This window comes from Chelonia mydas, chromosome 4 (assembly GCF_015237465.2).
Source record: "Chelonia mydas isolate rCheMyd1 chromosome 4, rCheMyd1.pri.v2, whole genome shotgun sequence".
Lineage (NCBI taxonomy): Eukaryota > Metazoa > Chordata > Testudines > Cheloniidae > Chelonia > Chelonia mydas.
The window spans coordinates 68074727-68146815 of NC_057852.1; the positions used below are offsets into that span (position 1 = coordinate 68074727).

The window sequence follows — 72089 nt, forward strand, 5'->3', positions numbered from 1 at the left end:
ATGCAATCGTTGGATGCATAAGCAAGAAATATCAAGTAGTAGTAAGGAAGTTTGGATCACCTCTGTATGTGGCATTAGTGACACCACCGCTGGAATACTGGGTCTTGTTCCAGTGTCCACACTTCAAAATGGATGTTGAAAAATTGGAAAGGGTTGGAAAAGAGCAATAAGCATATTTGAGATCGAGAAAACTTGCCTTATAATGTGAGACATTAGAAACTCAATCTATTTAGTTTAGATTAAGTAAAAACTTGATCACAGTCTACAAATACCTATGTGAGGAAGAGATTTCTGATAGTAAATGGCTCTTTAATGTAGCAGAAAAAGGCATAATGAAATCTAGTGGTTGGGGATGAAGCTAGTCAAATTCAGACTATAAGTGTGGTGCAGATTGTTAACAATGAGCATAATTAAGCATTGGAACAGTTTACCAGGGATGTGGTGGATTCTCCATCACTTTCAGTCTTTAAGATGGTCTGTCTTTCTCAGAGAATCATAGAATATCAGGGTTGGAAGGGACCTCAGGAGGTCATCAAGTCAAACCCCCTGCTCAAAGCTGGACCGATCCCCAATTAAATCATCCCAGCCAGGGCTTTGTCAAGCCTGACCTTAAAAACTTCTAAGGAAGGAGATTCCACCACCTCCCTAGGTAACGCATTCCACTGTTTCACCACCCTCCTTGTGAAAAAGTTTTTCCTAATATCCAACCTAAATCTCCCCCACTGCAACTTGAGACCATTACTCCTTGTTCTGTCATCTGCTACCACTGAGAACAGTCTAGAGCCATCCTCTTTGGAACCCCCTTTCAGATAGTTGAAAGCAGCTATCAAATCCCCCCTCATTCTTCTCTTCCATAGACTAAACAGCCCCAGTTCCCTCAGCCTCTCCTCATAACTCATGTGTTCCAGTCCCCTAATCATTTTTGTTGCCCTCCGCTGGACTCTTTCCAATTTTTCCACATCCTTCTTGTAGTGTGGGGCCCAAAACTGGACACAGTACTCCAGATGAGGCCTCACCGGTGTCAAATAGAGGGGAATGATCACGTCCCTCGATCTGCTGGCAATGCCCCTACTTATACATCCCAAAATGCCCCTTGGTTGGCAACAAGGGCACACTGTTGACTCATATCCGGCTTCTCGTCCACTAAAAGATGCTTGAGCTCAAACAGCAGCTGTCACACTGATGCAGAAATTATTGGATGATCTACTGACTTGTGTTATGCAGGAGGTCGGACTAGATGATCATAATGGTCTCTTCTGTGCTTAAAATCTATGAAAGGTGTCAAACTGGCAGCCCTGGAGACTGACAGCCTTTATTTACCAGCACAACAGATAGAATATGAAAAGCAGCAGGGCAAGCTTTCCCACTACCATGCTTCAAATTCCTACTGCAGGGACCACCTCTACAGGAGAGATGGTGATTTATTATCAACATCTATTTAGTCCTTGGCCACTCTATTGAGGTGTCACCTCATACAATGTGGTTTTATTTGTAAAAATCACTAGTTTTCACTAGGAATCAGACAGAGGACCAATTCATTTAGCTACCAGCTGGTAATGACTATTGGCTACTGCCAAACAGGCTGGATATGAATCAGTGACCTAAAATGAAAGGCTCCATATTCCATTATCATGAAATGCAGTCCTCTCACTAGCCACCCACACACCTTCATGAACAATGGAAAAGGTCCTTCTCCTCCCGGCAGGAAATTTTAACCTTATCTGCTAGCTGACCTTTCTCGACAGGACTGCTCTGAGATCAATGCTAGTAGCTGTTCAATCCCAGTTTCAGTTTCCGTTGTGTGCCACTTTCCCCATTCTGGTTCCCAGCCTGAGGGAGGCAACAGGAAGTGGTAGAAGGGAGAGGCAATTTATGATGAGAGAGTGCAGGTTATACAATTGGGGAGGTACCCGCAAGAGGGTAAGCTCTCTCAGAAGTCCCAGTCTCAGGCCTGCAGTTAGGTTTCCTCCCTGCCACAACATCCCCTTCAATGTTATCGTCCAGCCTCTAGGTATTAACCAGTTGTTTGGTGGTATTGATCTTAATGTTAGTTAGTGTACAGTGTTAAAGCATTTAATTGGGTTGGGCTGAGAGCTAACATACAAAGGTCCTGAGCAACAGGACATGTCGGAAATGCAATAAATGTCTCTACCTATGCAAGTACTTATAAGGCCTTCATTACTGTGGTATATGCATACCCCCACCCGCACCCACACACATAAAAGAGTGCCCATGACCTTAGCAAATATTTCCTTAGCAAATATTACCAGGATAACAGAAAATCACTTTTGAAGATTTCAGTTTATTAGAGGAAACTGTAGTGTCGCTCATGGTAGAGATGAGACGAGACTCATTTGTCCCATAATTAATACAGAGGGTCTTGTTTACTCGGAGTATGGACAGACCCATAGTTCTTTCTGGCTCTTATTAGTTTCCTGACTTATAAAACACAACCTATGCTGCCTAGTGTCACACCCCAAATCCTTCAGCAGAAGTCCTGGCCTGGACTCAGCAGTCATGGAAGAAAGAGTTGACCACACTGCAGAACCACAATCATAAGTTTACTGTAGCGTCCCTTTTTTGAAAAATTTACAGAAAGCTCTCTGATTTATTTACTATATGTCATAGATTTGATTAAGAATTTCCCTAGCAGGCAGTCATATAACTTTTACTGAGCCTACAGAAACAGGGCTTATTGGGAATCAGCTTTTGCTGAACACTGACTTTGTGAGAAATATGTATTGAATCTTTTCTATAATTAAGTGTCCTCTACATATTACTTTTAAAGAAACACCTAATGAGGCATTGGGTATCTTCAGGATTTCATTGCCTTCCAAGACTGCTGTTATATGAGCTTTTTCATTTTCATTACTGGATTCACTCTGTATCGTAAACCTGAAAAGCCTGAGAAAAAGCTTGTTAGCAAATGTTTTATGGCAGCCCAACTGTATTTTGTGGTTTTGCTAGGTAGAGGGGGCACTGGCCACTGTGTTAATGCTTCCCCATGGCTGTGTGACAGCCGAATAGATAACATGACTTTTTTTTTTATTATGGCACTTGTAAAATAATAGCTAAAAAGCCAAATCTCATCTCTGGATAGTGAAAAAAACAAGCTGCTGCATCAGCTGGTTTTATTTCAAAATCAGGCCAAACATGAACGATCCTAAGAAAACATCCCTTTAATACTAAGTCAGGGTTCGATGACACTAATACATGAGGAAGAGCTAGCAAGCTGAAAAATCCGCAGCGTTATCTATGAAGAAACCAGCAGCAGGATAACAAACTTTGCCCGCAGAAGTGTACAAACACTATATCGTCATAATCACCAGAAGCTACATTGTACAAAGACATATAAGAGCCTAAGGCTGAAAGCAGAGTTGTAGCAAACGATGTGTACATAGGTATAAGGTCCTGCACCCAATGCATCTTCCAAAGAAGACTGCAAAAGTCTATATGGAACCATGCTGTATTCCCGAATGTGCCCATCATCATTAGACTGAAAGGGTGAAATTCACCCCATACAGACAGATAGAAGGAGGCTTATGAGACAATTAAAAATCTCACTTAATAGGCTTTGTGTTGGCTTTCCACACAGGAATACATTTTACACAGAGTGTATGTCAACCAAGTTTGTCACAACCTACCAGCTAATCATACCTATGGGGGTGTTCAGGACACAGATATGGTTGAACATTTTTACGTCGTCCTTTCGTCTGTGTTTCAAGCAATGTGTATTTCTGCCCAGTTACCAGTGACTAGGATCAACCTATATTTGTAAGGTTGTTTTGTAACTTCTTGGACTGTTCCCCAATGGTGAGATATCTGGGCTGAAATTTTGGCACCATTGAAATCAGTGATAAAACTCCCACTGATTTCATTGGAGCCAGAATTTCACCTCAAGGAGTTGCCCTCTATTCCATGTAATGATTCTCATTGTACCATGGTCTTCCGCTCTTGGGAGTCTATGTCATTCAATACTTAGCTTAAAATAAGATCTTGCTTGTGCCTTCTTTTGTTGGATGAGAGGAAATGGGATACTTGAACTACTGAATAAAGCTGAATTTGGATTTCAGATTATAGTGTTGCCCTGGGGCTTACCAGGGCAGGAGTAATGCGACACGTTAGCACTGCAACAATTTCAGTGTATGTGTCAAGTGGGAGGCTGTTAAAACTAAGTACACCACATCTCTTCAATACCTCCTATATATCCTTCCTCTGCTGCCACAGCTAAGCGTGACTCCTGTCCATCTTCAGTTTTATGAGTGGAAAGTGTACTTTCTGCTATCTGTGGTGTCCCATTTGTTTTCTCTTGTTATAGGATGTCTTGGGGCTATGCCTCTTTATAGTCTCAGGAATGACAGTCGTCAGCAGCCACCATGAGCCGGTAGAATTAAGTGCAGTAAAGTAAAAGGTTTAATTTCCTAAAAGAAGCTTAATCATGCAGTTGGAGAGAATAGGGTGCTAAGGGGGAAAAAAATACATTTGACACTCTGAGTGACAGAGAAGAGAAATTACAATACACAAGAGGCTTTTTTTTTTTAGCAAAGCAACATTTTAAAATTAAACCAGCTAATGAGAATGTCAAAGTAATTGTTCTGTATGTATGAGTACCCAAACACAATTCATGTGCAAAAGTCATAGCTGTCAATCAGTGTGACTAAAACACTAACAAATATCATGTCTAATCTTTATGCACTACAGCTAGGTCAAGAGCTTGGGCACAAATTGATGGTTTGGCAAGTGCTGGATTTCCAGCCCACAACTGATGTCTTAATTCCTCATGCAGACTATGTCTGAAAGATAATTAATTTTCAGTGTGTCAGCTCTTACCAAAGCTACCAGGGATTCTGGGAATGGAGGAAAAACAGAGAGAGGAAAGAGGGGACGAAAATTCATGACTGTTCCAAATATGCAAAAAGTGCTGATTTTAAACTGGACATCCACAGAGGAAAAAGTTTAAATCGAGAATAATTAAAGATGGCATTTTGGGGTTATATCTGTGGAGTGTCTGTTCTAACCAAAATTAAATTAAATTAAAGCTGAAAGAAGCAGCTGCACATGAAGCCCTAACTGCAGTATGGATTTGAGTGTGCTACAAGGTTTCTGCCTCAGAGTAAAATAAATACAGTTTCTGCTCAGAACCGGAAAGCAATCTTTCTTGTTGTGTATTCCTTCACTATATTTTAAGAAAAGAGATTCATGTTTCCTCTTGAGAAACCTCTAGAATGATGACAAAAAAATCAAAAGTCCTTTGGCAAAAATGGAAGGACAGTGCAGAAAATAGATATACAATGTTTAATTGGGGAGAATGAATATTTTCCCTCCACACTAAAACATCCTTCTAATCAAAGTTGCTTCTTTTGACTCATAGACCAGTTTATTCAAAATATTTACATTAGCTAATCCACTAGACTGGTTTATTTTGAAACAGCATCCTTGTTCAAACTGTCACTAAGTTTGCACAGCACCTACGTACAAAGGGATGCTGGCCTGACCTTCACTTATTGGAAATCTGATAGCCAGTTTGTTCACAAGCATTATCTTCTTCAGCTAGTCACTCTGAAATGAATGACACATCTTTAAACCAGATATTATCACTTATCAGATATCTTCACTTCTTGCCAGGAGGAGGGAAGGAGTGGGGAGAGGGTTGAAACTAATCTGGAACTGGAAGCAAACGAGAAATCTTGCTGCAGAAATAATAGCAGAAGAAGCACCATTGCTTCTGTGGTTACATCTAGATGCTCCAAAACCTGAAATGTCACATTCCTTCCTGCTGCCATTTGATCCTTATTTAAAAGGTAAAATGAAAACCATGTTTCTGTGATGTTTCAACATTGATTGCTGGAAGATCATCCTTTTTGAACAGCATGTATAAATTTAACCATACAGGATATTCCTCTTTGGCCTTCAGTTATGTAATTTTTTTCACCAGGAAAATTCTAATGGCAGCCTGAATCCAAAAAAGGTAATAATTTAGAACTCTAGGGTACAAATGCTGGGACCTGCATGAAAGACCCCCTAAGCTTATTTCTACCAGCTTAGGTTAAACTTCCAAGATTTGAAAGTATCTTCTTTCCGCATTGGTCCTTTTAGTCAGGTGCCAACCAGGTTATCTGAGCTTCTTAACCCCTTACAGGTAAGGAGTAATTCTAGGCTACCCTTAGCTGTATGGTTATGACAGAGTGCTTTACAAATAACCTAATAATACATTACAGGTAGGTCAGCTGAGATACTCAGAGATTATATGACTTGTCCAACGTTATATAGCTGCTTGGTGGAGAATCCAGGAAGAGAAAGCAGGAGTAATGACTCAGTCTCCTGCTCTGTCCATTAGACAACAATTCTTCTGGTCAGCTGTTTATCTTACATAGGTTTGGTCAAAAATTTTATGTCAAAACTGATTTTGGTTAGAAAATTATGTTTTGGCCAAACGAAATTTTCTGCTGGAGCGTCTGCCTTATGTAAAAAAATATGACTTTACATTGAACAAAGAAAACCCCCAAAATTTTAGTTTTGGGGGTTATAACACAAAGTTGGAATTCTGCTGAAAATGAATTATTTTGATTAATTTTTGTTAAACTGTCCCCATTTTCCAACCAGATCTAATCTTACCTTTTTCAGAACAAGAGGCATACACTGTGCACTTTATTAATTGCCTGATCACATGATAACAAAACTATAGTATGTGCACTTCCTCCTTCTCTCTCCGGGCTGTCAGTCTCCCTTTCTTCTCCTTTACACTTTATCTCTGCGTGGCTTCAACTGCTCACAAGGATTCAGCTCTCATATCCATGCTGTGCTGATGTCTCACAAATCTGCTTCTGCACATCTTACTGCCCCATCCTCAAAGGCCCGTCATTCACTCAAGCCTAACATGACAAAATCTGACCTCATCATTTCCTCTCCTAAGCTCTCTTCTGTTTTTCCTGTTAGTGTTGACAGAACTACTCTTCTCCATTATTAGGAAGTCACCAAATCCTGCTAATTCTTTCTCCACAAAAATTAAAAATCTGACTCTCCTTTAATGTTCTAATATCTACAACTGTTGTTTAGCATGGATGGATAAAGTTTACGCCAAATATTCTTTCCCATATGCTGATTGGTGGGTTTTTTCAAACATCTACCCTTAGCAGTCTCTTCAGCTCAACCTAACTTCTAATGCCCTCCATCCTCTGCTTTTCCCTTCTTTCTCTCTTCTACGCTCAATATCCCTCCTATGTCTATCCCTTCAATGTCTCCCTCCCTTCCTTTTGTTTTTCCATTCAGCTGATCACCCCAGCCCAACAAAACTCCCTCAGTAATAGAAATGAATAAAACTTCCCCCGCCAGAAAAAATCATAGAATTAACTAAACATTTGCCAACTATCACATTCTTTCAGGGCCGGTGCAACCACTAGGCTAACTAGGTGGTCGCCTAGAGCGCCAAGTAGTTGGGGCAGCCAAAAGTGTGCTCTGGGGAGGTGGTGGAGTGGAGGTGAGCTGGGGCAGAGGGGCACAGGGAGGGCCGCCTGCAGCAAGTAACGGGGCGGGGGGGGGAGGTGCACAGGGGAACCGCTCCCCGCCCCAGCTCACCTATGCTCCACCTCGTCCTCTGAGCTCACCGCCCCGCTCTGCTTCTCTCCCTCCCAGGCTTGCGTGCCAAACAGCTGATTGGCGCCGCAAGCCTGGGAGGTGGGAGAAGCGGTGGTGTGCTCAGGGAGGAGGCAGAGCAGAGGTGACCTGGGGCGGGGAGTTGCCGCACGGCTCCCTGAGGGGAGAGGGGATGGTGGGGAGCTGCCGCAGGGGGGGCGCCTCAGGGCAGAGGGGAGCTGCCCGGGGGGGCGCTTCAGGGCGGAGGCGGGGTGCAAGGTGGAAGTTTTGCCTAGGGTGCAAAACATCCTTGCACCAGCCCTGCATTCTCTTGTATATTTAAATTATAAGCTCTTCAAGGCAAAGGTGGTTTCTCACTCTGTCTGTACAGTGCCTAGCACAATGAGGCCCTGATCCCATTTAGGGCCTTAAGATGCTACTTAAAACAAAACAATAATAATAATTAATAATAATAATAAAGCTGGGATTGTTTTTGTAACTTAATGGGTGGTGATGTGCCAAGAGCAATATATTTCCATGTGTTTGTTCAAACTGAATATACTCTTTTGGATTTGTCAGCTGCCTCTGGTGCTGTTGATCATGCAATGCTGTTGACATATCCGCAGTGCTACGAGGTGTAGATGGAGTCACTATTGAATTGTTCCACTCTTGTCTTTTAGAGATGTCCAAGAGGGTGGTTTTAAGCAACCGTTTGTTTCCCCTTCTATTCAATGAGGACGAAATTACTAAGTGGAATCAGGTGAGTTTGGCAGAATGAATGCTCAGGTATGTGAATGAGGCTGGAACTTGGATGAGATTTAACTGCTTGAGATTTTAATAATGCTGGTGGGTTTGGAGGAACAAACCGAAAAGCTCCCAAAGATTATGTTGGTTTACCTGACTGAGGAAGTGCACCTGTTATTGTAACAGAGATTCATAGAATAGTGCAACTTTTTTTTTCAGATGTAAACCTTGCTGCAGTCATCTCTGCACTAGACTGCGGTAATATACTGCATGTGGAGCTACAGCTTGAACACTGTATACAGTCCTGGGGTAGAATGTAAAGTGAGCCCTATTTTGAGATCATTACCTGAATCTCCCCCTCTCTTTCTTTGTGCCTGTGGAACATTGCCATAGTTACAATTAGCATCCTCAGTTTTGGAATTTGCTACAACCTAGATCTTCCTGGAAGGTTACAAACCTTACCTTTTTTCCTCAGGCATTTAGGTAGGTGGAGGCCTATTGAGTGGTCAGATGTGATGTTGTTAACATTATTATTATGGTGGGTGCTATTGTCATGATATTGTAGGGGTAGCTTAATATGTACTATCAATTTTGATTTGGTATTGGATATTTTAGTTATTATAATGTTGCTTAGGATAGATCTAAATAAATATAGAAGATGAGAAATAACAGAGGTTACACAAAGTTTTATTTCTATTTTCTTCCTTGCTCCTCTCTTCTTCTCTTCTCTGTATTCTGTAGTAATAACTTTCTTTACCACCGTTTCTACCCTTTCACCAATATGAGCTTGATGGGCCCAAAAACGTTTCCTTTGAGGCCTGCAGGAATCTTTCCACTGATTTCAACTCGAGTTGGATAGGGCCCTTAATGACAGATAGCTATTAAGGTAGCCACAGCAGAATCATGATAAGTTGGTTAGGACCACTAAAAATAAGTGAAAAGAAAAGGAGTACTTGTGGCACCTTAGAGACTAACCAATTTATTTGAGCATGAGCTTTCGTGAGCTACAGCTCACTTCATCGGATGCATACTGTGGAAACTGCAGAAGACATTATATACACAGAGACCATGAAACAATACCTCCTCCCACCCCACTCTCCTGCTGGTAATAGCTTATCTAAAGTGATCATCAAGTTGAGCCATTTCCAGCACAAATCCAGGTTTTCTCACCCTCCGCCCCCCCCCCCCCCCCGCCCCACACACACAAACTCACTCTCCTGCTGGTAATAGGCCATCCAAAGTGACCACTCTCTTTACAATGTGTATGATAATCAAGGTGGGCCATTTCCAGCACAAATGCAGGTTTTCTCACCCCCCCACCCCCATACACACACACAAACTCACTCTCCTGCTGGCAATAGCTCATCCAAAGTGACCACTCTCCTTACAATGTAATTTACATCTACGTAAAAGAATAAATGGACACAAATCAGGTGTCAAGAATTATAACATTCATAAACCAGTTGGAGAACACTTCAAGCTCTCTGGTCACGCGATTACAGACATGAAGGTTGCGATATTACAACAAAAAAACTTCAAATCCAGACTCCAGCGAGAAACTGTTGAATTGGAATTCATTTGCAAATTGGATACAATTAACTTAGGCTTGAATAGAGACTGGGAGTGGCTAAGTCATTATGCAAGGTAACCTATTTCCCCTTGTTTTTTCCTACCCCCCCCCCCGCCCCTCCTCACACGATCTTGTTAAACCCTGGATTTGTGCTGGAAATGGCCCACCTTGGTTATCATACACATTGTAAGGAGAGTGATCACTTTAGATAAGCTATTACCAGCAGGAGTGTGGGGAGGTATTTTTTCATGCTTTGTGTGTATAAAAAGATCTTCTACACTTTCCACAGTATGCATCCGATGAAGTGAGCTGTCGCTCACGAAAGCTTATGCTCAAATAAATTGGTTAGTCTCTAAGGTGCCACAAGTACTCCTTTTCTTTTTGTGAATACAGACTAACATGGCTGTTACTCTGAAACCCTCTGGGAATCTCCCGGGTGACCAGATGTCCCGATTTTCTAGGGACAGTCCTGATTTTTGGGTCTCTTATCTAGGCTCCTATTGCCCCTCCCGGCCCGATTTTTTACACTTGCTGTCTGGTCCCCCTAATCTCAGTCATCTCTGCATTTCTGTCATTCTGTATTTTAAAAAATATATTGGGTTTCTTAATGATCTCTGAAGTTTTAAAAGTAAGTCTGAATCCTTCAGAGTTCATCTTTATTCTCCACCAACTTGTTTCTGTTACAATACAACATTCATTCACAGAATACATAGAATGAGCATGTTGTTTGATTGAATCAGAGTATTTAGGCATGTATTAGCAATTCAAGCACACCTTTACCACCTGTAACAATCAGGATTCCTGAAAGTTCATGCATGCTATTTCTTCCTTCATTATATTCACCATTTTATAGGCAAATGCATTAGAGTGGCGAAGCCAGGTCTACTGAGCACTAGAAGCCAAGAACTCCTGAGTTGTGATCCTGGCTCTCCCACTGATTTGTTTGTGGTATTCAACAAGACACTTAGCCTTGAATTATCTATCCTTAAAATGGAAAAAAGAAAAACTAACTCAGAGGCGTTGTGAGATTAATTGTTTGTGCAGCACTTTCAAAATAAAAAAACCTCCTCTTTATATAAATCTAAGGCCTTGTCTACATATGGAGTTATTCAGGAACAACTATATATCCCAAAGTTGATTAAGGTAAACAGGAACAAGTCACTCTCATTCCAGAATAAGAGTGTATCCATATGTAGTTATTCAGGAACAGCTGTTCCTAAATAATTCCATGAATAGACAAGCCAAAAGTTTCTTTAAAATGAATTGTATGCTGTCTAGAATTGCACACTATGACATTTTGGGTGCTTGGATGAAGGGAGTGACCAGAGACTGTTGGATCTGTCCATGCTTTGCCATCATGTCCAGATTATACTGTCTCTCCTTCTCGAGGGCTTCTTTGTCTTTCAGCTCCATGCCTTGCCAGTGTTCATCTTTCAGATGCTGCCTTTCTGCTTCCCTCTCCTGGGCTCTCATGTCTGCTTGCCACTTTTGGTGTTCACTCTCCTTGTCTCTCTGTTCTTTCTTCAGCCTGGCCAGCTCTGGCTTTATAGATGCTTCACTAGTCCTCATGTTTGTACTTTACTGTTTCTATTTCCTTTATCTGAAATAAGCAAACAAAAAACAGTAAACTTTCTTTGACTATTTCCAGCCACCACACCTAAGACTCACTTAAAACTCTTACCCTACTATTTAAAGGGTAAATCTCATTTAAAACAGCAAGTTGTGTATAAATCTTGCTGACTATGCCACTGACATTTCGGGATGCAATCCAGACCACTGTCACCCCTGTCCTGCAGCCTTGAGTGCCTCACAATGCTTCACTGTTGTGGGTCCCAACCGGGGCTCCTCACAAATAGCCAAACAGCATGTAGGTCAAACCCTGAATGTCTGTATATAGCCACAATCCTGGTACAGCAATTTTGACCCCAGCAGCCAGTCAGCCATACTCTGGTGTCCAGCAGCCTTGGTTACCACATTCAGGGTGACCCAGATATACTCCCAGTTCTGGATTCCCTGCATCAAACGACGTATTCTGTACTGCACTGTCCAGCCCTCTCCTGGAGAGTTCAGATATTAAAGGTCCTTTGTCCTTGTAAGAGAACAATATACAACAACTTGCCACCTTAAATGGAGTTTACCCACACTGGCTTAATTTTCATTAAAGAAGAAAAAAAGTATTTAACTACAAAGAGAGATTTTAAGTGAGCACTCTATAGATATTAAGACATTAAATTCAGAAATGGATATAAGAAAAAGAAAGATAAAACAATTCTGAGTACTGAACTTACCTGAACTGAACTTGGTTTAAGGTGAAGCTCTTACCACCATTTCTGACCAAGTGTCAAGTCAGGATCTGCCCCCAAAATCCATAGGCTGTTTCTTTTGTCGTCTTAGATGAAAAAGAGAGATGGTTAAGGAGATACCACTTAGAGTGTTTTTGCCCCTCACTTTTAAAGTTCAGTCACCCTTTAAAATGCGTTTTCCTGAGAGTGAACCTGTCATAAATATAAAGGGAAGGGTAAACACCTTTAAAATCCCTCCTGACCAGAGGAAAAACCCTTTCACCTGTAAAGGGTTAAGAAGCTAGGATAACCTCGCTGGCACCTGACCAAAATGACCAATGAGGAGACAAGATACTTTCAAAAGCTGGGGAGAGGGAGAAACAAAGCCTCTCTCTCTGTCTGTGTGATGCTTTTGCCGGGGACAGAACAGGAATGGAGTCTTAGTACTTAGTAAGTAATCTAGCTAGATATGCGTTAGATTCTGATTCGTTTAAATGGCTGAGAAAATAAGCTGTGCTGAATGAAATGTAGATTCCTGTTTTTGTGTCTTTTTGTAACTTAAGATTTTGCCTAGAGGGATTCTCTATGCTTTGAATCTAATTACCCTGTTAGATATTTAACATCCTAATTTTACAGAGGTGATTCTTTTACTTTTTCTTCTATTAAAATTCTTCTTTTAAGAATCTGAATGCTTTTTCATTGTTCTTAAGATCCAAGGGTTTGCAAATTGGTGAGGATTTTTAATCAAGCCTTCCCCAGGAAAGGGGGTGTAAGGTTTGGGAGGATTTTGCGGGGAAAGACGTTTCCAAACAGGCTCTTTCCCAATTATATATCTGTTAGACGTTTGGTGGTGGCAGCGATAAAGTCCAAGGGCAAAAGGTAAAATAGTTTGTACCTTGGGGAAGTTTTAACCTAAGCTGGTAAAAGTAAGCTTAGGAAGTTTTCATGCAGGTCCCCACATCTGTACCCTAGAGTTCAGAGTGGGGAAGGAACTCCTTAGATGAAGTTCTTTCCAACTGAGAGTAAGGAGACATAATCTGGTGGAGGAGAGGTTTCATGTTTGTATTTGCTAAGATCAGATCTGTTTGTTTGTTCTTGGCCCCCTTCCTTGCCAAAGAATGGCCCCTCAGCTTTGATGGCATCGGCTGGGCATCAACTTGGCCTTTGCGTTGGAGAAATAGGTTTATCCACTTACCAGACTTGCCTAGTAAACACACTTCAGTCATATTTCAGCTTATGTTTATAAGTTTACTTATAATATTGCTACATACATTTCACCATTATATTATTGGCCAGTGAGTTATTAGTTTTCAAATGATACTTTACAATGCATATCTTGTTCAAAGATTACAATAGTGTGTAGGGGGTAAGTATAGCAGTGTATTCTGTCACACATCCCAGAACTGACTATGATGCTTGTTAAAGTAAACTGCTATACTTCTCAGTTTTATAAGTATAGATGACTGTAAGATAAATTTATATAAATTAGTTATTTGAACCACAAACACATTCCTAGTAATACTAGAAAGACAAAATCAGAACAACCAGCATCTGAACATGCACCCATATTGTGTGCCAAGCCACCTAGTGCTTACAGGATGCAATTTTGCTTTGTTATGTCAGTGTAAATCCACTAAATTTGGTGGAATTGACTGGTGTAACTAAGAACAGAATTTAGTCCTCTTCCTTCAAAGTGATTTGGAAACAATAACTAATTAATCCTCCCAACAATTCTGTGTGGCAGATAATTATGTGGGCTGTTTCTGACTACTGAACACTCCTATTCAAAACATTTTTGTTCATCCATCTTTAAATTTATTGGTTTAATAGTTCTTTTCCTCGGGGGATGGGGAAGTGGGATTATTAGGATGTTATCTTGATTAAATAATTCCAAAATTTATTCATTACTTGTGTTTTTTAATTTGGATGAGAGGACAGTCGTTCATATGTCACCAGCTTAGTTGATGGGATGAGGCTGTTTTAGCTATGCTTGTTGACCTGTTGGGTATTCAGAGAGATAAGAGTCATGAACAGCTCTTCACCCTGGGGTCTTCTGCAGATTAATAGCTGCAGACTTGAATATTAGTTTCCTCATGTGATATTTTGTGCAGTCATCTGAACTAGAATGTCATGAACATCAGACATTTAGTATTACCCATCCATTTTCCGTAGTCATTGTAGAATCCTGGTATTAATACAGTAAAAGGTGCCTTCATTATTATACAGAATTGACCACAAAATCCATTATTCTAGATACACCGGAAGAAGGAAACTGAGACTAAAGGTTAATGAAAGAGTAATTAAGTAACTACTTGATTATTCATGAATGCTCTCTGTCAGAGTTAATACAAAGCTCAAGGTGAACCTTTATACAGATAAAGAGGAAGGAGGACATTGCCTTCTTCTAAGAGTTCAATTTTGCAACAGGTTTCCTAGGATGCTGCAGCAGTGGCTGAATCAAATCTGTAACAGACTTTGTTTGGCTTGTATCAGCTTTAGTAGTTCTCAGAATAGACTTCTGAGCTATTTCAATTTAAATGAGATAAGTGAACAAGAGGTATAAATGAATCATGAACAAGCTACCTACCTAGCCATTATCACTAAGCAGGTTACGGTGGAAGTGTGGTAGGGGCAAGAAGGCAACATTCCAACATGTTATTTGAGCCATCAGATCAGTATTGTAGCAGCCTGAGACTCACCCAGCAGCACCTCCTGCTGATCATCCAGTGGATTAGCTCACCAGCCTCCGGAGTGCCCTCTGTCAGCCGGTGTCTTGCCTGTCGCTGCCCCCATGTCCCTCTTGGACCCTGGTGCCCTTTTCCCTTGGGTCCTGCCCCCTGGCAGTACTCCCACAGTCTTGGGGTCTCCCTCCCCAGGGAACCCCCTATCCCCACCTCGACTCAGTATATGGCTACTGCCAGTCACCACCTAGCCCCTGTTCACTGGGATGGACTGCAGTGTACAAGCCGCTCATCACAGGCAAGGGGGGTTTGTACCTGCTGCCTCCGCCTACCCTTGGGCTGCTCTGTTGCAACCCCAGTACCCTGTCTTAGGCCATCTGCCAGGCCTGCAGCCTGGGGCTTTTCCAGCCTGGAGCCTCCCAGCTCCTCTGGCCTTCCCCAGCCCTGCTTCACCTCAGGTACACTGGTATGCTCCCTAGCGACCAGGCCCATCTCTCTCCACAGCTAGAGGAGACTGTCTGAGCGTCTGGCTCACAGCTGGTCACGGTTCCTTCCCCACTCTGAACTTTGGGGTATAGATGTGGGAACCTGCATGAAAGACCCCCTAAGCTTATTTTTACCAGCTTAGGTTAAAAACTGTCCCAAGGCACAAATTCCACCTTGTCTTTGAACAGTATACTGCCACCACCAAGTAATTTAGACAAAGAATCAGAGAAAGGACCACTTGGAGTCCTATTCCCGCAAAATATTTCCCCAACCCCTATACTCCCTTTCCTGGGGAAGGCTTGAGAATAATATCCTCACCAATTGGTACAGGTGAACATGGACCCAAACCCTTGGATCTTAAGAACAATGAAAAAAATCAATCAGGTTCTTAAAAGATGAATTTTATTTAAAGAAAAGCTAAAAGAATCATCTCTGTAAAGTCAGGATGGTAAATACTTCACAGAATAACAGATTCAAAAACACAGAGGAACCCCCTGTAGCTTTAGTTTCAAAGTTACAGAGAGAGAGAGGGGGAAAAAAAAAAACAGGGATAAACCTCCCTCTAGCAAAGGGAAAATTCTCAAGTTGAAAACAAAAGGTAATCTAACACACCTTGACTTATTTACTTACTCTTTTTGTAATATCAGAGACTTGTACAGGAGAAGGAGTTTTTTGACCTGATGCTTCTCTGCTTTCCCTAGAGAACACACAAACAAAGAGCACAAAACAAACCTCTCCCCCCGTAGATTTGAAAGTATCTTTTGTCCCCATTCGTTCTTTTGGTCAGGGACCAACCAGATTATTTGAGCTTCTTAACCCCTTACAGGTAAGAAGGCATTCTAGGCTACCCTTAACTGTATGGTTAAGGCACAGTCCTTTTATAAGGGCCAGCTGTGTTCTGTCTGGGGCATGGCCCCAGCTGTGCCTACTTCCCCAATCAGCCTGGGAGCTGCTTGCCCCCCCAGCCACAGCCCTCTCCTGGGCTGTTTTCAGCCCCTCCGGCAGAAGCAGATGACCACCCCATTACAAGGATGTTAAAGTGTCCTCATCTGAAACTTATTGTGCTCATCTTATAGAGAGATGTTCTTTTGCAGTTGAGACAGGGACGTTCTTATTTGCACTGACATCTGGTACCATAGGGACTGTATCACTCAGTAGTAGCTGCTACTGTACTATGAACAAAAGAGATTCATGTAACTGAATGGATTTTTTTTTTGCAACAATGTTTTGAATTTTAAGAGGTTTTGCATGCTAGAATCTTTCTTTAGTTAACCTCACTATGGATTTAAGGGTGGATTCTCTGCTGCACTTAATTGAGCACAGACCGAGGGGGGGCGGGGGAATATTAGAGAACTGTTCACACTGTTTATTCCCTTCCTAAGCTCTATCCTAGAGAAGGCTCAAGAAGCTCCAAGTCTATTGTACCAGCAGACAGCAGTTCCTAAGGGACAGTCCGCTAGCCGCCACATCCCTTCCCTGTCATCTCCTTTTGCTGTAGGAGGATGAAGTGGGCTAGAGGATGTCACAGTCTATCTTTCTTTTTTCAATTAATGTTTGTGTAGGAATTTAGTTAGCATAATAATTATACTTGAAATAGGTTTCAGAGTAGCAGCCATGTTAGTCTGTATTTGCAAAAAGAAAAGGAGTACTTGTGGCATCCGATGAAGTGAGCTGCAGCTTATGCTCAAATAAATTTGTTAGTCTCTAAGGTGCCACAAGTACTCCTTTTCTTTATACTTGAAATAGGGATCTGTATCTTGAAAGTACAGCACAATATGGCTTAGATTAATGTCCCGTCTATGTTTCACAATAACACTTCCTGCATATGTGGTGAGGTGGGTATGATTACTCCCCTATTTATGTCTGATTGTACCAATAGCATGCAGTAGGATGTAGGCCATAAAATGATTAATTTTAGGATGATGAAACACTCTGCCTTACTGCATCTGTTTTGCATATAAAAAAGTCTCCACAGTGCCTGTTTCATGATCTGGCCTCCTCCCATACAGCACTGTATGCCCAAGGTTACCATCACTTTGCCAGAGGGGTTGGAATACTTGCAGTGTGGTAACAAATCATCAGTGTTAATGATGGCCCACTGGGAGTGCAGTAACAAATCATTTACATTAATGGATTACCCTGTGCTACATGAGCAAATCTTTACATTAAATGACTCCATTTTTCTTGAAAATGTTTTTTAAAAAATGCAGACATAATGGAGCCAGGGTGCTTAATATCATTCAGGATGGAATTTGTGTAGGCTAAAGCAGCATGACAAATAAATTAGAGGGGCATGCTTTGATGTGGTAATCTAATCTGAACAATGGCTCTTCATGATGTGAAGTCTCTAGTTTAAAATTCCGCAGGGTAGCTTTATTGGGAGGTGGATGGTAGGGGATAGTTTCCAATTGTAAGCAACTTGGCATTCATTGGACATTCTTCTGCCAGAGGAGAAACAAATGTCTGCTGTCAAATCATGCAGAAATGAAAGGAAACAAACATAAGATACAAAGACTTTTTGGCATCTATCACTCTTTTAAAAAAATTCATCCCTTATTTTCTCTTTGCTATATAGTGCATATTTGTTTCATTATATGACCTAGAACTATTTTGGCCAGAGCTATTCTTGATTAGGAACTTTTAGAAAAACCTGTTAGTCTCCTTGTCTCCGGACCCCTCGTTGCTTTTTAGAAAAGTTGTTTCCTTCAATTGTCTATTCTTTTCAAATAGCTCTGAAAATTTCTTTCACATCTAGCTTATGGCCAGCAAAAGAATCACAGTGAATGGTTTCAAAAGGTATTTCTTTCTGTCTTTCTCCTGTGTCTTTACTCCAATAAAGCAATTTAAGCACATGCTGAAGTCCATCCCTATGAAGCAAAACACTTATGCAGGTGCTTAGCTTCAGACATGTGTTTTCCTGAAAAGAATGTATTGCTGAAGTGTGTGGGGGTTTGGGACTGGGAAGGGGGTTAGTAGCTAAATATTTTTACATCTGAAGGCTAAAAATAACACTAGGAAATATTCAGTAAGGACCATCATCCATGGGTTAGTAAGTGGATTAGATGACACTGAGTGTATAAGATGTAATACAATCTACAGAAAATGCAAGTTTATATAGTACAGCTTTTTCCTCCTCAGAATGATGAAAAGAAGAAAACTGCAGTGGGAAGAAAACTGCAGGAACACATGACAAATTGTATAGATCTGGTTGAATAATAAGTGATTTAAAATATTTTCATAAATGGAAGCAAAATTTTTGCTTCACTCCTATTTGTGGGATCATATGTTTCATATTTAGATGCTGCTACATATATGTGTAAATGTCCAAAACTGAGTTTTAGCATGCTTGAAAAATTATACCAGAAATGCATTGTTTGTTATTTGGTAGGGAGCAGAAACAAATATTATGGAATTTAGCTGACCAGTCACATATAATTAATTACAAATACCAAATAGCCAATGCTTAATTTATGCCAGATCTTGCCAGGCTAGGCTTAGCAATTCAGAGCCCCAGCACCTCTGCACTTACTGCATCAGTTATGAATGTAAAATATAGCTTGAGACCTGGCATATAATTGCTTGAGCCCTGGCATCTCTTTCATTACAAATTAAACACTGCAAATAGCTGAAGTGTATTGTTGGGGGTCTGTTCCTGCATTCTCATTGACTTCCATGGTAGTATTCCTATTGATTCAGAGGGTACAGGATCAAATCTTTGGTGAACAAAGGAGAATCTGAAATTTGTTCACATAAACTAGTTGATGAATGCTTGGGAATAACAAACAAAATGTAATATTCACAGAAATCGGGATTTGTTTGTGAATGGAAAATAACTGAGGTTACAACAAATAGTATTCATGATTAATATTCTTTGCAAATAATAATTTGACCAGCTCTAATCACATCACCATACCAATACCTTCTGTTCATATTTCAGTAAATGAACTCCTTCAGCTTGATACTTTCTTCAGCTCCATCATGGATTCACTTTCACGACCTAATTAATATACTTAACGCTGTCCACAATATTGAATGCATGTGTGTTTGTGCATGAAAAGTACCACATATACGTGTGTATGTATCAAGTAGCTGGAGCTAAAGGTGCTCACTCAGGGTTCATATAGAAGTGGTAGTTTGCTTACACAAAAGTAAAGTTTTGCATACACAATGAACTCAAACATTGCAGATACAATTAAGGAGGCTGACTGAAAATGTTTCTCTTATTGTAAGCACCAGCTAATGAGTAGAAATGATTTATTGTTTAAATAACAGAAGTGAGATTTTCACAGGGTTTGATTCCCTGGTTCCAGTAGTAAATGTGGCAAAGTCACAGTTATCCAGGAGTGAACAATATTTCCAGTCCATGATTATTTCACAAATGATGACCATGACCAAGGACTAACTGACTCTGAAAATAATTTAGTGGGAAACCATTACCATAATTGTTCTGGACATAATGTAGCAGTTCCATATAATTGATACAGACAGATCATTTCTGCATAATTTCTCTGCTTTAATACTGGAAGATTAAATACTGAAAGAAGTATAGATGTGACACAAGTATATCTCTCTAACAAATGTTTCAGACTTGTACGTCTTTTTATTACTTTGCCAAACTTCTGCCAAGCATTTACTCACATCTCATCTGTGCAACTGTGTGAAAATATATGTACTATTTCTTTCGATCTGTAACAGTAAGCCAAGCAGTAGATACTTGGGAGAGAGAGAGAATGTTCTCAGGTTGCTTTTCTTATTCCAATAAACTTCACTGTTCAGTGTTAGAAGAAAGTGACTGTAATTCTTTACCATTGTCATATGACACATATTAAAACTCAAGCATGAAACATTGATAATGGCAAATGACTGCTGTTTTTGCTGGGATTCCCTGGGCAGCCTATCTGAACATGGTGCCCCAGGATTCATGAGTATTTATTGTTCATTTTAATACTGAGTTGCCTATTCCAGGCTCTAGGTTTCTTACAAACCTAATATTCACATTAAAAAGGTTTCTTCTCCCTTCAGGAGGCTTCTTTACCTTTCTGAGGGAAGACATCAGGGTCCTGATACTGTATTGATTGAAATCAAGGCACACAGGATCAGCCACAGGTATTCAAGGCTCAGTCAGGTGCATGGTAAAAATTAGTTTATGGAAATTTGAGAGTAATGCTTTAGCTACGCACCATAAATTACTGTCAATATTAGAAATACTGGGGTGACCTGCTGCCTCCTTGCTATTGTATTGTCCCTATTTCATCAAGAAGGATGGAATGCACTAAATAAAAGTATCTAAAGGCTTGTTTTTGTTGTTATATAATGTGGCAGGAGTTCTACTGTAGGAGGCATCTATTGAAATGGCCCTCTTTGTAAAATCACTATGGATATTTACTCCATTTTAACAGGGGTTTTTCAAATGATAATTAGACAAGACAGCCAGAACTATAGTGACCCATTGGCAGCATGACCTACTCACATGCCCATAACTTAGATTGTCAGTGAGTCAGCTACATGCAATATCACGTCTGCAGCCTAATAATGAAAAAGTCAGCCAAACAATAAGAACCCATGATTGATCATCTGTGATCTTTCCACTGTCACCTTGAACACAAATTAATCATGATTATTCACGGTACAATTGACTTAATGCAGGGCACACGGTGTCAGATTAAGTCATTACCAGCCGATGTGACAGTTACTAACATTAATCATCAGCTTTACAATAAGCAGAAATTACACAAATGCAATTTTACATCCATATATTTATTTGTTTGCGTCCCTGCCCTTATTAGCGGTGACTTACCTAGTACATTTTTACTTGTTATTCACCTGTTCAGATGGACAGGCTACAAAACATACACATCCAGTTTCTCCAAGGGCTCATCATTATTCTGTCTATAATATCATGAAGCCATTGAATTCTGACACTTGCATTGTTAACTATGTGAACAATGAAAATACAATTCCTAATATAGAAAAATAAATGATGACCCTTTATTTCAGTGTTTGTGCCAGACCATTGCACCTTACTGTAAAACAGACAAACTGTAAAAGCTAGTGGATCATGTAATTAGAGCTGAAAAAACTGAACATACCTAAATGCCCTTGTTCAGTTGAATAGTTCAGCAATGAAGACAATATAAGTAGTAACTGTGCTGAATGCAGTGAATTCTGTGTAGTGCTAAAACAAATGATTCAAATAACAAGGGTTGTGAGAGACATTTTAACACAGTATACGAGCTGCTAAATGCACAGAAAATAGCCTTAAGAACTAGTAAATTATAACGCTAATGCAAAGCTTTAGAAGCTGTTATGCAGAACCATAGCTCAGTATAGTACCTATTGTTTCATCCTAAAAAAAGATCTTTGTAGCCAAGAATCATTGACTGTTGTCACAAAATCATCCTATGAGAAGAACTGTATATTAACTGGATGGAAATGCAGATAACCATGCCAAATTATTAGAATGCATCCAATGAAGTGAGCTGTAGCTCACGAAAGCTTATGCTCAAAGAAATTTGTTAGTCTCTAAGGTGCCACAAGTCCTCCTTTTCTTTTTGAGGATACAGACTAACACGGCTGCTACTCTGAAACCTAGAATACTTGAGGTGTTCAGTAGGATTCCATATTCAGTGATCAATGTTGGACATTTTATACAACAAATTGCAAATATGTTTCCTGGCTTTTACAAAAATAAATAAAATAAATAAATAAATAAAAATAAAGAAAAAATGCATCCAGTTATCTGCAGGAAGAGGGAAATATTCTTCTTTTCATGTTCTGCATCTATGAGCAAGACCTTCCCAGGTAAATGCTAACATGCAATATTTATCCTCTGTGCACTACATGTTGTATTGAGATTTTAAATGTGTACAATATATATAAACTACACAGGCTTTAGAAAGCTTGAATGAAGTTGTGAGCAGCACAAACCACCTGCAGGTCTTCATTAACAGTAGCTGATGGAAATACAAAAGCACCTTTTACTCTCCTCTTGGGGCAAGGGAATGAAGCCATCCAAGATTGGTAGCTATCACATACTGTAAAGTTCTCTCCTTCCCAAAATGACTGTCTTCTAGAGCTGAAACAAGATTGGGATCTTAAATTCTGAGGAATTCAGATTCATGTGAGGTTTCTGGATTTAAATGGGCCCCAATGGTTTCAGTTTCAAAACAGATTCCATATGGGAGGAGGTCTATTTCCAAGTTCTGGTGTAGAGGTAGTCACCATTTCTTGAGAATGGCCATTATTACAAAAGGTCAGAACAATAGGGCATACATCTCACTTAAAACATCTGATCTCATATGACTGCAATTTCCAGATTTTTGTCCAGATCATTGCAAATATGAATGCAATCCTTAGCCCTGGTTTGGCATCAAACTCGAACCTTAGCCTAAACCCAATCCATATCCAATCTTTGACTCATTGGCCAGTCCTGTCTTCTCTATATATGTCAACTGTTTCTAAAGGGTATATTTATCTGGCCTCTAGTTACAATACAAATTATGACTACAAATAATAAAAATAGGTCTGAGCCACAATCTGGCATACTTTGAAATGATTTGAAACTCCTGGGAAATGCCCTTATGACTCAATTAAAAACAACGAGGAGTCCTTGTGGCACCTTAGAGATTAACAAATTTACTTGGGCATAAGCTTTTGTGGGCTACAACCCACTTTATCAGATGCATGGAGTGGAAAATACAGGAGCAGGTATAAATACATGAAAAGATGGAAGTTGCCTTACCAAGTGTGAGGTTAGTCTAATGAGACAATTCAATTGACAGCAGGATACTAAGGGAGGAAAAATTACTTTTGAAGTGGTAATGAGAGTGTCCCATTTCAGACAGCTGACAAGAAGGTGTGAGGTAACAGTAGGGGGAAATTAGTATTGGGGAAATTAGGTTTAGGTTTTATAATGACCCAACCACTCCCAGTCTTTATTCAGGCCTAATCTGATGGTGTCCAGTTTGCAAATTAATTCCAGTTCTGCTGTTTCATATTGGAGTCTGTTTTTGAAGGTTTTTTTGTTGAAGAATGGCCACCTTTAGTTCTGTTATTGAGTGACCAGGGAGATTGAAGTGTTCTCCTACTGGTTTTTGAATGTTAGGGTTCCTGATGTCAGATTTGTGTCCATTTATTCTTTTGCGTAGAGACTGTCCGATTTGACTCAAGTATATCTTTTATGAGAAAAGAATCTAGTGAACATTTTAATGGAAACTACAAACAAATTACATCTTGCAACTGTTTTCTGTGGAACTTAATATTGAACCACACTCAGCCTGAGTTGACACTAGTGCAGGGTTTGCACTGGGTTTATTTTTCTTGGTGAATAACATTAGTGCAGGATCCTAGCAGGGAAAAGTCCACTGGAGGAAATTACAGGGTTAGAAAGCAACTGCAATCTTTTCTTCAGGTGAGCCAGGGGAAGCCAATCTACACTGGCCAGTAAGGATTTATAGGCAGAGCAGCTAAGGGGATGTACTGACTCAGTGCATTCTTTCACCAGTCTCTGTTAAGGCAGACACAGCTACTAATGAGAACAATGGAAAAACTCTCATTGTCTTAGAGGGAGGTGGATCAGGTTCCTGTTGGTCTCTGGAAGAAAATTAAAGCTACTTTTCTTTTGGATGAATCCTCCCTAGAGTTCAAAGGGTCATGCTGGGGCAGAAAGGTTTAATTAGCACTACTTTGTACCACCACTAGCGCATCCGGTCCATTGCTTTATGCTTGCTGGAACAGGGCTAGTACTGTGCGCGGGAGTAGGAAACAAAGCCTAGATCTAACAGGGCTAGTACTGTGAGCGGGAGTAGGAAACAAAGCCTAGATCTGTGCTTTGCTTCAGAAAGAAGGAAGCAAACAAGGGACCAGCATATTGACTTGTAATTCAGATAATAAGGAAAGTAACGGCTGTCTACTTCATAGAACAGACAAAATTTAGCATAACAAGACAAGATTGGTTTAAGTTTTGGAGAATGGAAAGTAAATCATATATTTATATAAAGCATTGACCTGAACCCTCTCCAACTTCATTGAGTTTAAGCCCAGAAGAAATAGCAGTTGCAAAATGGGAATTATCTTTTCAAATCTGTCCCTAAGACTCCTGCATTGAAACCAGATGCTCACATTAAAAATCGGTGGCATTTACTCCAACATGTAGCTTCAGGCATGAAATTGCACCCACAAAACTGAACAAGACTTTTCATGATCCCGACCTTTGTTTTAAAGCTTCCAAGAGAGCATTAGAGTGGAGAATAGAAAATAATCAAAACTAAAAAGTACTTTCGTGTCAGTTTGCATATGCATTTGCTGAAGAACAGACTTTCTGAGAGATTTGCATGTTTTTTGTTTTGATTACCTTTGATTACCAAATGTGCTTTGTCTCATTTCTTGAGCTTTCTAGAATTGCTTTTGGAGCACAAGCAGGCAAAGTATTTTTTTTTCTAGTTTCCTGATAATGGCCATGATTTAAGTAACTGGAATGAAACTGCCCACATTCAAAATATATAATGGACAGAATATATAGCTAATAGCCAATATCATCTGCCAGAATTATTCCTTTGCGGGGCAAACGTAAGTTGTCAAGTTGTTGAAGCACAGAAACTAGTAATAACAGTTGAAGCATAAAAATTATAACATCCAGCCTTTCATTTCCAATCTGATTTTATGAAGGAGGAGTCTATCACTGCCATTAAATCATGTTAGAGCATAATCTTTAGGGCCAATTTAATTCAAATTTGTGTGCATTAAGACAGACAACTTCAGAAGTTAGACACTTTCTGTGTACATGGTAAGTGTTGTTTAGTGAACTAACAAACAGAATATTAATAGAGAAGATCATCTTCAGCAGCACAACTAATTGGGAAGTTTTCCATTTTATGATCCAGTGGCACTTAGACACATGATGATAGGCACCTCAGAAATACCTCAGCCAGACAAACAGATATAGGGGGCCAGATCTGATTCAGCTACACTGGTGTAAATCCACAATTATTTTATTTACATAAATACACTGTTGTCACTGAGATCCATAAAATCTCCTTCTGGTGGGGCTCACTGTCACTGTGCCTCAGTGGGTCACAGCTGAGAATACCAAATTTAGGACAAACTGATGAGAAATGGGAGAGACTCACCTCCAACCCGGCTTATACCAAGCCAGTAATGAAAGTGAGCTTCTGTCTCACCACACTGGTCAACAAAAAATGAAAACTGCAGCCTCCTTAGGCGTTCCAGCCCTTGGCTCACCACCCAGCCACTGGACTTTATGATGAATGGTTACTGAACACCAGGTTCACCAGATATAGGGTCCTTCCAATCCCAAAGGATCAGCCACTTAGCCAGGTCAATGTATGACCCAGATCTTACCCAAGAAATATGCTCATGCCAATCCTTTATTAACTAAAAACTAAAGGTTTAATAATAAAAGAAAAGAAGAGAGATATTAATGGTTAATAGCTCATATACATAGAAATGATTTTTCAGCGTTCACAGATCAAGATCATATCAGTGATGGAATAAACTGCTAGCTTGCAAAAGTCTCTCTGAAAATTACCCTAGCATATCAGGGGTCATGAATCCTTGTTCAAAGCTTCCTTGTTAGAAATACAGTCCAGAGAAATGAAGCAGGAAATGAAGACCAGATGGAGATGTTTCAGGGGTCTTTTATATCCTCTGTCATGTGCATGAAATGTTACAAAGCTCACAGCTTCTGTTTGTGGAAAGTTACTGGCCCAAGATGAATTCCAGGGTCACCTGAGCATATCACATGTCCTTACATGCTTTGATGACTCACAGGGGGTGGCCTGGAATTCTGAGGTGTCCACAGGAACAGGTATCTGGGCAGGACAAGTTTCTTCTATGGCTCATCGTGAGAGTTAAGTTTCCCTAATGGGCCATCAAAGACATGGGTAGCTATCTGGCTTTGATGTAAATCTTATCTGGTGGGTGTTACCCAGGAATACAACGCGTATAGAAGATGCAAGTCCATGGCCAATATTCATAAGCTTAGGTACAAAGATGATACGTGCACATACACAGGATAATCCTACTGAGCAAATCATAACTTTCCCATTAACACCTTACATGACCTACTTTGTACAAGATTTGTTGCAATTGTATAGCAGTGGTAATAGCAATGATATAAATGGCCATATTCAATCATACCGCATCACACTGATTCAACATGCAAACTAGCTGTATCATTTATCTGTTGTATGTTTCTCCTTATAATCAGTTCCTAATGGAAGAATGACCTGCTGTTTATTCCAGTTTAGGTGAATATTGTCAAATAGTCTGTCTGATTACATCAATTAGCTTTAGATAGCTAGAATGAAATACATAAATAGCTTTGCAAACCTTATTACTTGCTAGCAGGTTGCCATCTATGTGGACAAGGCAGTCAATTAGTGCCTGCAGTGCCTGTGCTCATTTTTGGCAAGCTCTAACTTTTAAATAAGGTGATATTATTTAGCCTTATCATTTTAACAAAGGAGAACAGCCTATGATCAATAAAGGGAGAGTTTAACCTTATTCATTTATTCCTTACCCATAAAATATAGTGTACAACTTTTCAGCCTTTTTGTAACACTGCTCCAAGGGATGGTGAAAATGGAAAGAAGTAAAACACTGTAAAAATGGTAGTGAGGTTATTTATTGTCACAAGAATATATTATTGCCCATGCCTCTTTAAAAGTGGCGAAAGGGCTACAAATAGCAGTGTCTGGGAGCAGGTCATTTTCTTTATACAGATGTTATGCCACTAACAATCTATCATCAGCCTATGATTGAACGCGCCCTCGTACAACGTACAGCTGCCCACATGCAAATATATCATCTTTTAGATGGCAGAAAGTAACACTGAAATTAATGTTCCTTTTGTAATTACCTATCAGTTAAATACGTTTATGGAAATTTTTTTGGCAAAAATCCAGCATAGAATTGGAGACAGAGGGCTTGAGAAGTGCAGATTGCCTTCTGCAGGTTTTCTGTCCTGGGGTGAATTTCATCCCCAGATCATCAAAATAAAGAATGAGTCTGTGCACGTGTGTATGTTTGTGTGTGTTTTTTTAAAAAAACAAAAATGACTTGGTTCTAGAGGTTTTAATCAAATTATTGAATTAAGTGGAGGAAGTTGAATTACACAGGGCTAGACCCAGGTAGCTTTGCAGAATGTTATGTACCTCCAAATATGTGTGTGTCTACTGACTGCAAACAGACCAAAATACTACATCCTCTTATTATTTGTATGTGAGCATCAGTACTGTCGTGTTTTCTGGTGTCATTTTCAGAATGAAGAGTTTTCAGCTGACCTCCCTTTCCAGGCAAGAGGTTATATCCAGAGAAGCTGTAGCTTGATGGTGAGTAGAATGTCACTCAAAGGGCAGTGCTCCCGTTAAATCAGAGTTGGACTCATGTCAGGATCCACAAGAGGGGTTAATGTTGCATATCAATGCCCAACACTTTCTAACTGTTTTCTTTTTTCCTTTAGTCTAGAATCATAGAATCATCTATTTCATTTACATTTATTTTCAGCTCCGTGAACACAAAACTTTTTTTTTTCTTTTTGAAGGGTTATTGCTGGAAAGACACTCAAGAAAATGTAAATCTGCGGCTGTCTATTGTTTAAGCTTTCTGGAATATAAGCACAGAAGCAATTGTTACTCGGGATTGTTGTGCTGGAAATCTAAGCTCTGCAGCAGTTGTAGTGTTTATTTTAGCTAATGAAAGTTGACACAGTTTATGGGGAATTATTTAGTAGGGAATAAGATCTGTACGGCTCCTCTGTACACCTACACTTGTCAGCTCTTCCTAGCAGGTCTCATTTCAAAACCTATTAAATATAATCAGAGTTTTCTGTACTTAAGTGATTAAGGATGGATGAATCTGTTCCAGAAAGTACGTATCTCAAAGCTTTTCCCAACCTATGAACCAAGCCAAACCTAAATATTTTTTGCAGTGCGGTTAAGCCTCTTCCCCTTTCTCCCAGTGTGGCTTTATATTTCTTTTTCCCTTCTCACTGCAGCCCTCCAATAGCCTTTTAACTATCCTGGCTTCCCCACAAATCTCTAAAAGATCCATGGATAATTTTATTAAAGTGCCTACAAGCTGGTCTAAACACAGTTTCTGTACTGCTAACTACATGGTTTAGAAACTGATATAGTTAAAGCTGTACAACCATATAATGTGGAGGCAGTTATGCTGGTATAAAGGTGTTATACCAATGTAGCTTATTATGGAAATTAAGACCAGCCATAAATGACTTTCATTGCTTTTGAAAACTTTACCCCCTAGTTATTTCACTCCAACCAATAACCCTCCAATAAGCCCTTGTTCTTTTCCTCAGCCTTTTTCCTTCCAACATATTAGTTGAAACAATAGCAAAGAATAAAATTGTCAGACACATAGAAGAATATACATTGTTGCGCAAAAGTCAACATGGTTTCTGTAAAGGGAGATCATGTCTTACTAATCTATTAGAGTTCTTTGAGGGGGTCAACAAACATGTGGACCAGGGGGATCCAGTGGACATCATGTACTTAGATTTCCAGAAAGCCTTTGACAAGGTCCCTCACCAAAGGCCCTTATGTAAATTAAGTTGTCATGGGATGAGAGGGAAGATCCTTTCATGGATTGAGAACTGGTTAAAAGACAGGGAACAAAGGGTAGGAATAAATGGTGAATTTTCAGAATAGAGAGAGGTAACTAGTTCCCCAAGGGTCAGTCCTAGGACAAATCCTATTCAACTTTTTTAGTCATAAATGATCTGGAGAAAGGGGTAAACAGAGAGGTGGCAAAGTTTGCAGACTATACTAAACTGCTCAAGATAGTGAAGACCAAAGCAGACTGTGAAGAATTTCAAAAAAGATCTCACAAAACTAAATGATTAGGCAACAAAATGGCAAATGAAATTTAATGTGGATAAATGTAAAGTAATGCATATTGGGGAAAAAATATCCCCAACTATACATACAATATGATGGGGGGCTAATTTAGCTACAGTTAATCAGGAGAAAGATCTTGGAGTCATCATGGATAGTTCTCTGAAGACGTCCACGCAGTGTGCAGTGACAGTCAAAAAAGCAAACGGGATGCTAGGAATCATTAAAAAAAGGGAAAGAGAATAAGACGGAGAATATCTTATTACCCTTATATAAATCCATGGTACGCCCACATCTTGAATACTGCGTACAGATGTGGTCCCCTCATCTCAAAAAAGATATACTGGCATTAGAAAAGGTTCAGAAAAGGGCAACTAAAATGATTAGGGGTTTGGAACGGGTCCCATATGAGGAGAGATTAAAGAGGCTAGGATTTTTCAGCTTGGAAAAGAGGAGACTAAGGGGGGATATGATAGAGGTATATAAAATCATGAGTGGTGTGGAGAAAGTGAATAAGGGTAAAAATTATTTACTTGTTCCCATAATATAAGAACTAGGGGCCACCAAATGAAATTAATGGGTAGCAGGTTTAAAACAAATAAAAGGAAATTCTTCTTCACACAGCCCACAGCCAACCTGTGGAACTCCTTGCCTGAGGAGGTTGTGAAGGCTAGGACTATAACAGGGTTTAAAAGAGAATTGGATAAATCCATGGAGGTTAAGTCCATTAATGGCTATTAGCCAGGATGGGTAAGGAATGGTGTCCTTAGCCTCCATTTGTCAGAGGGTGGGGATGGATGGCAGGAGAGAGATCACTAGATCATTACCTGTTAGATTCATTCCCTCTGGGGCACCTGGCATTGGCCACTGTCAGTAGACAGGATACTGGGCTGGATGGACCTTTGGTCTGACCCAGTATGGCCATTCTTATGTTCTTATATTCCTATTCCCTCAAATCCCTTACCTTTGAAGTTATTATTGCAAGACCCAAAAACTTCATTGGCCTCTTCGCTGGTCTCCAGTTGCTACGATATTAAAGTATTGCTCACTGGGCACAGAATGACTGGTGAAATCTGAAGTTAGTGGCAACAGTATTTTCAATGGTAAGGTTGCAAGAAGGGCAGCCGTTTTACAGCATGGAATGAGAGTTCTAGGATCAATAGAGAAGCCTACTGAAATGTTTTGAACTGAGGAAAGAGAAGTAGAGCCAAGAAGTTATTGGAAGACTTAAAGTAGAAAAGGATGAAGGATTTAAAAGGTTTTGATAAGCTTTAGATAAGCATCTGAGCTTGTGAGTGTTTATCCAAACAAAAATTTCATTTTTTCCAGCTTTCCTATCCCATATACATAAAGAATATAATATCATGCATTTAATTAGTACTTTCCATCTAAGAGTCTCAAAACACTTTATAACCATGATTGAATTAAGGGTCACAAATTCCTGAGAGGTAGGAGAGTGTCGTTATCCTAATTTTACAGATGGGGAAACCAAGGCCATGCAATCATTCAGGAGCACAGCCAGAAAAATAACCAGCTCCACTGACACTCCCTACTCCTGTAGTTTTCCCCTCTAGAACATGTTTCCTCTCCACATGATGGAGTGGTGTGCTCAGAAGATTTCACTTCAAAGAATTTTGGATGTTTGCTTTGCTCTTCGCTGAGAGAACCTCAGGTGAGTTATGCAGATTTTCCTGAACCAGGGACAGAATAAATGGTTAGCAGAAGCATACCGTAATGGCCATATTTAGTTTATGCCACTTATTTTTTTCAACTGTTGTCCTTTCTATAGTTTCTCTTTGCTTTTTCCATTTGAAGTACATTAGTTGCTATGGAAACAATGATGTCACTAGGATGGAATGACGCTTAACAATGTCCACAAGTGCAATAATAAGTCAATTTTTGTAATGGTTTGAAATGTATAACATAGTATGGGAAACATACTTGTTTATGTGGTGGAAGTTTTGGAAAACAATGTAAAGATTGCTTGAAAATATGAAAATAAAGATCCTCATTTTCATCAAGAAAAGGAAAAACTGATGGTTCCATATGTTCTACTTTGTTCCATATGTTATAAAATGTTTACTCAAAGTCAACTCAGTTGGAAACAAGGGGCCAAATGCATTCCTGTTGCCAAAAGGAATTGCACGAGAAATGAATTTGGCCCAAGTTCCAATTTGAACAGTTACCATTATATTAGGCCACAACACAGAGCAAAGCCTGCAGCTACATATCAGATTGGTTTGCTGTTGTGAGTAAGAAAACATTTGATTTTTATGGCCTTATGCCAAAGGATACTTTGGTTTTGAATATAGCCATGCTTCCACAACAACAGCTCTAGGAAATCTATTCCAATAGCTTCCTCTCTGGTGGCACAGCTGGCTGGTTTGAGAGTGAATGGAACATGCTGCTTCCAGAAGCCATGTTCAATTTCAACACTAACAGTTGCACTGAAAATTATAAATGAAGAGAGAGTGATTTTCTAGATCTCCATGGCTCATTAAATGGACAGGATTGAACAGGGTGAGTTCCCAGAGGAAAGACTTCCAAGTGACATTTGCTACTGAACGAGTGGCACGTCAGTTGTCACTGGCAGACTTTTAGGTTTGAAAATCTGGCAGTGAATTTGCTAGCTTGTCAGCAGTAGCTGCATATGCACTCATGTTTTGGAAAACAGACTTCTCTGAAGAAGGAAAAAGAGAAGAGGCAGACCAATAGGAGAAGTGATGAAACAGAAAAAAATGTTATGAATGGAGATGGGCCCATGCCTCAAAATCTTGAACTCGAGTTTTTGGGGGAGAAAAAAAATCTTCCATAATTTGAGGGGAGGGTCTGTGTATCTAGGATTTTAGTTGGCCCATTTTAGAGATGGGCTGGACTTGGCTCTGGGTTCCAGTGCTAGGTTCCATTGCTGTCATACCTCAAGTCTGGAGGTGTTCAGATCCAGGGTTTGGGCCATGAAATTGTCCAATAAACAAGTTTAGAGTGTGGTTGATATTCTACTTCTCTTCAATAAAATCTACTTTCTGCATTTTTACAATATTTGAAAAAATAATTACAGCTATATTGTGACTTTTTGGTGAAATTCCTAAATGGGAAGATTCAAACAATGTTGGTGGTGATTTGATGAGGAAAGTCCCACCTATTTGATTGTACTTGGGTGGAGTTTAGCTGCAGTTTTTCCAGTGTTGTGGTGGTGATGGTTGCTATATGTTTTGTTTTTTTGGTTGAATTGTCATTTTAAATCATTTTAAAGGTGTCCAGCATAGAAGATGAGTGCCTTTTTAAAATCTCATCATTCACAACAAATAAAGGTTTCAGGGGTGTGCCCTGGTAAAAACAGGGGGTTGGAATATGTTCAGCTAGCAAATAAGGCAAACCATTGAAAAACAAAGTGAGGTAGAAGGAAAGGAACAAGACTTTGGGAGGTTATTGAATGGGTCATTTTGAAGAGAAAATTTCCCTAGCTTTTTCCATCTCCTATCTCATTCTCTACTGCCATCTCAGCAAAAACCCGGGAGGCGGGGGGGGCGGGAAATAGCCTGACCCAAAGCCAGTAGAAAGTCCTCCTTTGTTTCCCTGGCTGAATTGTCTGTTTAACAGAATATTTCAGAGACATGAAAAGCCTGAGTTGGGTTCTGTTACACTCCCACATAGATATCCTTTCACCCTTTGCACATAGATTGGCACGTGGTCAATATTTGAAATGTGCTTTGGGTCTTCAATAAATTATTATAACCTCTATTTTGTTGCATTCTTCTGTTGCCATAGCACAGATGCACACAATAAATGCATATACTTTGATTATGTGTTTTACCTTTCTCTCTGGCCCTTCCTATGTTGATTGTGAACTCTTCCGGGCAGGGCGTTGTTTTCACATTGTGTATATGAGCAACACCTAGCACATCATGGGCACTACCAGAATGCAAATAACAGTGAGAAATACAGAAAAATTGCAGATCACAATATTTGGTCATATCCTTTGTTTTCTTGAAAGGTCAAATTCTGCTCGCTGATATAATTGCATGTATAATTGACATTGAAGTAAATAGCGTGTTTCAGAGAGAATTTAGTCCAGGGTTCTCAGAACAACCATAACAGTCACACTGCACATACTGTATCTATAAACATTACAATTAGTGCTGTATACAAAATACTACATGTAATCAAGAGGCTATGTTACAGTTGCAACTGGGAGCCACACCGTGATTTTCCTTTATTTTGTGCATATGAAAGTTTGACCTTAATACTGCATGTAATTTTTGGTTGTCTTAATTTTTGTCACCTAAGAAAAATATACATGCATACAAGTAGACACACACACACACACACACACACAAATACTCTTAGTAATCTCATGTTTATTAGTGGTGATATGTAAGGGATTCCTAATGAATAACCATTTCAATGAACGTAGGCCAAAATCTTAGTGTGGATAGGTTGCCTGTATTTCAAAGGTTCATCCTCTTCTCTTCTAGAAGTCAAATATGGGCTTAGGTGCCTACCTTTAGGCACCTGCATTTGAAAAGTTATACCATCATTTCTTTTTCTTCCTGTGGATATTCTGTATGATTTCATCATGATTTGTTATTCTAAAGTACATGACAAACTTTTTAAACCCTGTGGATTAATCATGAAGAGGTTTCTCTGAGTAGTCATGAAAGTTGCGATATTACAACAAAAAAACTTCAAATCCAGACTCCAGCGAGAAACTGTTGAATTGGAATTCATTTGCAAATTGGATACAATTAACTTAGGCTTGAATAGAGACTGGGAGTGGCTAAGTCATTATGCAAGGTAACCTATTTCCCCTTGTTTTTTCCTACCCCCCCCGCCCAGACATTCTTGTTAAACCCTGGATTTGTGCTGGAAATGGCCCACCTTGATTATCATACACATTGTAAGGAGAGTGATCACTTTAGATAAGCTATTACCAGCAGGAGAGTGGGGTGGGGGGAGGTATTTCTTCATTCTTTGTGTGTATAAAAAGATCTTCTACACTTTCCACAGTGTGCATCCGATGAAGGGAGCTGTAGCTCACGAAAGCTTATGCTCAAATAAATTGGTTAGTCTCTAAGGTGCCACAAGTACTCCTTTTCTTTTTGCGAATACAGACTAACATGGCTGTTACTCTGAAACCAGTATTAGAGCTGTGTTGGATAGCTGTGATTTGTCTGATATTATTTCATTCTACAATTTGATGAATGTGCGAGCATGTCCAGTGAAAATACTCAGTTTTTATGAATACCCATGTATTGACCTTTGCTTTCCAGTTATGCAGGGAAAAGAAAAGGAACCAACTATTGGTGTACAGTTAAAAGTTCACTTTTGGGGGAAGTAACTGGGGATTCATCAGACATAAAATGACAGATTTAATTCACAAACAGAATGAATTTTCTATCCCCAGAGGAACTTCCAAATATAAACTCATTATGTCTTGTTAAAGAGAAATTGCAGGACTTGTCATTTATATGACGAACTTTGTTCTGATAGCTGTTTCCAGACTTTTAGCAATTAACACTCTGAACTTGAGTCTTTGCTTCATTTGTACAAAATGCATTTGAAATAACAATTTATTTGCATTTCATTTGGGAGGTTACTATTTGATGTCCTGGAAGGTGACACAGTTCTGTTTCCCATGCTGTTTATCACTTTCAAGTACCTTAGCTTCAGATGTTCACCTGTCTGTGGGTTATATTCAGTTTATTCTTTGTAGATGTATACACAATGCAACCCCATTAAGCACCAGAGTGCAGAGGTTTTATTTGGTTTTGTTTTTGTTTTTATGACACACTATATGTATTAGGGAAATGTTAAAAATAAAACTGATGTGAAATGAGTATTAACCACAGCCACAAAAGTGGGACATTATAACACGTGTTTATAGATTATGCCTTAGATTCCAAATTTGACACAACACATATCCAGCCAACATTAAAATGAATCTGAAGATAAGTGGCCCCTGGGAATTTCTCTCTGTCACCTCTTCTTCTCAGTTCAGGCTGTTGCTTCTTCCTATACAATATTACAAACAATTTTCCTCTGTTCCTATAACTAAAACCCTGGTCTGTGCTTTTGTCATCTCACCTTTACTTCCCTCACTGACTTTCCAGCATCTCACCTCTCCCTGTTCTACTCTGCCCTAAATGATACTGCCACAATCATCCTGTCCTACCATACTTTGCTCTATCTTGTCACCCATGAGAAAGATCTAAGAGTCTGTTATCCCCTTCGGTCTAGAAGAATATATTCTTACAGAAAGGTCAGGGTCTATAATGACCTTTCTATCCACATCATCTATGAATGCATTCTTCAGAACGTACTTTAAACTCCCTATAATGGCTGCAGGTGCCTGGAAGCCTGTCACCTCCAATACAGTATGATTTTGCATTTGGATTGCATTCAGATTTTTAGATTATAATTCTTTTATATCCAGGATAGTTTTCATGTTTTGTCTTGTGCAGCAATGAGCACACAGTCAGTGCTTAATAATAATGTCACACATAAACACTGTAGGTCTGGATGTATCCCATATGGGGCCCACTCACCATGAAGGGCAGCCATAGCCACAACAGTCTGTAAGGGATGTGACATCTCCAAGGTGCTACCTATAGCCCACTTGGCTGCTGACAGAACTTTTGACAAACATTGCTGAAAACCTTCGGATGTGGAGGTGTGCAACTTAGCAGCTGCAAGTCCCAGTACGTAGAAAACTGTCATTCCCATCTGAAAAAAAACAATAATACATTTTTCCAGGTGAAGGTAAGTGGAAACCTTTCCTTTTCCCTCTTAGCAAGAACCCAGGTCTCAGATCAGAAACTGAAAGATAAGGGAAATGTCCTTTGTACTTCTAGTGAACCAACCAAATGTCTCTTCTGTGGATTTGTTTAACATGATACTTTCTTGGAACATTCACATTTCCTTCTATATTAGCTAATTTCCCAAGTTCCTGGGAAATATGTACTTTTATTGGTTTATACTTTAATATTACAGAAGACTTGTTTTGTTCCTTCATAATTTCTAGTTCTATTATTGCAAATTCTGTTTATTGCCTTTTACCATCTTTCTTTAAAAATTTACTCACCTGTAGGGGGTATGAAAAGTCTTGTGTTTTATTGGTGTCTTAGTCTTATTTTATGTTTAAGTATGTTTCAAAACCTGGGAAGTTCTATTTGCAAGCAGACAGCCCACAATTGCTTATGTGTAGAAATGTTTAGCCTTCACTTAATGTTGTTACTTAGGGCTTGTCTAGACTGGCAAGTTTTGTCGATGAAACTAATGTCGACACAAAAAAATTGACAAAAGCAAAGTCACCAAAGCGAGTCTACATTTGCGCCCTCTGACAGATCATGTCCACATTCGGGGCACCACTGTCGACAGCATGAGCAATGCACTGTAGGTATGTATCCCACAGTGCCCGGAGACACCATCAGTCACTAGGCATTGTGGGAACGTGGAAACGGAGCAAGGCACATCCTGGCATGTGCAAAATGTCCCATCATGCACTGCTTTGTGTCCCAGCACTCCAATGGTTTCTGGCTTCCTTTCGCGTCTTTCTGGCTTTCCTTTTGCGCCATTTTCCCAACTGTCAGTCTTTGTAGTGTGCACCAGCATCTGCAGTGAGAGAGGATGGATCCCGCACTTCTCTTCTATGTGCTGTTAACTGTTGTGAGGACATCACACAAAGTTACTGAGAGAAGGTGAATCATAGGCACCTTCGTGTGATATGGACAGCAGTAACTTATCAGTGCTTTTGGCATTCACAGAACAGCTGCATACGGTAGATTCTCACTTTTGAGCTCAAGAAACAGGCACTGAATGGTGGGATTGTATTGTCATGCAGGTGTAGAATGAAGACCAGTGGGTACAGAACTTTAGGATGCGTAAAGCAACGTTTCTGGAGCTACGTGCTGAGCTTGGTGCAAGGACAGCAGATTGAGAGCTGCCCTTCCGGTAGAGAAACGTGTTGCAATCACTGTGTGGAAGCTGGTGAATCCAGACTACTGCCGGTCAGTTGCAAATCAATTTGGAGTGGGGAAGTCCACCGTTGGGGATGTATTACTCCAAGTGTGCAGAGCAATAAATTGCATCCTGCTGCGGAGGACCGTGTCTCTGGGAAATGTGCATGAAATAGTGGATGGCTTTGCAGAAATGGGTTTCCCTAACTGTGGTGGGGTGATTGATGACACACACGCTCCAATTTTAGTGCCAGACCACCTTGCCTCAGAATACATCAATAGGAAGGGATACTTCTCCATGGCATTGCAGGCATTTGTGGATCACCATGGGCGTTTCATGGGCATCAGTGCAGGCTGGTCTGGAAAGGTACATGACATATGCATCTTCAGGAAGAGTGGCCTATACAGAAAGCTGCAGGCGGGGACTTTCTTTCCAGACCACAAGATCACAGTGGGGGATGTGGAAATGCCCATAGTAATCCTGGGAGACCCAGCTTATGCCTTACAGCCCTGACTCATGAAACCTTACACAGGGCACCTGGACATCAGCGAGGAGTGTTTTAACAACAGGCTGAGCAACTGCTGCATGGTAGTCAAATGTGCTTTTGGCCATTTGAAAGCTCACTGGATGTGTCTAAATGGCAGGCTAGATCTTACCAAGGATAATATTCCCGTGGTCATAGCCACGTGCTGAACTTTGCATAATCTGTGTGAATCTAAGGGTGAAATGTTTGCTCAGGTGTGGAGCACTGAGGCAGAGCGCTTGGCTGCAGAGTTTGAACAGCCAGATGCCAGGGCTGTCAGAGGAGCCCAGAGGGCTGCTATTAGCATCAAAGAGGCTTTGAGGAACCACTTTGACAATGAGGGGCACTAACATGTCTGCTTTGGAGTTGCTTCCCTGGTGCATCCATGTACAGTTTGGGGGCCCAAGATCCATGCAACACAATGCTTTAGAAGCCTGTTTCTGAGAGTGATTTGATTGCTATACACTTTTGTAGAACACAGAATAAAAACACTGTACCATTAAATACAATTGGCAATTGGCCTTTATTTATTGCAATTGGCCTTTATTTATTGTTAAAAAGGGTAAAACCTCACAACTGTGTGTAGCTCCAGCTATCATTGTGCAAGTTCTGAGAGGGGGTGGAGCGATGGGGAAACTCAGGAGGGCTGTGAAGTGAAAAGGAATGTCTGGGAATAGAGGGGGGGTGGTGTACGTGCTGCAGTGGAGGTCGACCACAGATCTGCTTAGTCTGCAGCTGTATCAAAGACTTGAGCATCTCTGTCTGATCCTCCATAACTCTGTCACTTCCCTAGCAAATGATGCATTCTCTTTTCTGTCCTGACTTTTGGCTTCCCAGCACTCTTTGCATTCCCCGGTCTGTGTCTCATCGCTCTGCAGCACCTCCCTGAACATGTCTTCTTGGCTGTTTTTGGCTTCTTCCTTATCTGCTGAAGTTGGTCAGCAGGGATGCATGTGGTCCTCAAGGTCTCGGCTGGTGTGGGCAATGCACAGAAGACGGCTTGTTACATTCCAGCAAGCGATTGAAACATTTCAGTAACAAGGGCCTTTTGCAACTAGTAGCAATCACTTTCTCACTGACTCTAGGCAGGCACACAGCTCCACGAGCACCCCAATCGTAGTGAGTGTCGGGAGTGGGGGGGAAGGCGGTTGTGCATATGGACAAAATGGTCATGGCTCGCAGGGCAGATTTGCAGGGAACTCATTCTAAAATTATCACATACTTTTTCACAGTCAGCCAACCTGCTGGCTGACATCTCATTGCTGTGGGTGAGCAGGGAAACCAGGGCACAACTAGTCCATGCTTGCGGCTTTCACCCCAGTCTATATGCAGCTCAGCTATGTGCCACTTTGGTCCCAGCTCCAGTGATTGCTAAACGGAATGGTATAGTTTCCTACAGTGGGGGAACTAACAACTGCAATCCCTTGAAATCTGTGGCAGAGGATTAACACGTACCTCTTGGACATTTTCCAGAGCCTCTCTCTGGAGGATTCCCTGCAGGTCTCGATGTCCATCGACACCCTGCTTGGCCATGCAGATTAGCTACACAGGGCAATGTCCAGCTCACATAAAACAGTACCTGCCTCCCACTTTTTAAATCCGTACACGACCCACAGCAACTTATCCGGCATCTCATCTGCTTCCTGCTCCCTGTTGAACACTTCTGGAGTGGAGAGAAGTTCCTGGCTGCCTGCCTCTCTGGGCAACCCCACTGGGAGCTCCACATCCTCTTCTAGCTCTACTTCTTCATCCAGAATTTCAGCCTCTGGGTTACCCCCTCTTTCTGCTGCCTGCGAAGTATCCACGGGGCAACTGGCAATGGAGGTGGGGTCACTACCGAGGATAGCATTCAGCTCCTTTTATAGAAGCAGCAGGTCTTAGATGCACCACCGGAGCGATGGTTCGCCTCCCACTCCTTACGGTATGCCTGCCTCAGCTCCTTTATCTTCGCTCTGCACTGCTGTGTGTCCCGATCATAGTCCTTTTCGCACAAGCCTCGAGAAATTTGCCCATATGTGTCCCAGTGCCTACAGGTCAATCACATCTGCCACTGAACAGACTCCTTTCCCCGTATACTGATCAGATCCAACAGCTCAGCAGTGGTCCAAGCGGGAGCATGTTTGGTGCGATAGCCAGCTGTGCTGACCTGGGAAGATCCTCTGGGAAGCTCACATGGGAAGCCAGCAAGCGGGAAATGAGACTTAAAATTCCCGGGGCTTGCAAGGGGGAGGGGCTGGTTGGCTGCAGGGCAGCAGAGTTCAAACTGCTGACCTGAGCGGCAGCATGGGAATTGTGGGACATTTTCTGGAAGCAAATAAAATCGGGGGGGGGGGGGGGGGGAAGGAGCGGTGTCTACACTGGTTGTTTGTTGACAATAAAGGGACGGGAAAAGACAAAAGTCTTTCATGGGGTGGAAGTTTTTTGTCACCAAAACTGGGGGGGGGGGGTTCAACAAAAGTCCCATTGAAGTGTGTACAATATTGCTGTTTTGTCACCAAAAGGCAATTTTTGGCAACAAAACTTGCCATTGTAGACAAGCCCTTAGAGGGACAAGTGAACAGCCATTTGTGCAAGTGTCATCATTCCCTTGAAATAAACAGAATTACCGAATCATAAAATCTGAAGTAATCAGATATGTCGTTGCCCTTTTCCGAGGCAGAAGCAGAGTTTGGGGCTTTGGCAGCATTTGAGTTTCCCATGGGAAGAGAAATGTCAAGGTATTTGCTAGTGTAATTTGGTTCTGTACAAAATCTGCACAAGGGTGAACAGAGGTGGTAACAAACTGAATTCAGGCCACTGTGTTTTGCAGAAACCTCTGCTAAGGTATCACTGCTCTCTCTGGAAGAAGCATCTCTTTTTTTAGTTTGTCTCTTCTGGACTCTCTTGACAACACACTATTCCCTTTTTCCGCTTGTCAAGGTTCCTCCCCCACTCTGAACTCTAGGGTAAAGATGTGGGGACCTTCATGAAAACCTCTTAAGCTTACTTTCACCAGCTTAGGTTAAAACTTCCCCAAGGTACAAATTAATTTTATCCTTTGTCCCTGGATCTCCACTGCCACCACCAAACTTTAACTGGGTTTACTGGGAAACATAGTTTGGACACGTCTTTCCCCCCAAAATCCTCCCAACCCTTGCACCCCACTTCCTGGGAAAGGTTTGGTAAAAATCCTCACCAATTTGCATAGGTGACCACAGACCCAAACCCTTGGATCTGAGAACAATGAAAAAGCATTCAATTTTCTTACAAGAAGACTTTTAATAGAAGTAAGGAAATCCCCTCTGTAAAATCAGGATGGTAGATACCTTACAGGGTAATTAGATTCAAAACATAGAGAATCCCTCTAGCTAAAACCTTAAGTTACAAAAAAGACACACAGACAGGAATAGTCATTCTATTCAGCACAGTTCTTTTCTCAGCCATTTAAAGAAATCATAATCTAACACATACCTAGCTAGATTACTTACTAAAAGTTCTAAGACTCCGTTCCTGTTCTATCCCTGGCAAAAAAAGCATACAGACAGACACAGACCCTTTGTTTCTCTCCCTCCTCCCAACTTTTGAAAGTATCTTGTCTCCTCATTGGTCATTTTGGTCAGGTGCCAGCAAGGTTACCTTTAGCTTCTTAACCCTTTACAGGTGAGAGGATTTTTCCTCTGGCCAGGAGGGATTTTAAAGGGGTTTACCCTTCCCTTTATATTTATGACACCGCTTAAGCAGCTGTTTACCTAGGGAATGCCCCAGTACAAGGTTGCTTGATTTATTCCTCATAGTATCAAAAACTTTGCCTGAGAACTTATTCTGCAGTACAAAAGAACCTCAGAAAAGGTTTGAGTCCTCATGCAGAGACAGGAAAATGCTTTAACCCATTCAATCCCCTTATGATTAGGTGTGGCTACGGCATTTGGTAACTTTAATTCTTTTTGGAGTGAGTTACATTCTGAGTGTTGAAACATTAGTCGTATGTATGACGTTAGCACCTTTTCACAACAATTAAAGTTGACAGTAGCAGAAACAAAGATAATTGAAGGGTCTGGAGAGAGGTTAAGACACTGGGACTTCATGGTTGTTAAATAGAATTTTATGCAGAAAATTAAATCTCTTCTTGTCCTGTTGTTAGTTTTTTGTACTCCAATTCTATTATGTTAAGTATTTTGCAGAAACCCAAAAGGGGATCTATGACTTCTGTCCCTAGGAGAGTGCTGCTAAGATTGCATCTGTAACCAAAATCTCTGCATAAATGAAAACTGGAGTCTCTGGTGAAACTTGCTGTACTCCACTGATATCAGTCAGGATTCAGTAGGATTCATCCTAAGGCAAAGAATCTCTTTCACTAATGACAGGTTTCAGAGTAACAGCCGTGTTAGTCTGTATTCGCAAAAAGAAAGGAAGACTTGTGGCACCTTAGAGACTAACCAATTTATTTGAGCATGAGCTTTCGTGAGCTACAGCTCACTTCATCGGATGCATTCAAGGTGCCACAAGTCTTCCTTTCTTCTTTCACTAATGTGGTTGAAGCCACAGGATTCACATCCATTAGAGAACTTTGCACTATCTACAACAGGTGTTCTTAAACTGGAGGCCAGATGCCTTAGGGGGTCATGAGGTTGTTACATGGGGGGGTCACAAACTGTCAGCCTCCATCCCAAACTCGCTTTGCCTCCAGCATTTATAATGGTGTTAAATATATAAAAATGTGTTTTTAATGTATAAGGGGTGGGGGTCACACTCAGAGGCTTGCTATGTGAAAGGGGTCACAGTACTAAAGTTTGAGAACCACTGATCTACAACATACATGCTGAAGAAACATCCACAAGTACAAACACTGTACTGTTCTCTATATGGCTAACAATGTAATACTATCACAATTAATATGATTTGTAATTCACATTTATTGTGTGGTTCAGCAATGGATTACTACACTGAGCACATTTAATTAAATAAATAAAGCCTAAACCTTTGGGAAACTCATGTGTTCAGCTCTAAAATCTGGCTTGATATTTTTTATCTATCATTTTTCTACTGCACTATGATATACTGTAACATGGATTTGGGAGCATTATACTACTTGCTCATTTGCAAACAGCTCAGATTCTGAATGCAGCTTTTATTTTTAGGACCATAAACTATGTTATGCTAATCTGAGCATACTTGGTTGTGTTTGCCAACGTAGTTCCCTACTCTTTCTCCAGTCACACAGCACGAAGAGGTAATAATTTTATTAAGATAATGTTGAAGTAAAAAGAAAACAGTACAGAGATTAAGCATAGAAGTTTCTGGTTATCAGGGAATAAGGTACAGCTTATCAAGGGGTGCGAAATTTGATTTAGGAACGGGTGGCGTAAGGAATACATAATCTGCAACCTCCCCGATTGGGGGTAAAAGTTTAACCAGTCAAAGTACAGACATTGAGCTATGGGGGTGTGTTGTCCATATAATGGCTATGTTCAGGTGTGGAGTATAATGAGTGGATACGATGATGGGGATGGATCTACCCTCATGTACTATGATTACCAAAGGGCAAACTTTTTTGAATGCGTAGTCTCTGTATCTAACCAGTGAACCCTACACTGTGTTTTTCATATGTGAGTGTAGGCTGAGGACTGGTCTATGCTGGGAATTTACACTGGCATAGCAACATCTCTCAGGGATGTGAAAATCCATACCCCTGAGAGACTTAACTGTGCAGACATAACCCCTGGTGTAGACCGTGTTAGGCTGATGGAAGAATTCTTACGTCAACCTCGCTACCATCTCTCGGGGAGGTGACTTACCTACGCTGATCGGAGAACCCCTACTGCTGGCATAGTGTCTACACTGAAGCGGTACAGGAGTTCTGATGCAGTAGGGGTGTAAATGTAGACATAGCTTATGGCAGATAGCAGCTTGTTGCAGAACATGGGCATCTCCACTCATGAGAATGCTAGTCATATAAAATAGTAATAATATTGTCAATAAAATAGGTGCTCAGCACCCCTAACAAAAATGTTTAGGCACTACTAGCAACTTCTCAGCATTCAGTCTTCCGATTTTATTAGATTCCTCCCAAGAGAGATTATAGGCTCAAATTTTCAGGCAGAGGCATCTCAAGTTAGGATCCTAAATCCATAGTTAGTCAACTAAAGACATTGCCAGAAATTCAAAGGTGATGAGTATCCATAGCTCCTACTGAAGTCAAATATAGATTTAGATGTCTAAATTGAGGGCTAAGTTTGGAAAATTTTTCATACATTTGCCAGCATCACTTGAGACAGAGGTTTTTAGTTCAAAAAGGGGTTCCAAATGTAGGCAACTGAGTCGAGTTTGTATTTCTGTGAATATGCAAAAATGTAACTGGTCAAAAATGTCCTGTCCTGTTCAATGTGGGATGGATGGGATGCTGGGGCCATGTGCTAGTTTTGGGAGGGGGTCAGGCCCAGTCTGGCTTTCTCCCCACAAATCCCTATGCGCCTGCTGCAGCTACTCTGGCAGTTCCCAGACAGTCCCAGATCACTGTGCAGTGCTGCAGCCGCAGGATGGGTGGAGCCAGCTCTGTAGAATGTTCACGTTCAGTTTCTATTTTGTTAAACTACCAACATTTTCCTGAGAAATGCAACTAACTGAAGGGAAAGAGTGACTTTCAACACTTCATAGGTCCAGGAAGACCTGAACAGAATTTTATGGAACAATAACAACAGGTATTTCTTTAGCCTGAAGGCTTTTCCAGTGTTGATTTTCAAAATCCTACTATAAACGATAGAGGCTTTACAGTTTCTCGTAAAAAATTACAAGAATCTTTTGTAATAATAGAGTTACTCATCCTAAATTATAGGGGTTTCTACCACCACTCCCTATAATAATAAGCACAGTCTTATGCCACCATACTAGAATGACCAAGATATTACCAACGTATTATTTAAATATGTCTTTGTCTTTTGAATGAAGATATATCTTTTACATATTTGCAGACAACCTGCCTTTAAATTGGAAAGATACAGTAAATGTTACAAAAGCAATTTAAAAGCTCAGGCTTCTATATTGTATTTAATATTCAATTCTGAACACAGTGTATCCCAAAGATAGGAATATAAAAAAGACAACTATCAAAAGTAATAAAAATGTAAATAATTGTACAGTATTATCAACTTTATCAGTTAAGTGGTTTGTAAATTATTCAGTCTACTGCTGATTAGCTTAACTAGTTGAAATCTTCACATCTTTCATTTCAAGTTCCCTCCATCATGGGAAAACAAATGTATTGAGGTAATTCTGGTTTCTCTTTGGCAGTATTCAAGGCTGTTTTCTCTGTAAAAGTAAATCAGAGTATTAACAAAATGCATTTCTCCATTCAGTAATTTTATATACAAAGCCTCAACAATAATGTATTTTCCACTTTGGTTCTACTTGAACAGATTGAAAAGTTTCATATATTTACCAAAATCTACACTTTGCCTGAGTTATGAAGTATGTAGTTACACCTGAATGCAATGATCTATCATATGCATTTTCCTGCATTTTGCACTGAGTAACTTTAATTATGTAATGCAATGCTATTTACAGTTCATTCGTAAGCTATATAACGGAGAAAAATCTGTTTGAACTATCTATAATAATTCAGGATTCATGAACAAATAAATGAGAAGATATGTTATTTTATAAGCAATTTCTAGGCAATCTTTAGTGTATTCCTTCTCAATTTTTCTGGCATATAATGTACAACAGCAAAAAAAAAAAAGTAAAATTTTACAAAAATTGGAGTATTTTTTTTAATATTTATTTTACACAGATCCAGGTAAGTCCTTTTTTCCCTGCAGTGGCGGTTGTTTTATAGAACAATCTATCTATGAAGAGAATTACATCAGTTTGTTCCTCCTACACTTCCCTAGCTACTGCACTGTATGCTCTCTGTGATGTCAAAAGAAATGTATATGTATAATGAAGAAGAAAAATGAGGGATTTTCTCGTACTTGTGGTTGACATCTAGGCATGAATGGGCAGTATTCTGAGTATAGCACCCTTGTAAATGTTTACTAAATTGTAGCTTGTTAAATTAATATTATAACAAATCTATGACCCTGTAGAACATCATAGACGTCAACATGGTTTGCATTCTGGCCACTAGGAACTTCATGGTAGCAATGGGGCTAAAATTCATAACTACCTTTATAAAGACTCTCTCTTAGTCATATAAGGCCTATGATATGTAGTTAATTATGTAGTTCTGATCCCATGTAATAGAGGACGATGATTCTAATTCTAGAGGCCTGCAAGTATTGTACCTGTAGTTCAAGAGTGCTAATTAAGTTCATATTTGAAGATTCCATGCACAGCAATAGTATGGATATGTGTCTGCTTTCCTTAGTCATCCCTTTAAATCAAATATACGTATCAGTAGGAAACCCACAAGAACCTTCTAGATTAATTTTAAATAACACAGCACATAGGCAGTTGAGGCTTATCTATATGAGGGTCTTAAACTGAATCAAATCGAGTTAATTCAGTTTGAAAATTCTTGTGTACAAATGATCCAGTCCATCACTGTGCACTAACTCTGCATTGGTAGTGAACTCTTGCAAAGTGGACTAGGTTTGTTTCTAATTGAATTAGTTCAGACTATTATTCATGTGGATGCAATTTCTGCGGATCACTTTTTGCATGCTTCCAATGGCTCTCTAACAGTGCTTTGCAGGTCAACCACCTGTCCATTTACCTGGGTGAACTCCCTGCTCTGCTGTCAAGTTCCTAGGACAACCATTCCCTTCTTTAAAGGCTGGTGTGGAGCAACATTTTGCCCCTACATTCCAGGATCTCAGTGTGTCTTGCAATACAAACCAATACCACTCCAGAATGGACCAGGCCTCACATAGCCTCTTAGAGCTCTACCGAGACCCTAGATCTATCTCATTGACATCTGGAAAGAAGCATCTGGTCAGGAAGCTCTTGAGACCAGCCACTGAAATAAAGATTTCTGTGGACATTGCAAAGCAGAAGTGTGTGCAAGGTCATGACTGGGATGCTGCTCCGTGCCAGATAAAGAGCAAGCTGCTCAGGAAAATCTACACTGAAATGGGAGACAAAAGGAGACATTCCATCAGGGGACATGTGACTTGTCCAGTTTATTTAAAAAAAAAATGGACAAGATTCTACACATTTATTGCACAATCCATCTGAGACACCAATCGGATGTTGCTGCGCACACTTGCCTGCAGTCAAGGCTGACTGGCAAACCCATTGGAGGATGAGTATGAGGATGCAGGGAGAAGCTGTCCCCTGAGAGCCAGGATCTTTTTGGGACTGAAGACCCTGATGAGGGTCAGCAGGAAAGCCAGCCTTAGTCCTGCTTCACAGGCCCTGATACCTACTCTGCATCAGCTAAGTCTAAGTCTCAGAAACCCAGGCTGAGACCAAAACAACAGACCCTTAGAGGGAACTTCGGCATGCAAGTACCTATCTTTACCATTTATTATTGTGCTATGCTCCCATTCTGGCTTTGATTCTGGGGGTCTCATGGCCACAGTCTGTGTACACAGAAGTAAACAACACACCCTTCTGAGGATCCACTCCTCGCCTCCCACCCTTGGCGCACTTTGTCCATTCTGCCCGCCCAAACATGTTTCCAAAATGCAGCTGCTTTTCCCAGGCAATCAGTCTCCGCAACAAGCCAAAGCCACGCCTACTGACCATTTATAGGACCACGGCATTTACCTTGTTTCCTTTCCCTTTTTTCACATCTGTCCTGACCAGCAAAGCTTCCCCCCCACACCCTCTGTGATCAGGTGCCTGGATGGGCCACACTGAGAATGCCACACTTGGGCAGACTGGAAGACACTTACCCTCAGGTCAATATATATATTTCAGATCTTACCCAAATATCACGCCGTCAGCCAATCCTTCGTAAACTAACTAAAGATTTATTAAGAAAAGAAGAGAGGTATTAAATGGTCAAGGACTTGTACATAAGTGATTTTCAGTGTTCATAGATCAGAATAATAGCAGTGATGATATATCTGCTGACTGTAAAGGTCTCTCTGGAAATATCCCAAAAGGTCAGAATCTAAAGGCAGCTTAGATGTAAAGTCTGTTAGAGACTTTCCATGCATTTTCTAGGGAATGCCAAATAACCTTTTTGAAGAGCTCAGTCCCACAACTTAAACTTTCCCTATTCAAAGTTCAGCAGACTAGAAATGAAAGGATCATGCCCAAGGTCCAGTATTTTTAGCTCTCTAGCAGGCTGACAAGCCTCCTCACAGAAATCACCACAGCAGGGCTTTCCAAGAAAGAATAGGCAATGCAGATAGTTTGTAGACCTTTGCTTTGAAGTTAATCTTCTATTTCCTATGCATACACAAGTAAACTAGGTTTTAGAGTAGCAGCCGTGTTAGTCTGTATCCGCAAAAAGAAAAGGAGTACTTGTGGTACAAATTTGTTAGTCTCTAAGGTGCCACAAGTACTCCTTTTCTTTTTACAAGTAAACTAGTTACTCAGTTACATAAGGCAATTAGCCAGTCCTCCATTATAACAGAGATAGTTAAGCTGAAGACAATGTCGCTAATATTATTAGGTTCCTGCAGTATCTCTCATCTTTGATCTTAAGGTTAGCAGAACACAGTCATATATATAATGTGAGGCAATTAAGACAAGAAAAGGAGTTACCTAATAAAAGCTAATTGGGTTACATTCGTAAACTTCTAACAAGATATAGGTGGGGTGGCCAAACTTACTGACCCTCTGAGCTGCATAGGACAATCTTCAGAAGTTCGAGAGATGGGATGTGCTTGCCCAGGCTCTGGGTTTCAGCCACGTGGGAGCTACCTAACAGGGCTTCAGCCCCACTTCTGCTGAAGCCCTAGCCCAGAGAGGCCTGTCCCATGGGGCTGAAGCTCCAAGACCCCCTCTCCCCGTGGGGCAGAAGCTCCTAGCCCAACCACCCTGCCACAGGGCAAAAGCCCAAAAGCTCCCTGCCCCCCGTCTGGCAGGCAAAAAATAGGGGAGGATGTGGGGAGCTCCACAAGCCACACTTTAACTGCAAAAAAGCTGCATGTGGCTCCGGAGCCATGGTTTGCCCACCCCTGATATAGGCAAACACAGACAAATACACTTAGCAACAGTTCTTTGATTCTTATCAATACAAAGTTGAATGAGTTGGGGACTGCTAGCCTAATTAACATTTCTTTGATAGATTGTCTTGATTAAAACTGCAATGCCTCTTGCTAAATTGTGATGGGTCATACACCAGTTACCTATTGTCATTCCCCCCTCGCCCACCACCTTTCTGCTGCCTCAACATTGTGACTGCAATCATGGCATAGCCATGGCCTGTGCCACTCCCCATGGCATATTTGAATAACAAAAGCATTCAGTTGTGCAAAATGCAACAGTTTATTAAGCCACTGGTTATAGAAAAAAAAAGTTTGGGAGGGTTCATAGTTAATATGAGGTATAAATTGGCATTGCCTGCCCCGTAAAGGCAGGAACAATACTGCTCCTAGCCGAGGTACAAATGCCCTGTAACATGCATTCTAGCTGGCAATCTCTGCAGTGTCTCCATCTTTTCAGGGGAGATATCACAGAACTTAGGACTGAGAAATTGCTCAGTTTTGTTTTGCACATTCTAGGAAATAGCTGCATGCCCTTTTCCCCACCACAGCTTGCAAACCCCTTCCAATCCTGCAGCATTTCTGCGGGGGGACCATCCTGGTGAATAACATCACAGAGTATCTTGCTGATCTGTCCTTTGCCTTTTTGAATAAAACCATTCTCTGCCTCCTAATCACCCACTTCAGCATAACATCACAGACAGTCAGGACAGCCTAAAGGGGGATACAGAGATGATTGCTATCCAGCTCATCCCCAATGCTCCTCATAACCTCTTCTGGCACCACAGAAGCAACTTCGGAACACAGCCACAAACAGAACTTCAAAATCAAAACAGGAACATCATTCCAGCCACCGCACCCCATCTGAACCGCATATACAGTGCATCCAGCACCCTCTTAACATGCAGACCACTTACCATCTCTGAGAGTCCCCCAAGAAGGAAAGAGTCTCAGAAGGAAAAGTCAGATAGATAGATAGAAACTATCTATCTATCATGTCTTGGCTGAAATATGAACAATAACGGATTGATTTTGTTGTCCATACTCCTACAGCCACAACACCTGCAACAGCCAGACCACCAAGAACAGGGCCTCTACATGCTACCGAGAGACTGGCCAACCTGAAGGAGTGAAAAAGGAAGACTCGGAATGAGCTGTTTTCAGAATTCATGGCAAAATCCCAGGGGGAAACCAGACTGGCTGAGAAGTGGAGACTGTTCCTCAGGTCCCAGAGGGGGAAAGAAATGCAGCTGTCCCAGAATATCATGGCAGTCCTCAAACAAAGTGTTGCAGTGGCCAGAGACAGTGTGGCTGTGGCCAAGGACAGCATCACCATGGCAAAGGAGAGCAGGAAAAAAGACAGTGAGATGCAGAGGCAACTCATGGATGCCATCCTGAGCCAGAATGCTTTTCTCCAAAACATGCTTCTGCTCCATCAGTGGGCCCTCACAACCTGTAATCTGGGATCCACCTTTGTCCTTCAACCCCTGAACTATACTGGGTACTGGGACCAGCAGCAACTTCTCCCTGCTATACCTTTGCAACTGCTACCAGCAGACATTGCTGCATCAGAACCAATCTTTGGGCACCGAGAACACTGGCATCTGGGAACCCAGCTCTTTTGACCCCTGCAATGCCTCTGACAATTTTGAGCCAGGGCACTCAACACCAGAGCTTATGTGGACAAGAAGAGCCAGAAGGAAGTTGCATACACACCTGTTAAGTTAACATTGCCCTTCCGCTCTCCACAAAAAGTTGTTTATTTTCAATGTTCTTACTGTTGCACTTTCAGTTTTGTTTGCACTGTTTCATTCATTAAAGGTTTGTTTATGGTTGGTTAGTTAATAGATTGCTTAGTTAAACTTATTTGCAAATACAAAAAATATTATTTCTGTATTGGTTCCATAATTTTTTTTTTGTTTTTTAGTGTTCTTTCAAAATAAAAACCACTTACAAAGCATCCAGTATAATTCATTGCATTTCACTCATACATTTCTTTAAATAAAAATGAAACAAGACTCAAGATTTTCAGAAGTATACAGGGAATGTTCCCCTTCCAACACCATACACAATACCCCAGTGCTAAAAATAATAGAAATTTAGAACTGGTAGGGACCTTGATAGGTCATCTAGTCCAGTTCCCTGCACTGAAGTAGGACTATTAACTGACAGGTGTTTGTCTAACTTGTTCTTAAAAACCTCCAATGACTGAGATTCCACAACCTCCCTAGGTAACTTGTTCTAGTGCTTAACTATCTCGACAGTTAGGAAGTTTTTCCTAAGGTCTAACCTAAACCTCCCTTGCTGCAATTTAATCCCATTACTACTTTCCTGTCCTCAGTGGATAAGAAGAACAATTTATCACACACACTCCTCTTTATGACAACCTTTTCATACTTGAAGACCTTTATTATGTCCCCAATCAGTCTTCTCTTCTCCAGACTAAACAGACCAATTGTTTTCAATCTTTCCTCATCTGTCGTATTTTCTAGACCTTTAATCATTTTTGTTGCTCTCCTCTGGACTTTCTCCAATTTGTTCACATTCCTCCTGAAGTGTGGTGCACAGAACTGGAACAGCATTATCATTATCAGCATTATTATCTATGTGCTAAGTAGCATAGAAGAATTCTTTCTTGGCTCTTTCTTACAATGCTCCAGCGAATACATCCCAGAATGATGTTTAGCTTTTTGCAACAGTATTACATTGTTGACTCATATTTAATATGTGATCTACTAGAACTCCAAGATCCTTTTTTGCAGTACTCCTTCCTACAAAATCATTTCTCACCTGTATTTGTGCAATTCATTATTTCTTCCCAAGTGGAGTACTTTGCATTTGTCCTTATTGAATTTCAGACCGTTTCTCCAGTTTGTCATTTTGAATTCTAATCCTGTCTTCCAAAGTGCTTGCAACTCCTTTCAGTTTGGTATCATCTTTTATATATTTCAGCTTGGAAAAGAGACAACTAAGGGGAATATGATAGAGGTCTATAAAATCATGACTGGTGTGGAGAAAGTAAATAAGGAAGTGTTGTTTACTCTTTCTCATAACACAAGAACTAGGGGTCACCAAATGAAATTCATAGGCAGCAGATTTAAAACAAACAAAAGGAAGTATTTCTTCACACAGTCAACCTGTGGAACTTTTTGCCAGAGGATGTTGTAAAGCCCAAGACTATAACAGGGTTCAAAAAAGAACTAGAAAAATTCATGGAGAATAGCCATTGATGGACCTATTAGCCAGGATGGGTAGGGATGGTGTCCCTAGCCTCTGTTTGCCAGAAGCTGGGAATGAGTGACAGGGAATGGATCACTCGATGATTACCAGTTCTGTTCATTCCCTCTGGGGTCCTGACATTGGCCACTGTCTGAAAACAGAATATGGGGCTAGATGGACCTTTGGTCTGACCCACTATGGCTGTTTTTATGTTCTTAACACTCCAGCACATGGGCTAACATTCAGGCATGAGCCTCAAAATATGACCAAGAGGCATCCCTGACAACATTCCCCTGAGTGTTAGCATTTCCCACAGAATGCCTACCTGACTGCTTGAATTGCTGAGCAAGTCCTCATCACCTCTGCATCCCACCCATCATTAAGGCTTTCTCCTTTGCTCTCACAAATATGCAGAACACAACATGCAGTTATAATGGTTGGGACATTTTTTCTGTAAATTCCAGCTTGTTCCAAAAGTAGCACAATTTGCCTTTCAAATGGCCAAATGCACACTTGACCACTATTCTGCAGCTATTCAGGCAATGGACAAAGGGAAGGAATATTTTAACTAAGTGGCTTGTGAATAGCTTCATTAGCCAGTGCATCAGGGAATACGGTTGTCTCCCAGAATAACCAGACCAACGTCCACCCCATTAGTGTCCAGGGTGCTCCAGGGAGGCAAACAATCCTTTCTCCATTCATCTAAATAGTACCAAGTTTCAAAAGATCCTAGCATCATGAATCCTGCCAGACCACCTTGCATTTATGTCTATAAACCTGCCATGGTGACCAACCAGCCCGTGCAACATCATGGAGAAATACCCCATTCTGTGTATAAATTCAGGTGGTAGAGAACAGGGGTGTCAAAAGAGAGGCACAGGAGTTCCATCAGTTGTCCCATTACAGCTTTATGATTCAGTTAGACAGCACCTTATCAATGGCATAGCACACCTGCATGAGAATGGCCCCAGCAGTTGATCTCCTCACACTAAATCGGTTGGCTCCAGACTGGGGTTGCCGGCTTCCCCATGGTGACCCACTTATCCATAGGTATGGGGCACCACATGTTAGTATGTGGTTGCTGCAGCTCCATTCTGCACAGCCCTAAAAAAAGGTAGCTCTCCCCCTCCTGAAGTTCTTTTGCCACTGCTGGTCCTCCCAGGTTTGCAGAACAATCCTTTCCCACCAACCCACGCTGGTTTCCTCATCTTGCTCCCACTGCTGCAGAGTGTCTTCCTGCTGCTTGGCGGGTGTGACGACAGAAGGCCAGTGCTGAATTCATCCAGGTTTGACTGCTGTAATACAGCCCAAGCAGCCTCTGCGTATTTGCACTTGCCACCATAGCAGCACAGACATTGTTGGTCCGTGTTGGCAGACAAGCTGAAAATGGCATGCGCCTGTCCAGAAACAAAGTATAGGGCAGAGCCAGCTGAAATATGGGATTTAAAAAAAATATTTGAACCCACCTAGTTTCCCAAAATTCACAGTGAAACAATTTCAGAATGCATGCTGCTCAGCAGTGAAGCAAAGGCCCCAAGGAGAACACTACGCCCTCAGTTTGCAGCAAACCAACACCAGGTGTTATCATGATACAAACTGAAAACAGAACAGGCAAGTTAGTGGAGCAAGTTGTGCACTGCAAGTTACCTGCTGAGCATCAAAATCTTTGGATTAGCTCTATCCCACCCCACTTCGATGCCTTTGAATTTGAAGAGGAGCCTGTTGCAAATGCACGAGATCATTGCAGATTAGTAAAGTTAATGGAATTGAAGATACAAATTGTGTATTCATTCTGAGAAACTGAAAGTTGGTAAAGGTAAATAAGGTGGACTGGTCAGGACTGTGACAGGAAAATGACCTTTAAGGGGGAAAAAAGATGATGGATGGGGTTTCCAAGAGCAATCAGTATTGGCCTAACGGTTCCTGTTGAAGTAAGTTTGCGTTTTACTGTTGGCGTCTTTTTTTTTTGTTTGGTTTTTTGTTTTGTTTTCAAGTGTTTATTAACAAGAGCAGAACTGCAACACTAGTGCAAGCAGTTACATCTTCTCCTGATCAGAATACATATTGAGCAAGTCCAAAAAAAGATAGATATGCCTGATCAAAGAATGCTTAGTGTTGACCTAGAGCTATCATGTAGAAAGCCATGTACTTAAAGAAGTAAGTTCCATGAGGTCTGCTCTGTACAGATGTGCTTTTCAAGTGTCAGTCAAGGGGGGACTAAGTCAAGCTCTCTTGTAAACCTGTGTGCATACTTGGTCCTCACAGCGGAGCTCCAGATATAGCTGATCTCCTTCAATCCAATGAGTCCAGTTCCTGTTCTTCTTGTCTCCAGTCTGGACACAAACAAGCTTGTCATTGTCCCAGGTAACTATACTCTTGCATTTTCTATGATCTAGGCCTTTATTGTCTTCCTCAAACTCCTCTCCAATTTTGAACTGGACAAAGTAACTTCTGAAAGTGCTGGTGGTTTGGATGGAGAATGAATTGCCTTCCTGTTCAATCACCTTCTGTGGCTTCAGTATTTTTGCTATCTTGCGAGTTGCAAAGTCAATACCCAAAGCCAGCATGTAACCTTCAAAGTTCTCACTGCTTGTGAGGTTCCAGGTGCCACTGAAATCCACAGGCATGGCCTAGAGCAAGAACCCCAAAGGGAAGTGTGCATTGACCAGAGAGGAAGGACTGTTGACGTCAATGAGAATATAATTAGGCCAATGCTAAGTTGCTCTTGAAAAATATCAGACCGCCTCTGCTTTTTGAGCCTTTTGCCTCAGTAACGAGTGCAGGTACAATCTTCTTGTCTTTTCATGAAAAGCATCTTGCGACCACTGGAGGCAACAGCAAATAAAAGAGCATCTGAAGGAACAAATGAAGAGAACCTGTGCTAAAATGTATTAGCTAAAACTTTTTGTTTGATAATAGGACCACTCCATCTATCAGGTATACACTGTACTCCACATTCACTTTGTAATGGCTAACTTATTTAAAAAGCTGATTCCTGGCCCGTTTTCTATTAGCACCCAAAACTGCTTTACAATTACCTATTAAATCTTAGGTTATTTGATCTTTACTGTGCATGAATGGAGTTGCAAACACAAAATTTGTGTTGGAAAGCAATCCACTTCTGCTTGTCTTTATGTGAGGACATTCTTGAAAATCCCTTGCTTTACCCATATCCCTCTTCAGTAATAAAGCAACAGTTCCTGAGGAATGTGCTGGTAATTATCGGTTTATTATCTGATGGCCTGAGGCTAGAATGAGAGTAGAGAACATTCTTATAAAGCAGGCAGGAACTGCAGTAATGGTAAATCTCTCTGGGATTATTGCTGTTATGAACCATTTTCAGAAGTTTATGATGCAGATGTGCAAGCTTGAAAGCACCCACATTCACATTAAAGTAGTCACAGATATTTTAGAATTAACAGCTTTTTGTAATGTCATAGCCCTTTCCACCCTGCATTTCAAAACAATTGCTGTACTATTTCATACTCTGTCTGCCCTGGGGCTGCTAATGTTCTGTAGATCACCTCTCTTCTCACCTTTTATGAGAAAGTGGGAGTGTCACATTAGATAGACGTGCCTTCACGTGCTTTCCAGAACTCTGTCCTTCGTAGAGTTAGAAATCCTAAAGCAAATTACAATGATCTAATACTAAACAACAGAGTTCACTTTCCAGTCCTGCCATGACAACTATTTAATTATGAAGTACTCCACTTCCCAGGAAATGTCCTCTTGGAGAATTTACTTTGAACGTTTCCTACCCCACTGGATTTGCCCACATCAGGTATTAGGAGGTCTGCAGTGTTATATTTTGTAGAAGTTATTTCTTTACAGAAAGGTCACTCCAGGAAACAAGAAAGCTGGCTAAACACAACCCCAAGTTTCTCTGTATTTGCATTCCCATAACTGAAAGCCTCTGCGCAATCTTTGCGTAGCCCTATCTCCAGGTTTGAGCTGCTAAATCTGAAATTGGATGGTTCCACATTAAAGAAGGGGGAGTGCCTAGAGCAGTGTGACTAACAGATTTTTCAGTTCACTGGCAAATTTAAAAAAAAAGGGAAAAATCATTTTGGGTCAAACTAAAATGGAAATGTTTCAAATTTTTGTGCAAACTGAAAAGGTGGAAAACTTCATTTTGGATTGAGTTACATGTGTTGTTAACTTTCAGATGGTCTTTTTTACTGGTGTAGAATTGTTTTATATAAAAAATCAGGAAAAAGTGAAACATTTTTGTTCAGAAAATGTCTAAATGAACTGTTTTGACTTCTTGATTTTTGTTTGTTTGTTTTGGCAGGGAGGATGCATTGCCACAAACAGAATTTGGCAAAAAAAAAAAAATCCAAATTTGTGAAATGTCTGTGTCAATTAATCTGCATGAATTACCACACAGAGAAAGTTTCATCCAAAAAATGTCTTCCAGCTGTAGTGGTGCAACCTTAAGACCCTGTTTTTTCCCCTTGGTCATTAGGCATTTTCATTGATCTGGAAGCCTTGTGGCAGAAGATTCATTTTTGACTGGGAATCCTGGGTAGGGTAGAGTAGATCCTAGACAGTTCTATCCCTTCCAAAAGGATTCAGGTTTTACTCTTTCCTGTGACAGTGTGTGTTGAATGCCTTAGGAACAGTCTAATATCACAGCAGTTGTAGTAAAACAAAATGTATTCAGAACACAAAGAGAAAAGGTCAGATTAAACAAAATACAATGTCTGCACAAGGTATCTAGTTTTAAATGCTGCATAAACTAATTCAGATAAGTCTGTTCTGTATCTTTTCCAGAAAGTGATCTTTTTTTCCTATTTTGTTCCTGTATCCTCTGTTCTGCTGGCCATTCTGCCTGTCAGAAAGACAGCCCTCAGTTTCAAGACAGGTATCTTCTCTCTTCCTTCCTCTCCCAATCACCTGTCTTTGTCCCGATTATAGTCTATAAATCTTTAGATCTCAAAGGTGTTAGTTTGTTCCTTACAATCCCAGGCATACCCCACAAAGGTATTTAGACAAATGTTCTCTCTAATAACTTCTCATGAAGCATCTATTGAATATTTCCCAAATCCATTATAGGTTATAATCACTCCTTTGTAAAAACAACTTGGACATGTCTAGACTAGGAAAATAAATTGTGTGTAAAGATGTGTAAGATAACACATGTTAATGACATATTTTGAAACACTAGCGTAGACCAGCGTTAGCGCCTCTAAAACTTGTGAGTCTTTAGGCAGGAGCCTAACCAGTAATCATAACCAGTCCACAAGTTTTAAGATGCTAAACCCTGTCTATACTCGGTTTTAGAAACATGTTTGTTAAAATACGTTAGCTACTGTGTTTTTAAATACAACCTATTTTCCTGTTCTAGATATTGCCTGTGTGATTTTCCTGTTCCCTTTTCATATACCATTTTTTTTGATGTTGTAACCACACAGCAGCTGTCCCTTACTCCAAGCGCTCTTTTCTTTCTGTTAAGCCTCATGGTTTGAAAATTTCAGTTCTGGTGGAAGTGTCAGCCTGAATCCAGCTCACTCCCTGCCTCTCTTAGTTTTATCCAATCTGAATTATTGATAGATTAAAGATGATCTGTCACAGTAAAGAGCACAATTAAGATTTCCTCTTATTCCCTAAATCTCTGGGAAATCTTACACAGCAGGGGTACATTTACCGTAGCCTGTAACTGGGAAGGTATTTGCTATGAGGCTGCACTAAGGAAATATGCAGTACGAAGGCTGGTTTCTATTACTAATATGTGTTTGTGAAATTATCTGCATACGTATGACTGTATACTCCTGCTAGTTGTTTTCATATCTGGCTGGTTCATTTTAGCTTGTGATTTTTAATTTGCAATATGCAAATCAAACTGACAATACATTGCTTTCTGATGTGGGCAGGCTTCCAGCCACCAAGAGTCAAAAGCTATCACTCCTGTTGCGCACAGTATCTTCAGCTACATTCTGTCTTCTGCTTGATCTTTCCACATTCCCTGTTCTGTGCCTAATTGAAGCATGTTTATTGAGCTGATTCACAAATTATTACAGAGAAAATGAACAAAGCTAAAAGTGAAATGGTATACCTGAGGCCAAACTGGTTTTTATCAGAGCTACTATCACGAAAAATTGCATCCATTTCCCATTGGGCTGAGATGTGATCAGACATGCTTACAGAGGCAGGTTGGAGTGTGGTCAGTATTTGATCAGTCTAGGGTCAAGACAATTTCATATCTGGATGGGAAAATCGCCAAGAAAAATACAACAGTGCTGACTCGCCTCATGGGAACGACCTTGAGTTCTCTGTGATGTTGGTGCCTTTGATATACAATGCCTCAGATTGCCTTTTCAATTTTAAAACAAAGGGATCATTGGGAAAGATCACAGTGGTATGGACATTTTATTCACCCCTGAGGAGAGAGGAAAATTGAGGCAGTATTTGGGGGAAAGCTGGCTACTCTGTGACTGTCCCTGAAAAAGACCAAGACCAAGGTCCACCAAAATTATTTGTGTCATGGAGAGAAGAGCTACTGTCAGAATGTGAAGCCACCCGTTAACCAAAGGAAGGCCTGGTTTCAGAGTAACAGCCGTGTTAGTCTGTATTCGCAAAAAGAAAAGGAGTACTTGTGGCATGTTAGAGACTAACCAATTTATTTGAGCATAAGCTTTCATGAGCTACAGCTCACTTCATCGGATGCATACTGTGGAAAGTGTAGAAGATCTTTTTATACACACAAAGCATGAAAAAATACCTCCCCACACTCCTGCTGGTAATAGCTTATCTAAAGTGATCACTCTCCTTACAATGTGTATGATAATCAAGTTGGGCCATTTCCAGCACAAAAGGAAGGCCTATCACTGCATGTAAAGAGACAAATTCTGACATCAGTTATAACAGTGTAAATCCAAAGTACCTAAAACTGAAGTGTTGGTGAGAGATTTATTTCAAATAACAGTTAGTAAAAGCTTTGATCAACACTTAAAATAAATACCTGGCTTTTTTAGGGCCAAATTATACCCAGTCATCAAGGGGATACATAAAATAGTGAGCAGAAGGTTGCAAGGAGCAATCTGTGAATGGGAGCCAGGCACAGATGAAGTTCCTGCAATGCCATGAGCATAAGGATGACCTCCTGTTAGAATCCTGAGAGGCAACTGCCACCCCCAAAAGTTGTGGGGAGGAGGCATGATATAGCCACCTCTGAGCCAGGCACCAAAAATGGCTGCTTGTGAAGAGGGAAGCCTGGTGCACCCCTAATATGCCTATTGGTTCTCCACCTGAGTTGGCACATGGTCCTTTAGTTTATAGTTTAGACTGGTCTTGGAAGTTCCTAATCAATTATTAGGCTACATGCACAATAGAAACTATATTGCAGGGAACAATCCTGCACTAGATGATCTATATAATACGTGTGACTCTGTGATTCCATAAAACAGCTCAGACACTGTTCCCAGCTTGATGACTTCTTTATAAGTCATTAAAGCAATTTTAAAACCAGGTCAATATTAACAGGATGCTGGAGTTTAATATTCTCAGGATGGAAAGAATCTATTGAATCAATTTTATGTGAGTTACAATTCTATCAGTATCTAACTAGTACAAGTTGGAATGTACTATGGGTTATTTTTCCAGGGACCATCATAAAACACTGTATTTATTCACCCTCTGCATCAGGTGTAATAACATTAGTCAGGTGCTGACAGTATTCAATAGTGATAAAAGAAAGTGCTAACCGAGGAGCTGATTTTTAACGCAGGGAGAAAGATCAATCAATTCAGCACAAAGTGATAAGAAAGAGGAAATGATGGAAGGGTCTTAAGCAATAATATTTTACTGTTAACTATGTTCATTTGCTCTGCTATGATTTGTGGTACATCTCTATAAACAAACTTCACTGCAGCAGGATAACAGCACACAATAGAGAATGTGCAGAATTAATTCAGAAGAGTGAAATGTGGCTGAGGTCTTGTCTACACTACATAGCTGTATAAATGTTACGGCAGCACAGCTGTGGCTCTTTATTGTAGCCACTACCTTCTGCATAGGTAATCCACCTACTCTAAAGGCAGTAGCTTGGTCGAAAGAAGAATTCTTCTGTCGATTTAGTGCTTTCTATACAGGAACAGAGGCTGGCTTAACTACGCCACACAGAGGTGTGGATTTTTCAAAGGCCTGATCTAATTTTCTATTTTAGACCAAGCCTGACTCATCCACTCAGAGGTAAAAGATTTTAAACCTTAGTGGCTGAAAGCCTGTACCCATTAGAAAGCAACATTGGCAGTTAAGTTTGCATACTGCAGATTTAAAAAAAAAAAAAAAAGCTACAATGAGGCAGCTTGATATGAAATCAAATAGCAGGACCATGTCAGAAAGATTCATCCCTCAGAATCCATTCATTCACAGTGTCAGAAAGCTGAAGTTATCCTGAAATGAAAGTATTAGAAAATTGATAAAAGGAGGTCATGGCAGAGCATAGCTGTCTCATTTCTGTGGTCTGACACATAATAAAATTTAGTACATGTCATAGGTCATTGTGCTACACTGCTACAGGTTCTACAAAATTTTAACAAAGGATCTTACAAAAGGCAATGATAACATAAGCAGCAATTGAAAGTTAATTTGGCTGTACGAGTGAAATTCACTCTGATACAGAGTATACATGCAAGACCCAATGCGTCACTTCATTGGAACATGGAGTTTAAAGTCCTGTAGGGGGTCCTCTGGGTTTCCTATATACTATCTTTTGTCTTTCCTGAGTCAGGTACTATTCAATATTTTCATGAATGACTTGGATACTGGATTGCAGAGTGTGATTATAAAATGCGTGCATGACGCCAAGCTGGGAGGGGTTGCAAGCATTTAGGATTAGAAATTAAAATGATCTTGATAAATTGGAGAATTGATCTGAATTCAGCAAGATGAAATTCAGTAAAGACAAGTGCAAAGTACTTCACATAGAAAGTTAAAAATCAAATGCACAACTACAAAATGCCTAGGTGATAGTACTGCTGAAAGGATCTGGGGGTTCTAATGGATCACGAATTGAACATGACACAAAAATGTGATGCAGTTGTGAAAAAGGCTAATATCATTCTGGGGTGTATTAACAAAAGTGCCATATGGAAGATCATTGCCATATGGAAGACCACTAGTGAGGCCACCACTGGAGTACTGTGGCCTGTTTTGGGAGCCACACCTCTAGAAAGATGTGGACAAATTGGAAAGAGTCCAGAGGAGAGCAACAAAAATGATCAAAGGTTTAGAAAACCTGACCTATGAGTAAAGGCAGTAGTGTAGCCGGGGTAGGGGGGGAGGGTGGGGTGTCTCTGAGAACAAGTGGCGCCTTTTTAATTTATAGGTGCCTTTTAAAATTTTTACTCACCTGGCAGTGCTCTGGCTCCTCGGCAGCAGGGGCCTTCACTTGCTCCGGGTCCTCAGCTGCGTTTTCATAGAATCATAGAATATCAGGGTTGGAAGGGACCTCAGGAGGTCATCTAGTCCAACCCCCTGCTCAAAGCAGGACCAATCCCCAATTTTTGCCCCGATCTCTAAATGGCCCCCTCAAGGATTGAACTCACAACCCTGGGTTTAGCAGGCCAATGCTCAAACCACTGAGCTATCCCTCCCCCCCCCCCGCCATTTTGGTAGAGGGGGCCTTCAGTGCCGCTGAGGGCCCGGAGCGCCACCCGGTGAGTACAAGCGGGTGGCACCTTTTTTTATGTCCGCTGCCCCTGTTCGCTCCATCTAGCTACGCCACTGAGTAAAGGTTAAAAAAACTGGGCATATTTAGCCTTGAGAACCCAAGGCTAGGGGCAATCTGATAAGTCTTTAAACATGTTAAGAGCTGCTGTAAAGACAATGTGATCAATTGTTCTCCATGTCCACTGAAGGTAGGACAAGAAGTAATAGACTTAATCTGCAGCAAGAGAAATTTAGATAAGATATTATGAAAAACTTTCTAACTATAAGGATAGTTAAGCAATGGAATAGGCTGCCCAGGGAGGTAGTGGAATCCCTGTCACTGGAGATTTTTAAGAACAGGTTGAAGAAACACCTTTCAGGTATGGTCCAAGTATACTTGGTCCTGCTTCCGCACAAAGGGCTGGATTAAGATGACCTCTCAAGGTCCCTTTCAGTTCTACATTTCTATGATTCTGTGAAACCAAATTTCAAAACCTTTTACATTGCCATGAAACCGAATTGTCAACCTCCATTCAACTCTATTGCTGGATCCATACTTACACAAATTCAGTAAACTAGAATTTCTACACAGAGGGTGCAAAAGGTCTCTGTGTTAGTTGGATTCTGCACACCCACACCAATCTCAGCAAAATTCTGCACAGAATGCTTGATTACTCCGGGGAGTCAGTTTCACCCGAAAGACATAATTATGCGGGGGGAGGGGCATAATCTAGTCAGTAGAAAGAGAAACATTCATTGTCATGAAGAACAGAGGTCTCGAAGCACACAAAGAGGAGAGCAAAGGTTCTGACCTCCAAGAAGTAGGACTCAAGTACAGAATTTATTTCACATCCAGTGGTATAACAGGGCTAACACATTCAAAACCATTACCATGTATCTCAGGTTACAGATCTGGGAAATATTCCAAGATGACTGATGTTAGATGATTTACAACTGCAACACAATAGACAACACATAGGAAAATATTTATAACAATGAGCTTTTCTGAAATATACAGTAATAGGCTTAAGGCAATACCATACAGTAGCATGATAGCCATAATATGGGCTTTTTTTTATTAATATGGTCAAGATACTATTAGGATAACAGCATTCCTGCCTAGTAGAATGGCAACACTATTGCTGCAATTTCGTCATTGAACTAATTCTTTAAAATAGGCCATGCATCAAAAAACACCATTTCCTTAAGCTTATAATTTCAATATTTATGAGTTAATTTGAATCCCAAATCAAAAAAGAGGTTCAGTGTGCAGCTGTAGAAAACAACTTATCCTTATCTTATGCATAACTAATTACTTGGAAAGGTTTGTCTGATTTCCTCCTCCTTCCCCCCCCCCCCCCAATATGCATACAAGTCAGTAGCTTAATGTCTAAAAGATAAGCAATCCTCATAAAACCTTCTAAATACCCACAAGCCAATTCAATTTTTAAGCAACTATATAACATGGGCAAATGGAAAACAATGGGTTATAAATTTGAATTCTTCTCACATTATAATGCTTATCAGTTTTGTAAAAGTTTTGCAGCCAGTAGCCTCTGGCATTACTGTTTGGTATGTGCTCTTTTCCATCTTAATTCTGAAGGGACAATGTTTGTTTTTTTCACATACTCAGTCATTCAGGCTGCCCTTTTTTCCTTCGCCATCTCTCTCTTCCCTTCTCTATTCCCTTTCTTCATCTCCCTAGGTCCACAGCTCAACTTTTTTAAATGATTTTTTAAAAATGCCCCCATGCGAAATATAGATGCTGTTGTAGCTTGTTAAACTGAAACAAAGCTATCTGAAAGTGGCAAGGAAGGAGAAAAGGCCTGACTTAAACCACTGATGTCAATCTATTGACTTCAACAGGCTTTGGATAGGTCCACTAAAAAAGAAAATTATAAAGGCAGCGATGATAAGAGTCAGTGTGTGTGCTACAAGCTAGTTGTCATAAATATAAAGGGAAGGGTAAACCCCTTTAAAATCCCTCCTGGCCAGAGGAAAACTCCTCTCACCTGTAAAGGGTTAAGAAGCTACAGGTAACCTCGCTGGCACCTGACCAAAATGACCAATGAGGAGACAAGATACTTTCAAAAGCTGGGAGGAGGGAGAGAAACAAAGGGTCTGTCTATATGCTGCTTTTGTCGGGGATAGAACAGGAATGGAGTCTTAGAACTTTTAGTAAGTAATCTAGCTAGGTATGCGTTAGATTATGATTTCTTTAAATGGCTGAGAAAAGAATTGTGCTGAATAGAATAACTATTTCTGTCTGTGTATCTTTTTTGTAACTTAAGGTTTTGCCTAGAGGGATTCTCTATGTTTTGAATCTAATTACCCTGTAAGATATCTACCATCCTGATTTTACAGAGGGGATTTCTTTACTTCTATTTACTCCTATTTCTATTAAAAGTCTTCTTGTAAGAAAACTGAATGCTTTTTCATTGTTCTCAGATCCAAGGGTATGGGTCTGTGGTCACCTATGCAAATTGGTGAGGCTTTTTATCCAACATTTCCCAGGAACGGGGTGGGGGGGGTGCAAGTGTTGGGAGGATTGTTCATTGTTCTTAAGATCCAAGGGTCTGGGTCTGTAGTCACCTAGGCAAATTGGTGAGGCTTTTTACCAAACCTTGTCCAGGAAGTGGGGTGCAAGGTTTTGGGAAGTATTTGGGGGGGAAAGACGTGTCCAAACAGCTCTTCCCCAGTAACCAGTATTTGTTTGGTGGTGGTAGTGGCCAATCCAAGGACAAAGGGTGGAATATTTTGTACCTTGGGGAAGTTTTGACCTAAGCTGGTAAAGATAAGCTTAGTAGGTTTTCATGCAGGTCCCCACATCTGTACTCTAGAATTCAGAGTGGGGGAGGAACCTTGACACTAGTAGTGGAAGGACACAGACTAAATGTGCATATACCTTATAGAAATTAGAATAATTAAGTTTAAAAATAGTCCTGTTGAAATGTGTTCAATATTAATGGACTTTGAATCAAATTCAGTCCCTGGTTACGTAGATATAATTCTTAGGCACTCAGAGAGGACAGTGATGAACACATTGTACATTCCTAGCTAGACAAGCAGATTGGATGATTGACAGATTAATTACTAGAAAGTCTCTTGGGGTCATTCCAGATTTACACCAAGCTGACCAAGAACAAAGTTTGTCCATGTGTCTTAAACTTCTACAATTCCTCTTAGTTTATTTTCTTTTTTTAGTCTATGAAGATAGTAGGAAGGGACTGGACAATTATCAGTAGGGATGAGTGAACATCATAGAATCTGAGTCTACAGTTTTTTAGCTTTGCTAGACTAGTTGAAGTTAGTCAACCTTATTTTCAAGGAATTTTAAACCCAATTCTTCCCCCAAGGTGATTTTATATTTAAATAAATGCTTTTCTAGTTAAAGAGAAACCTGTCATTGTTGTTCTATCCCTATCTCCAAAAGTTAGGCTGGCACAAATGGTCTGGCTGTAAACTATATATAGCATTGCGATGGGTGTACTAGGCCCTTTGAGGTCCCCTGCTGGAGGCCTCGTGGTCTTACCACACCCCGCTCCAGAAAAAGAGCAGTGAAGGTGGGTCTTCTAAGCCAGCCTAGAGAGGCTACAGGGAAGCAGCCAATCAGAGTGCAGCAGTCCTAGTTAAAAGGAGCTGCAGGGCCTGAGCACCTCAGTTGCTGGCTGGGACCAGAAGGGTGAGGAAGGAGTGGAGTTGAGATCTTCAACTCTGAGGTAAGGGTGAAGTGGAAGGGACTATGTGAGAAGTGGCCCAGGGAAGAGCAGCAGCAATGATTATAGGAAGCAGCATGTGCTTGGGCCACTTCAGTCAGGATAGGCTAGCACAGTTCTACTGCCCTTTACTCATACTATACAGATAACATTTCATTACCACTTCATTCAATACTAAAGTGATTTGTAACCCAGTGTCAGCCACAATTGGTCACTTTACCACCACAGTTCTATCTGCTTTTACCTAGGCAGAGTGGGTGTGATCATGTGTACACAGTCTGGTCCTGAAGCCTTTTACCCTCCCCAGCTCCTCACTAGCTCTCAGGGGAGAGCTCCTTTAGACTCTGCTTACACATTCTTCCTTTCTCCTCTGCTTTATGTACAGACTTTGTTTTTTCATTCCACCTGCTTCATTTTTTATTCTCTCCCTTGCCTAAGTGTCAATCAATATTTCAGTTTAACTCAAACTTTCAAACTAAAAATGTACCAGGGTTTGAAATTGCACAAAACATGTTTGCCTCTTTCTAGCCATATTTATTAGCAGTGTTTGATATTGAGGGATTATTCTGTGTATCTTCACTCAAGCAGAAATGTTCCAGTGATTAATGGACTGACACATAGAAAAAGTTTAAGAAAGACATTAGCACTGAATTTAGGGAACAAAATATCTTTTGGGCCATGCCTAGCAGATTTGTTTGAGAGATTTGAACTGATGGAGGATAAAATTATTTGATAGTCATACATAATGTATATTCAAAACCCTGATAAATTTGTTTTGGACATTTAAGAAATTGTTAATGCACTTTAATATCAATTTGTGCTTGTTAGAGACAAAGGAAATAATTGAAAACATGACCAGTAACACAGTCTTCACTTATAATGCTCTATCTAGGGGATCTGACTTCTGGTAGCATACTGACTACTACTTGTGCCTATCTTCACCCTGTTTAGTCTGGGAGGGATGTGTTCAGATTAAGTGGAATGCATTCAGAGTTGCTGAGGTCCTGCCACCTTGCCTCAGAACATGCTTTTATAACACTGAGCCTTTCCAGTGGAGATGTGCCAGCTACCAGTGCTGGAGGTTGTTGGTGGAAGGGTATTTGCAGTAGCTTGTCAAGGACAGTGGGATTGGATTAGGTGGGGACAGAGGGGCATGGTGGTTGCTTTGAACCTCTATAGCAGTGGTCTCCAACCTTTTTATGCTCAAAATCACTTTTTGAATTTAAGGGCAACCTGGGATCTACCCTACCCCTTCCACCAAGCCCCACTCCATTCACTGCACCCTCCCCTGACGTTGTTTGCTCTTCTCCCCCACCCACTTAGTTTCACCAGGCTGGGGCAAGGCATTGGGGTTTGGGAGGGGGTGTGGGCTCCAGGCGGAGCCTGGGGCAGGGGGTTAGGTGAGGGGGGTGTTCCAGGCTGAGGCAGAGTGTTGGGGTGTAGGAGGGGGTATGGGGTGCTGGCTCTAGGGTGGGGGGGGTCAGGGCTGGTACAGGGTGCTGGCTCCAGGAGGGGGTATGGAGTGCAGGAGAGGGCATGGGGGGCTGGCTCTGGGAGGCTGCAGGTTGGGTAGTGGAAGAGAAATGCTGGTTCAGCATAGCTGGGCCTGCTCTACTCATGCTACTCCTGGTCTTAATGCTGCCCATTGAAGGGGGTGGCACTTACCTTAGGCGGCTCTGGGCCCACACTGCTCCCGGAAGGGGTCAATGAGCCCCTTCAGCCCCTGGGGGAGCACATGGCTCTGCATGCTGTGTCCATCCCCCCCCCCAGGCACCACCCCCACAGTTTCCATTAACCACAGTTCTCCGTTCCCAGCCAATGGGAGCTGTGGGGGCAGTGTTTGCAGGCAGGAGCAGCATGCGGAGACCCCTGCCCCCCCAGACCTGCAGGGGGGTGCTGGCTGCTTCCGGGAGCAGTATGGGATGGAGGCAGGCAGGGAGCCTGCCTTAGTGGTAGCCCTGCTGCATCACTGGAGATCGCGATCGACTGGGAGAGTCTCCAGGATCGACTGGTTGATCGCGATTGACAGGTTGGTGATCACTCCTCTGTAGGTTGGGATAAACATCTGAACTGTAGGGCATTATGGAAAATGAACTCCAAACATTCCAAGGTTTCCCCCATTTTTGTTGAATGTGGAAGCTCCTGCTTTCTGGCAGAACTGACTCAACCCCAGTATTTTCTGAGTGGATCACATGACCTGAGGTGATATAACCACTTGACCGCTCCCCTTGCATTCACTTCCAGGTCTGCTTTTTCCTTACAGTAACAGCAAACTTACCTTTTTCAAAGTGTTTCTGACTTTCTGTGGCCACTGTTACCTACCCATTTCTCTTACTACTTATTCATATACTTCTTTACATGTGCTTGGCCCTTCATGTGGGCATTCAAGTACCAAAGGACCTAATTCAATGCTATGCTGCCATCTATCTAAAAGTGGAGTAGGCCCATGTCTGCTAGTGTGCCAGGAGCCAGAAAATCCCATCACACCAGCTCACAAGCTCTGGTTTGAATTTCCTTTTATAAAGATGAACGTTTGTTTTAAAATGCAGTCAATAACAAAACTCCCAGTGACTTCAATGAGACAATATCAACCCTTGAGTTTTAGCTCCAATATGGTTTTTTCAATTAAGAACACAGCTTTTAAAAGCTCTCATGTTAATCTCTGGGATTCATTTATCTGCGGTTGTCTTTGTATTTAGTTCCATGCAGATGCAGCAGTTTTAAAGTGTTACCACTCTATTTGAATCTACTAATCCCTGTTTAATTCTGTAGGGAAATCCCAAACAATGATCAATTTCTGACAGTACAATGATTTCCACAGCAACAAACTCTGTCAGAAACATAGCATAGGACTTTGGAAATTAAGAGGAAGATGAGGGAGAAAATATAACTATTCTTGGAATAAAGCTAATGTTTCTAATGGTGGAAGAAGCCCAGAAAACAAAATGTACATGTCTTTAAATAATTCTTATTCAATTTCCTGATATGTCATGTCTGCAAATCCTTCTTTAAGGCATATGGTGCAAAACTCAGCCTCTCAACACTCTTCTGAGGGACGTAAGGTTTTTTGTTTTAATATTCATTTTACAGATGATACCTAGCTCTTGTATAGCACTTTGCATCAGCAGATCTCAGAACTTTGCAAAGAAGGTCAGGATCATTATCCCTTTGCAGATGGGGAAAATGAAGCTCAGAGAGGGAAAGGAACATTCTGAAGGTCTCTAAGCAGCAAAATCTGAAATAGAACCCATGTCTCTCAACTCCTAGTCCAATGAGCTATCTATTGGGCCACACTACCTTGGGTGATTTAGTTATGACTATCTTAGATGACTTGCCAATGATCAAACTTCTGCTCATGTTTGTGCAAACAAATTGGTACATCCAAATAAATATCAGTACAACTTGTCAGCAGCATCAACAACATTCTTGATATCATGTTTGGTTTACAGGTATTTGGACACCATGTTATTTAGAACTGTGTGTTCCAAACCTTATAGCAAATTAACAATTGGTTCCCTGACAGATTTCAGTTCTTGCTGTTGTCTTTCGTTGTAAGGAGGGGATTTGTGGGTGCTCAGCAATGCTGAACACTAGACTCCTTGTACTGAAGTGCATACATATGGATTTCTAAGTCCACATTTTAGCAAGATCGGTTTGAAAATTTTGGCCAAAACAAGTCAATAATTGTTACACTGTAAAGATATTAGCCATATCCTATTCTATGAAAATGAAGTTTGTTTACGGAAAAATATACTTAAAGGAGCATATAGTTCAGCACCATATACATTTATTTCCCCTGAAATGTGGATATATTTGGTTTAACAGATATGCTATATTTATAAAGGGAGAATTCCCCTTATAAAACATTAATCATCAGAGCCCTCAGTATCAATCATGGTTTCATCTAAGCAAATGGTAGTTTCCACCTTCTGACACTTAATTATCAGACGTTACAAATAGTGAGGTGTGTTTAGTTTGGAAGGAAGACTTATCCCATTGAGGTATTAATTAATATTTAAATAAACAATTAAAAAAAAATCCGAGCCTTATTCTTAACACTGATTCAGCGGGGATTTTATACTTTTGTTTTGTTTAAAAGAGTAAATATGTACAATCCTACATTGATAAGAACCTGCCTGTGTGCAAACCAAAGAAGAATGAATCCATTTCAGACCATAGGTGCTACCTCAGTCTAATTTCTCTTGTTTGGTGCATTAGGATTCTTTGCATGCCCCCGGTTCAAGCACTTAGGCTGGAGAAGATAATATTTATTGTGAAGAAGCAATATCTAAATCTATTCAAAGCATGTTTGTGAACTAAAGCTGTCTCTAACTCTGAAATCTCAAAAAAACGACACACACACCGGCAGAAAAATGATACATTTTATTACTAGTATTGTATTAAAAATACCATGCTTCAAGTTTAAACATTTATTTTAGTTTATATTTGCAGCGAGTGCAGATAAAGAACTGTGTGGTGTTCTTGCTATGCTGCAATAGTAGTTACAAAGCATCCTCATCAATTTCATATTTCAATAAAATCTTCCAGAGCTTTGTTTTTTTGTCCTTTATGCTTTCCTTGGAACTCATGCATCAGCATGTAAAAATTCCTTTTGTTTAACTCAGGGGGCTCATTATGTTTTTTTTGTCCTAAGGCTTTTGAATATGATTCCTCTGTTTTGTTAGACACCGGAAAGCTCTATTTCACTTGACTGCCTCTTTCAGAAAGAAGTGAATACAAGTGTTGTGAGTAGAATCAGCTGAACAAATGTGGGTTTTTAAAAATCTCTCTCAGTGCATATGGCATCTACCGAGCAACATTCTATAGATGCTTGTAGGTCCGTAAGCCATTTCAAGGTGGCCTCAGTGTTGTGGATATCACCCATTTCACCTCTGAATACACAGTCGGGGTACTATGTTATGATGTGTTCGATGGTTTTGATGTTCTCACTACAGTCACATGAAGGAGTCTTTGATACTCATGCATCACGATAACCGCATCTTCCCTGGTTTGTTCTGATATGGTTCAGTGTGTTCCAAAGTCTGCATAGCAGATCAATATTGGGAATGCGGCTTTTTGGATCAGTGATAATGTGCCTGTTAGGAATGGTGGATGAGGTCCAGACATATTGTCATTCCCTGGCCAGAGACATGAGAGAGCTGCACATGGTCCACAGTGGTCTTCATGATTTCAGGTATTGTTGGGGTATGTTGTACATAACCTGCTGGATGAGAAGCTCTTTCTTTTAACTACATTAAAGAGCAATTTTACATTTTCTTTTAATTTTTCTTGAGTAACTATCTTTGATTTACACTAACCACCTGTATATGCAGAATAAGTACTAGGCTAAGTAATCCCCACTAATGTTAAATCTAGAAATGTGCAAACACAATTGGAAGACACATGCAATTAAGGTGTCTGTCTTTTCCTTTTTTTTCTTCTCCAGGGTCATCTTCAAAATCAAAAAGCTGACAACTTAAACCTAAACTTCAACTTTAGAAGCTAGTGAATCTTCACTCAGAGAAAAGAGAGGAAAGAATTTTTGCTATTCTTTCACCAAAGCACTCAGATAACTTTATCTATCAGCTTCTTATTCAGTGAAACTATGCTCTGGAATGTGAGGTAGGGGCTAAAGCAGAAGACTGGGAGTCAGGACAGCTGGATTCAACTCTTAAATCACGTTACTGACAGAACCAAGACTTCTAACCTCTGTGGTCCTTAGTTACCCATAATTAAAATGGATATTATAATAACATAGGCTGTGAGGCTTAATAGCTGCATTAGACAAGAGAAGAAATTAAAGGGGCCCAAAAAGGGCAAGATATTGCTGAGCGTTATTCCAAATTGTAGTAGAGCTGTTAAACACTGAGCTGTCAAGGGTAGACAGCGTTACAAGTGTGACATTCTAAACTATTCATTGTCTTTTTATTTTTTTTCTTGATGCCTTTTTTGTCTTGTGCAATGGTGACACGTGGAACACCTTGAAAAGAGAACCATTTTGTCTGGATACACTGAAGCTATCCCAGCCCTCGGACCTACAGCAGGCCTTACTGTTAGCTTTGAAGGGAAGCAGGTGAGTACTTAGCTTGTTGGATGAAACGTTCCATACAACTATCATTAAGAAGAAATAGGGGGAGGCTTTCATAAATACACCAAAGATACAGTTGTAAAGAGGAAGTTGAAAAAGTGGCTGAGTACATGAGGATACCAGATCCAACAATGCCAAGGACAATCACTGGGATGTCACTTTGTAATTTTTAGCTGTCCTAATTCATTTGTACCCTTGAGAATAATGGTACTGGACAGATCAGTTACACTTGGAAAGCAAAGCAGAAAACTGTTGGTGTGGACCAACTTCTACTGTAGGTGGAGTGTAACAATGAAGAATGGAAATCTACTAGAAAGGTCTGGTCTCTCTCACCATCTGGTCACTTGGCTCCCTAATGAGCTGACTCTCCAGCATCCCAGTGAACCAGCCGGCAGGGGATGCCATCCTTCTGTCTGGGAACAGAAGCGGTCTGTTTACAACAGAAAATACTAATCTACCCTATAAAACATATTAAGATTTGTTAAGACAATTCAGTTCCTTATGACTGGACTATGTAAGGGTTTATGGTCACTGACATAAAGAATCCAATATTTTCTGCAGATATATTCTAAAATCCTTTAATGCAGAGCAATGGTATAAACAAGATAATTTTTATACTGGTTAGAGCACAGGGCTGAGAGTGAGCCCTGAGTTC

At 40.7% G+C, this 72089-nt stretch overlaps 1 protein-coding gene and 2 long non-coding RNA genes across 3 annotated transcripts in view; 2 read left to right on the forward strand and 1 right to left on the reverse strand.

Moving 5' to 3' along the window:
• The first annotated feature begins 8263 nt into the window (after positions 1-8263).
• LOC119565995 lies at positions 8264-28705 on the forward strand. The gene is made up of 3 exons (XR_005224997.2): positions 8264-8332; positions 27617-27685; positions 27898-28705. It is a non-coding gene; the product is annotated as an uncharacterized LOC119565995 (long non-coding RNA).
• Positions 28706-54153: 25448 nt separating this feature from the next.
• LOC102931039 (retinoid-binding protein 7) lies at positions 54154-54641 on the reverse strand. Its single transcript, XM_027829323.3, has one exon. The coding sequence runs from the start codon at positions 54604-54606 to the stop codon at positions 54202-54204; it is 405 nt and encodes a 134-aa protein (XP_027685124.2). The 5' UTR covers positions 54607-54641; the 3' UTR covers positions 54154-54201.
• Positions 54642-65298: 10657 nt separating this feature from the next.
• LOC122465695 overlaps positions 65299-72089 on the forward strand; it is a 12068-nt gene continuing 5277 nt past the window's right edge. The window contains exons 1-2 of the long non-coding RNA XR_006290706.1: positions 65299-65349; positions 70793-71419. This is a non-coding gene — a long non-coding RNA (uncharacterized LOC122465695). The remainder of the gene's footprint in view (positions 65350-70792; positions 71420-72089) is intronic.

Bases quoted from the DNA above. Each gene is read 5' to 3' on its own strand.
- LOC102931039 (XM_027829323.3), bottom strand. From the start codon at position 54,606: ATGCCTGTGGATTTCAGTGGCACCTGGAACCTCACAAGCAGTGAGAAC.